Source organism: Ostrea edulis, chromosome 10 (genome assembly GCF_947568905.1).
Source record: "Ostrea edulis chromosome 10, xbOstEdul1.1, whole genome shotgun sequence".
Taxonomy (NCBI): Eukaryota; Metazoa; Mollusca; class Bivalvia; order Ostreida; family Ostreidae; genus Ostrea; species Ostrea edulis.
Genome location: NC_079173.1, coordinates 34,889,617 through 34,961,705, shown reverse-complemented (window position 1 = coordinate 34,961,705; position 72,089 = coordinate 34,889,617). Strand labels below are relative to the sequence as shown.

Genomic DNA, 72,089 nt, shown 5'->3' with positions numbered 1-72,089 from the left:
TTATCCAGGATCGGAATTAATTAGTTCATATTTTCAATATAATTATATTTACCGGGAATTAATTTCGTTAGCGGACATATTGCTTCTGACAAAGGTACATCTGTGTCCACACTCTTATAAACATTTTCTAGAAATAAAACTATCGGTATATCGATTTCTCATCATTTGTTTCTCGTCAAATGGAAATAGCTGACCATTATGATATTAAGATAATTTCCACAGACAATGGCGGCCCAAGGTTCTATGATTCAGTATTTGGTTTTGTGAGTTTACGGATTGATTCCTGTATACCATGCTTTGCTTACAAATAAAGCGACACACTATCGTTTGCAAAGGGTGGTTTTTTTTGGTTACAAATTTAAATTTTGAATTGAATGTTAAACACTTGGAATATATTTGAGAGCAGGTATTTGGGGAAGTGATTCTAGGGGAAATAATTTCATCAACGTAATACACTTCTACTGTTGATTGTCGTTTCTGATTTCAACTAGGGGAAACATTCGTAATGAAAATACAAAATTTTTGTGAACTTTCACATATAAATAAAATCAGTTGAACCCTATCTAGCAGACGGGACCAGGTTTGGGTTTAAGTAGAATGAATATTCAGATCAAACACGTCACGTGACCATTGTGAGTAGGCATCATTTTATTTTCGTTGGTACATATTAATCTTTTTATACATTTTTGTAATCACAAAGCTATGTTTCTTTGTGTATAATATATGTACGATAAATGATTTTTAACCACTTATAATCAAATTTTTCGCGTACTCCTTTTTTAAAACCTGAAGCATCAAGCGATATTCAAAGTGCAAATCATTTTATTGAAAAACAAAACAAAATTCAGTTACAATAAAATTCGGCTAAGTAACTGGAAGTCAAGATGACAATTTTGTCAGTGTAATAAATAAAACTTTGGTCCTTCAAGAACATTCATCTATAAAATTCATATTTGTGATATTAAGTACAGTGAACATTCATCTATATAAAATTTATCTGTGATATTAAGTACAGTGAACATTCATTTATATAAAATTTGTCTCTGTGATATTAAGTGAATTGATTTCCCTGAATTATCACTTTACATGAATGTGCTGTTTTGTAATAAACTGCAGGCGCGGATCCAGAAAACTTTCTTTGAAAGTGTGCAACCAAGAGGTGGGGGAGGTGTGTGTGTGTGTGTGTGTGGGTGGGGGGGGGGGGGGTTGCAACCCCCATATCCCCTCTACAACGCCGTTGATCTGAGAGATAGGACATATAGTACCGTTGTTATGGTGATTTCCCATGCGTCATGTTTTCCGCCCGTTAAATGAAGATGATTTACTTCCTTAATAAGAGCTATTTCTGCATACATAAACTCAGGACTGGAGAGCTAGCCGTCAGTGACATTCGATGTTTTAACACCGTATAGCATATATGACATTTGGTATTACAGTTATTGAGAGTGGCACGGTGCGTTGTTATGTTAAAAGTACAAACATTCACGTAAATCAACAGTGTTTTAGTCTATACAGAGAATAAGAACACCACGATTGAATAGTAATTCCAATGTTCAAAAATTCTGACACAGTGAACATCCTATTTGTAATTGGTCAATCTCGTGAGACTTATTAGTGAATACAATGCAAACTGCATTGAAAAGTTCGCTTGACAGCCGTATTTCATTTTATACATACATTGAGTGTCAATATTTACGAATACATGTATAAGGTCAATACCCTTTTATACTGGTAGCCCAATAAATGTATGTAAACTGTTCTCGTTTGTCTCCGACAGGTCGTTCTTAGGATTTATCTAATTTTTCGTGTCGATGGCCATTTTACTGCTTACAATTTATAATATTAATGCATCAATTGGATATATATATATATATATATATATATATATATATATATATATATATATATATATATATATATATATTGGATATATAATATATCCTATATTAATTGTACATTAATATTATAAATGTCAATCTATACGGAGACATTATACGGTGTGTGTGTGTGTGTGTGTGTGTGTGTGTGTGTGTGTGTGTGTGTGTGTATCGATATATCTACGGCCCTTCAGAAAGTTCAATCTCTCTCTCTTTCTCTCTCTCTCGCACACATACTCTTTCTCTCTCTCTCTCTCTCTCTCTCTCTCTCTCTCTCTCTCTCTCTCTCTCTCTCTCGCACTCTCTCTCTCTTTCGCATTCTTTTTAAAATTACTCTACATTCATGTTAGAGTCTGTCTTTATGTACAATTTTGCTGCAAATAAATCTTATATATATATAATTTCAATCTTTAAAAGAAGCGACTCTTGCACAATATATTGATATTTGATAACATGCGGAAGTCGTACTCATTTATCATGCATGTCTGATGAAAAAATATCTAGTTTAGATGAAAGTACAGTGTGTCATATTTTACACGTGGTTCCCAGTTTGACGGATGATTTTACACGTCCAAATGCTGGATTTCTAGTCATCAACACTTGGTTCAAATTAGTAACAGATCTAACTAATACTGATTATGTTAGCTCGTGGTATCAACACAATGTTACACGATATCTTATAGTATCGAGGAGAATTTAATGCTAATTTTACATCCTCTTAATATCTAAAGGATATATTGGTACTCATTGTACTTTCTCTTAATAGTATCTATAAAATATTGGTACTGTTTGTACTCTTAGTATCTAGGAGAGATTAGTACTAATTGTACTTTCTCTCAATATTTAGGAGACATTAGTGCTAATTGTACTTTCTCTCAGTATTTAGGAGACATTAGTGCTAATTGTACTTTCTCTCAGTATTTAGGAGACATTAGTGCTAATTGTACTTTCTCTTAGTATTTAGGAGACATTAGTGCTAATTGTACTTTCTCTTAGTATTTAGGAGACATTAGCGCTAATTGTACTTTCTCTCAATATTTAGGAGACATTAGTGCTAATTGTACTTTCTCTTAGTATTTAGGAGACATTAGTGCTAATTGTACTTTCTCTTAGTATTTAGGGGATATCAGATACTGGCATTAATTATAACTCTTCTTATAGTATATAGAGAAAACATTGCTACTACGGTATAAGCAGAATTCTTAGCGAGGATTTAATATTGGCATTATAAGCGAGAATGACGAGGTCGTTGAAATTAAATGTCAGTAACAATTTATTCCATATCGAAGGTAATAGTTATCTTTCCTGGAATTATAAAGTCACTAGAATAAGCTCTCGCTAAATGTATACGCACCCATTTTTATGGGAAAATCGCTAAATTTGTGTCTCGCTAAAAATTCCAATTATACATATTTGTTTTTTCTCTTAGTATCTAACAGACATTGGTATTAATTGTATCTAGAGGAAATGTTGGTACTATTCGTTCTTTCCCCATCCAGCAAATACATGCACATTGATTTTGACTACGGATTACTCCGTTTACCAGATCAAGACAAAGGGCTCACTGCTGCTGTGACAGGTCAACAGGGGATGCTTACTCCTCCTAGGAACCTGATCCCACCTCTGGTATGTCTAGGGGTCCGTATTTGACCAACTTTATTTTGTATTGCTTATAGGAGTTATGAGATTGATCACTGTTCGGGTTTTTTTTTCACCTTTCATGTATCGGTACTGTGTGTATTTCCTCCTGGTATCTAAAATATATTGTTACTAATTGTAAACCCATTCATTGTTTGACATTAAGCCACGTTCCATACGATGCGAGATACTGGATATATGTCTGACCTTCATTACAAAATCCTGTTGCATCATGCGTCGTATTAAGATATGCAAATATCTTTATTCTTCCAGAGCGTGATAATTTAAGTTTAATTCTATCTTCATTTATGAGTTATTATTTTGAAAATGTCAAAATAATTCCCAGGACTAAATCGGTCAACATGGATTCTATTTCATCGATATTCTTAGGATGTATTGTATTAACACTGATTAGAGAAGGTCAAGGTCACTGTATCTCAACACATCTTTTGTTCAGTAATCGGAGTAATTTCACATTCTTCGTAAATACAGGCAATGATAAAACATTTCAATTAATACTTAAAATTCTGATCAAAACGTCAGCGTAATTTCATGTAATCCGAAAGGAATTTAAGTTCTTTTAAACGTATGCATAGAAAATAAAAATGGAAAATTAGTCGGAAGCAGAAGTGTTCCAGCAACACATTAAACATTCACTATCTAGTAAATTGCCCAACAGCTATGTATTTTCCGAAAATTCTTGAAGCTTGACCGATAAAAATCCATTTTAGCCGATATCCAAGGTCTATTTTGTTATTAAGAGGTAATCAGACATTAGAAATAAATATCTCTTTGCTTGATAGCTCAATAATAATCGACAAATCCCAAGGCATGTATAATGATACTAAATGACTGCTATAGAATAATTCACATTGATTTGATAATGAAATTAAAACCTGGAGAATGTAAATACTGCGTTAAGTCTAAACAATGCCTGCATATCAAAGTAAAAATGTTGCATTGCAGAGAATGGGCGCACTACAGCAGGCATACATGTACGTATTTTAACGGTAACATTATTTTCGCGCACATATACACACACGCACCCTACCATACATACATTTCTATCCTTCTACACTGTGTCGGTGTCTGTATATGTACCACATCTGAGTGTATCGCTGTACCCCTCGTCCTGTCGCTTGTCAAAATAAATGATTAGTCAATATAAATGATCGGTCGTGATAGTGGATAAATATAAATGATCTGTCGTGATAGTGGATAAATATAAATGATTGGTCGTGGTAGTGGATAAATATAAATGATCGGTCGTGATAGTGAATAAATATAAATGATTGGTCGTGATAGTGGATAAATATAAATGATCGGTCGTGATAGTAGATAAATTTACCAAACAATACCAAAACGTTTAACAATTGCGTCAAATGTAATTATGTACTTGTAAAAGATACCTATAATAATATTGTATATTTATTATACAGAATATGGTTCTGTAGTGATGGGCAGGTGTTGTTGTCTACTCTTGATATATTGTATATCTATAATACACCTTAATGTTTTCCCTATATAAAACTAATACGATTTAGAACCAACATTTTAACTGTAAAACGGTGACATAATGACCGGTCAACAGTATAAGAACTGTTGACCGGACAATACGCAAGATCGTACATACCGAGTTAGCAGAACTCTCTTGTAAAGAAGTCCGGAAAAGCGTGTCGATCTTGGGCATTTTTTGTTTATTCAAACATGGCATCGGAAGACCATTTAACCTGGGCATTCCACAATTAAAAGCATTTTTAAATGAAAGGTGTGTGAAACGTCTGGATACAGGAAAAATGAACTGAATTTGGCTCGTGAAGCTATATGTTTTGACGCAAGCTCTTCTCAGCTTTGGGAATTTCCTGGCTGACAGCAGTGGGAAAACATCCACCTAATTTCCATTAACATCTATCATTTATGGATATTTCTGCATATTAGGTTTCTTTCTTGAATCATTACTACAGTCTACTGCAATGCAATGATAGTGCACCATTGTTAAAATCAGGTGAATCGATCACGCCAAAAGTTGCAGAACTGGTATTATTTACCAACATGCCCAAATTCTCGCATACTCTAGGTATAGCGGGACTTTGACAGGGGGAAGTAAAATTTAAAACCAAGACGGAAAAGGTAGTCGCGACCTTGCGTATAGCCCGTGGGGGATCCGGGTTAGAATCAGTCCTCAGTACCCCTTGTTTGTGGTAAGAAGCGACTAAATGAGGCGGTCCTTTGGATGAAACCGCAAAAGCGGAGGCTCTGTGTCACAACAGGTGTGGCACGATACAGATAAGGCCGTGAGCGCCGAGCATAGGCCTAAATTTTGCAGACCTTCACTGGCAATAGTGACGTCTCCATCTGAATGAAAAATTCTCGAGAGGGACGTTAAGCAGAAACACAAAAAATATAATTATCAATTAGGATATTGGGTATGTTTTCTTTTAAACTAGTGGATTGGGTGATAAATGTACGCAATCACACAGTCCTTTGAAAGGGTACATTTTAAAAGTCACCAAACCACGTGCATCTAGAAACAACAACCCCAACAGAGTGAAGGTGTATAACAAAAGAGTCAACGACTGTATAATATCAGCTGTACAGAATATGGATCTGTAGTGATTGACAGGTGCTGTCATTAAAAGGTGTTATCATTAACAAGTGCTATCATTAACAGGTGCTATCATTAACAGGTGCCATTATCTATATATGATAATACTGTATATTTACTATTCTTTTCAGATCTTTAGTGATTGACAGGTGCTATTATCGATCTTAAAACAAAGAGTAAGCTGCAACGAGGAAGTAGCATCGACCAAAGATCTCTGTTAGAAAGATTAATTCGGGTATTATGTTTTCGGTTTTTATTTATTATTAGTATCATTATTATTATTATCCAATACTTGTTAGTTTTTTGTACAATGACTATTTTGTTGCTAATGATGGTATAGTTACCTAATTATCACTTTAGATATATTGTCATCGTTCATTAAAGTTGGTACTATTTTCGTTTTGCTCAGATATAGCTAAAATAGGGGGTGGAAGATAGAAAAAGAATAGCAGGAAATGGTAAAATAAAATGATAATTTGAATGAAGCCTATTCACGTAATGTATACAGTATTCAATTTTACAGATTCTGTCTGTCTACCCTACATTTTAATTTTTACAAAACGAAAATTTACAGAATATCAACCACGTGGAGGAAAATTTAATGGAAACGTCACAGTTACATGGTTATGTTCAATTATTTCATTGTTTGTTAATTATAAAGATTTAGAGTCTGCTTCATGACATGAGTAATTGCTCCAAGATCACAAAACCTGAACTCATTTTCTCCTACCGGAAGTCACGTGTCTAAAGAGATGCACGCGGAATATTGTTTTATCCTTAGTCAGGGTTGGTAAAATCTACAGTCATTTTTCCACATCTTAGTAATAGTTTGTATAAAGATGAATGGATCTTGCATGCAGAATAGAATAATGAAGTTTTTTTTATCTGGCTATTCATAAAATTATTACAATTCCGGAAACGATCACATTCCGGAATTTTGTGGACCCCATTATGGATGCGATACATTATTTATTTTTTTTCTTAAAAATGATAACACATTTTCGTCTGAGATTGAGGCAATGATACAGTGTTTACTTGTACTTTCAGCACTGGTGTCTTGGGAATAAATTCAATTACATACATGAAATGTTTGTCGCTCCCAGCATCTGCGTAGTGAGCGGTTGTCAAGAAAAATCTGAATGAGTTGTCAATAAGAAGGTTTGATCGCTTTCTAAAGTGTACCAATTCCCACAGGAAGATGTAGCAATTATACAATTACAAAACCAAGGTTGATGACACGACTCCAACAATGTGTACAGTCCTGGGAATAGAAAGCATGTGAACAATTTCGTAGAGCAGGTGGTTTGGTGTGATATTTTTGTACACAATTGCATAATTTGATAGGCTAGAAGCCAATAGACGCCGTGGTCTAGTGAAGAAGGTTATGTCTGAAGTTAAGTTCGTTTATCGGAAAGATATAAGATATAATGAATGCATGATTTTGACAACTATTCCAATAAACTCGATTATGTTTTCCTGTAAGTAGATTTTGGTTTATGATTATATATCAATTGTTTCAATCTCTCGTCTGATTTCACAACGTCTTCCCTTATGATTTGAGAATTCACTGCTGTTACCGTCATAAAAGAAAATGGCTAAGAGTTAATTGGGTAATTATACTTCTTTATCAATTTCTCAATATACATGTGTAATGTCTTTTCCAGCGAAATTAAAAAAAAAAATGTATCTTGACCTCGGAGAATAAGTCAGTTAAAGTAAATGTTTCACACAGCAAAGTCTCGGATAAGAGCAAAGTGAAACTAAGGAGAAAAGCAACAGTAAGTCGTGTTCCAGTGACCAGCAAAGTGAAAGTAAGCAGAAAAACAGCAGTAATTCGTGTTTTATTGACCAGTACGACACATGTATATGCAGTTATCATACCAGCTACATGTACAATGTACAGTATATATATATATATATATATATATATATATATATATATATAAAGCACAAACAAACAATTATAACACCCAACCTTACGTTTACCCCTAGGATCTAAACGATACATGTGATAATCAATTAATTAATATATAATAATTAATATATATATACATAATGTAAGTAGGTAGATGTAAGGACCCCCAGGACTTCTCTGTGTATGATATAATAATTGTGTTCTAGCCTTCACGCAGTCATTGATTAGTTTCCCTTCGAGACTACATGTAATATAATGATTGCGAATTTCTAACACGTAGGTAAAATCGCCACTTACGTTGAATCTATGTTAATCGGGTGATTTTTTTGTTAGTTTGTGGAAATTTATTTTTTGTCACTGCAAGTTAATCAAACGTTTGGATTTCACGATATAGGCAACATACATTCAAACTTTTCAAGCAAACATAAAACATGCCTGCATGGTATAATGAAAATCCTATTGTATGATAAACATACGTTGCAATTTTACCCGAGTACGTCACAGACGTGTGCCCTCCCAACTACCACCACCACCGCCACCACCCAACACCACCCAACCACCAACACCACACCACCCCAACAACACCACCAACACCCACCACCCAACAACACCACCAACACCACCCAACACCAACGCCACACCACCCCAACAACACCACCAACACCCACCACCCAACAACACCACCAACACCACCCAACACCAACGCCACACCACCCCAACAACACCACCAACACCACCCAACACCAACGCCACACCACCCCAACAACACCACCACCACCCACCACCCAACAACACCACCAACACCACCCAACACCAACGCCACACCACCCCAACAACACCACCAACACCCACCACCCAACAACACCACCAACACCACCCAACACCAACGCCACACCACCCCAACAACACCACCAACACCACCCAACACCAACACCACACCACCCCAACAACATCACCAACATCACACCAACACCAACACCACACCACCCCAACAACACCACCAACACCCACCACCCAACAACACCACCAACACCACCCAACACCAACGCCACACCACCCCAACAACATCACCAACACCCACCACCCAACAACACCACCCAACACCAACGCCACACCACCCCAACAACATCACCAACACCCAACACCCAACAACACCACCCAACACCAACGCCACACCACCCCAACAACATCACCAACACCCACCACCCAACAACACCACCCAACACCAACGCCACACCACCCAACACCAACGCCACACCACCCCAACAACACCACCAACACCCACCACCCAACAACACCACCAACACCACCCAACACCAACGCCACACCACCCCAACAACATCACCAACACCCACCACCCAACAACATCACCAACACCACCCAACCACCACCACCACTTTCAGTCAATTCTTCCCACGTAGTATAAAATATAGAATATGAAAATCTTTCTTACTCTGTGGTGAAGAATTTCAGAGATGTGTACAAAATTAAGGATTATCTCCCTCACGCATAGTTCTTATCCTTAGACGAATTTGACTCCACTTTTTTGGCACTCTGTTTTCCCCTAAAATAGCTCTAAAACTTCATTTTTATTTCGGATTTCAAACCTTTCGGTTGAGCATCACTGAAGAGACATTATTTGTCGAAATGCGCATCTGGTGCATCATAAGTTTTACATGTTAAACAAAGATGTTAAACTTGTACTATCAGAAGGGATGTGTTCGCCGTCTGCTTACATTAATGATGAATACGGAACAGACGCCGATTCTGATTGGACTATATGTAAACAACAGGTTTCACCTCCGCGGCCTCGTATCTATTTTACATCAGGTGTAGAGTTTGATTTGATTTAATAGAAAACGATATGTAATTACTATCGGGTGTTTAATTAATGTGTGGGGAGTAATAACCACCCCTAGCTGTTTACAATTGTAGCCACATCATTGTACCACTTACATCCCCATCTTCAGTATACGTGGGTTTTTTTTAACTAAGAGACGTCATCATTACTAGTAAACTCTAGGCAATAATGGCCTGTGCTTCAATTAACTCCCATCTTCATAATGACCAGCATCAATATATTTTCCTCCAAATTTTCGTAATTCTCTACCGTTGTCTAGAAATTCAATCATCTCTCGTCCTCTAACGAATTTCGTTCGCGGGTCTATCATTTAACAACCAATTTAAGGGATTTACGGTCGGCTTTGATGATAATTTAGGAGATCCATCCCGCGCAGCATTGGTCCGGCTCAGCTCGAATTGTATTAGGCATTGGTTTTATCTGGCGAGGATCATTCGTTAAGTGTTAATTTTGACACACATTATTTCAAGGGACTCACAAAACTCTGGAAAAAAATAGATGTTTCTAGCTGTTCGTTTAGTGGGCTCCCTGATGCCTGAAATTACTTTTCATTGCCAAAATAATTTTAAGGCATAAGTTTTTTTTTAGGTGAATAAGTTCGAATTTTAACTTCTTTTATAATATATCAGTATTGATCTATACCTGTAGTCATTAAAAATGTCAACATCATTCATTTTTCATATGCTTACCAATGTTTTTGCCTGTGGTATTTTTACAAAGTGCAATGATAGCCATTTCCTCATGATTGCGTTGCAGTTGTGACAATGCACGAATGAATCTTGTTGAATACCCAGTATAGTACCTCTATTTTGACGGCTAGAAATTCCCACAGAAATGAAAGTAGAATGTAAATGTAAGAATTAGGTCACCTGAGTCTCTTCCGTCGTCGTACGTTGACTGCTGTGCGTTAACAATTGAACATTGTTAACTTGTAGATAACTGCCATTCCAACTCTTTTAAAATTTGGTATGGAGCATCATTGGGACAAGGGGGGAATAAATTGTAAATTTCAGGACTACTGCACCCCCGGGACCCGGCAAGATGATCTCTATAACTGCACATCTGTAAAAAAAAAAAAAAAAAAAAAAAAAAGGAAAAAAAAAAAAAAAAAAAAAGAAAAGCTGAATGCATAGTGACGTAGAAATGGTAGGTCTTTACCAAAATTATAAATTTTACATGTATGATCCCAGGGGTAGAGATTCTGACTTCCAAGGCGGAGCCAAATTTGGCATATAGTGTTTTGGTATAAAACATTTAGATAGGTATTGATACATGTACTCAATTGAAACAGAATGGATATTTAGAAGGAGCAGGTAGCCCTATACCAAAATTGTAAATTTCATGGTCCCACGGGTAGAGATTTGGTTCCAAAGTCACCGTGTATCACCGGCATCGGATATTGCTTCCAGTCAAAGCGAGGATGTTTGAAGTAATAACACACCAAGATGGGAATTACTTCTTTTTAAACCACTTTTTATACATTTGCTGATGCTACCCACTTGTTGAAATGTTTCAACGATGTACAGACTTGCTGTCAATGACTTCAGACTTACACGAATAGATGTGGAGTTGGTTTTATATCTTAAAATTAAGTGCCCGGTACCTGTAAAACAAAGGGGTCGTCCTGTGTTTGTGACTCCTATACAGTCTTAACCCGAATGAATTTATTTCACTGCTTCCCTGACTGAATCGTCAGAATGTTGTACAATGTGTACATTGAAATCAGTTTTAGTCTATAAACGTCGGATTTAAGAAAGAAATTAGCAATATCAATTCAGGTCCAGTGAACGGCGAATTGTTACTCGCTGCACGTCGTATTGTAAGAACATCTTTTTCACTATACAGCAACTTGCTAATCCAACAACTGCAGAAATATACAACGTTATGTAGCAGGGGACAGTTTCGCATTAAAGGCCCGCTCAACTTTTTTGAAAAATGGAAATACCCCATATTTGAAGTGTGTAAAAATGTATACAATAATTCTAGGATGCATGTCAAATGTAGCTGAGTGCTTAATAAAATGTTGATATACAACATTTAGGTGTCACCATTATTCCTAGCATATAGATGGGTGCAAATACGAAACTAAGACACATGATCAGTTGCTGAAGAAATCCGATTAAAACATGCATGGTCCAGCTGTAGCTGAAAGGGAAGGTGGATGACCCCATATGAAAGGTAGATTTTTCAGAAGGGTAGACAGGTTTCTTGATTGTGCACAGTGTCTAAATCCCCACATTAGGTACTGTGATGGTGTGATTAGTCTAGAGTAGTTGTGATATATTGTCTGAGTTAGTCTAGAGTAGTTGTGATATATTGTCTGAATTAGTCTAGAGTAATTGTGATATATTGTCTGAATTAGTCTAGAGTAGTTGTGATATATTGTCTGAATTAGTCTAGAGTAATTGTGATATATTGTCTGAATTAGTCTAGAGTAGTTGTGATATATTGTCTGAATTAGTCTAGAGTAATTGTGATATATTAGTCTAGAGTAGTTGTGATATATTGTCTGAATTAGTCTAGAGTAATTGTGATATATTGTCTGAATTTGTCTAGAGTAGTTGTGATAGTCTATATTGAAATGAATTTGAAATGAATATTGAAATGCCCATTGAAATGATAGCAATTTCCTCGTGTATGTGAACAAAGTACGTACGAATGTTTATAATTATAGTACGACTCTTTCAAAAGCTTGGATGTTCCGACAGAAATGAAAATAAAATGTAAATATAAAACGTAAATTTCAGTTTTGAAAATATATGAGGGTATGAAAAGCAATGCTTCACGTCAGCATACGTTTTATTTAGCGCTTCACGAAGTATGCAGGCGTAAAGAGTTCCAATTCATGTTACGGCATTTCAAGACATCGGATGCTAGTAATTTTACACCATTTATTGTATTTGCAGGGGTGAATCCAGAAAATTTTCAAAGGGGGGATGCGACCCAAGTTTGTACCTTTTATCCACACAAGGGGTTCTAAAAGCCCTAAAATAAAAATAAAAAATTCTCAAAAAGACTTTAGAATAATTTCGGATTGGTGGAGGTGCAACCCTATATCCCCAAGATACGCCACTGGATTGGGTATGAAATAAAAAAAATTCAATATTTCACAAGATATATTAATCCATGCCTATTAAGATTCGTTTTTCCTATTGAAATTACTATCTGGTCTAAGGCAGAAATGTCCGACCCTACGCATCATTGTTCTAATAATTTTTGCCACTGGAAGACGATATAAACATCATATCAGTTCTAACACGTTGTCAAGTGGGTCAACCGCAACATCGCAGAAATATTCAAACTCAAGTGACAGCAATCTAAAACAATCATTGTTAGCAAGCACAACGGTGGATCATTTGCTGTAGAGATAGCATAACGAATTAGTCTTGTCCAGATGTTTCTAGACACACACAAAGCTAATATCCTTTATATTGACTTGAACTTCAACGCTATATAACGCATTCCGTCACGCATCCTAAAGTTGTTTTATTCACGGAATGACTTTCAACTGATATCATATTTCTCTGTCCAAGCCAGTTGGAAGAAATACACAACATTGAAACAGATTCAGCATTTTTATTTGCATCATACTTGAAATATGCAGGATTTTTCCCGCGCACTATGTAATGTTCCTGTAGATTTCAGCTTTTATTTCTAATTTGATGTGATGCTGTTCTTGCCGTTCCCGTTTATGATTCATGGGACTTAATGAAGAGTTCATTGTTGATATTTTGTGTGGCGTTTTTTATTACATGAATAATTATATATGAAACTTTATATCATACATACAAATCAAATTACAATCACTTCATGGAAACGATGCAGTGAGCTAGAAATATATGCAGATTGATGACGGGCATGATCCTCTCATTTCCATTCCACGAGTAAAGAGATTAAAGAAGATTAATTCTAAACGCCTGTTCCCAAGATATTTTCTCTCAATTATTTCTATACCAAGAAAACGAGTTGCGTCAGGAAATTTGAGTCAAACTTCTCACATCGATAACAGTGCTATATCTTATTTGGAAATCTAATTATTTTTGTTTGCCATACAGCATGGCGTTGTTGTAGAAATATCATTAATTTACATTCATTCATTTGATAACTGTCTGTTTTGTTTCGTTGCTTATGCGTTTTACGTCCCTTCGAGAATATTTCATTCATATAGACGTCAAGTGAAGTGCCACAAATTTAGACCTATGCTTAGGTCTCAGGGCCGCCTACATCGTCGCTAGTCACGGTTACTGAGTCCGGAGTACTTACCCTACCTCAAACCGTGGCCGCGTGATCAGCAAAAACCCTCGATTTTCATAAATATCTATGAAATGACACACTAATTATTTTGACCAATCACAGTCACAATAACAAATTTCCGATATTTTAATGACTGTGCCCACGACTAAAACGTGCAGTATGTGTTTACAAGTAATAACGAACAAAAAAGGTTGCAGATCCCTGTTTACAGATGCAAGTAAAGTTTGTAAGTATTTATTAAATGAAATCCACATTAATAGCAGTGGTTACGCTTGTAAATTCTGTATTAATAAACTTAATCGTATTATCAAACTTGATGAGGAAATTCGGGATAAGGTGGATGTGTTGAAATCTGAAACTCTAGAGTTGATTGGACAATTATCTAAAGAGAGCGGCGTGGTTACGCATATTATATGGTAAATTTATTACACCGGTGAAATCAACAGAGAAGTGTCCATTAGTTACAACAGCTAAAAAGTGTCCAGTTTGTTCTCAATCGGCAATTCTTCAATTATTCCGCTACGAGCACGCAATGACCTCCGAAGGATTTTCTTTACGCCAAAAAAAATGTAAATAGATAAATGAAATCATGGAAGTTCACCGATTGGTTGACTAATGAACATACATATTCATGAAGTCGAGGAATTTTTTTTATTATACCCCCACGGCATTGGGTGTAGTGTAAACGAAGACAATAGGCGTGACTGGCGACAATGGACCGCCTACTCCGTTTATAAGGTTTCACCAGAAAAAAATCATATCTAGGTGCGGAGAGTTTAGCAAAATAGGAGTCCCTTCCTATTTTCATGCCATGGGTCGGGCGAGACCGAGTCACAAGCGGAACTTAAACCCACAACCCCTGGTCATGAAAATAACACGCTTACCACTGAACCACCCATCTGGTATTCTTATCAACCTATAATGCCATAAAGACTTCTCTCTCTCTCTCTCTCTCTCTCTCTCTCTCTCTCTCTCTCTCTCTCTCTCTCTGGTGTTTTCTCTTTGTATGTGATTAAAACAATAGGAGCTCTCATTCTGAAAATTTGGTTTTGTTGTAAAATTTGATATTATGGTAGTCTTTTAAAAAAATTAACTTTAACCATAATCATAAATAAAATTAAGGTAAGGTTACGATTTGATTAAAATCAAGATTTAGGTTAATTTGAATATACAGCATTACATAAAAATCAGTTTTCGTACGGAAAGACAACAATGTAATTCTGCTTCCGTCAGCGTCTCTGAATAGGTTTTCTAACGCAAATATTAAAACCATAAATTCAGAAACCTTATTTTCTCTGTCATTGAAAATGTAAATCACAATTTTACAACAAAAATTCCCAACACCATAATGGCAGCTAGTATTGTTTTAAGGAAGGGACAAAGCCATTGGGAAGATACCATGGACAGGAAATTGCTTGCATTCTTTATCCGTGACGGAATTGGTCGAATCAAAAGTGCTTTCCCCAAAAGATGGTTCGACTAAGGCAGACACGTGTGCAGAGCTCAAGCGATCTCGACTACGACAGACACGTGTGCAGAGCTCAAGCAATCTCGACTAAAACAGACACGTGTGCAGAGCTCAAGCAATCTTGACTAAGACAGAGGCGTGTGCAGAGCTCAACCAATCTCGACTAAGACAGAGGCATGTGCAGAGCTCAACCAATCTCAACTAAGACAGAGGCGTGTGCAGAGCTCAACCAATCTCGACTAAGACAGAGGCATGTGCAGAGCTCAAACAATCTCGACTAAGACACGTGTTGAGCTCAAGGAATCTCGACTAAGACAGACACGTGTGCAGAGCTCAAGCAATCTCGACTAAGACAGAAACGTGTGCAGAGCTCAAGCAATCTCGACTAAGACAGACACGTGTGTAGAACTCAAGCAGTCTCGACTAGAACAGAAACATGTGCAGAGCTCAAACAATCTCGATCCTTATTCATTCACAATGGCTTTCTGTTTTTAAGTAATAAATTTTTTTTAGAAATGAACGCTTTAATCATATTTCTCATATATAATTCGGGATAAAACATAAACAAGGTGTGTTGGTAAAACACATGTCCTCGTATTGTAAAACTTCAAGGTCAAGGTCATGAGGTAAAAAGAGTACAAAAAGAAATATTTTGTCATAGGAATAAACATGTGAAATATGAGCGTTATCACCATCCATTCAAAAGTTATGGTCAAGGCTAAAGTTTATGCGGACAAACAGACAGACGGATGGACTAAAAACCATATGCCCCCGAATCTTGGTTTACGGGGGCAAAACAGATTTTTTTTATTCAAGAGGACAAGATGCGATTTTCCGAATTTTTATTTTTATATTTACATTGACATGTATGACTATCGTCTACCTGTACTATTTACTGTACTTTAACATGATCACATATATCTCATACTACACGTACCTCAGTGACGGACAACAAGCATACATATATAGAATAAACACGCTGTTCAGTTTCATCATTATGATTGACATAAGTAATCTTATCTGGAACTTCAATGATATCGCAACAGAGGTCTGTCAATGATATTATCGCAATAGAGATCTGTCCTTGACATTATCGCAGTAGAAGTTTATCAATGTTATTATCTCATTAGAGGTCCGTTAATGGTATTATCTTATTAGAGTTCCGTTAATGATAATCTCGATATCGGGATAGTGATCCAACTACCAATGACCTCTCGATAGAAGTCCGTCAAAGACATTAATTACGCATTTGAGGTCCATCAACGATATCATTGTGACAAAGGTCTGCCAACGATATTATCGCGATAGAGGTCCATCTTTATGGAAGTGATACGTCATATGATATGCAGTTAAATAATAGATGATATTTTCCCACTGTAATAAAGATTTCTTTCTATGGCTTATAACATACGCAAGCAATAAGATAAAAAAGAAAACAATTCATTCACCAAAATCAGTACATTGATATGAACTCAACCCCAATCTCAGGCTTGGCTATTTTCAATATGTAAATACGACTTCTGATACTCCCAAGTAAGCGGTTCGTAAAGTCAACTCAGTCAAGCAAAGTGTAACATTGACAAAATTCAAATTCAGATAACGTATCAAATATAGAGCATAGGTACAAAATCACCATAATCATATTATTAAAAAATCTTAAGCGATTTCTAATCTTAAATCTAAAAATATAGATCTTTCTTTTTATATCTTCTACCATGCCGTTTGTTTTGTTGTTGGTAATTGATAATCACGTGGTCGACGTCTGAACCTGGGACATCTGGTCCACGATTGTGTAAGTGGTATTTGAAATCATGGTGGAGTGGGCTCTCTTCCGTTTCCCGGGTAACGCTGCTTTATGTTGACTCCATTTTCGTTTTAGTAGTGAATGAACCTACATGATAAAAGAATAATCTGAACCTGTCTAGGTTTTTATATATTTTTTTTCTTGATAAACATAAAATTCAAGAGTTTAAGATACTACTGATGTATTTACTAAGTATTTCACTTTGTAACAAACTCTTACTTTTCAAAATTTTATAACAAAGTTTTACTTTTTAAATTTTGTCTATCACCAAACAATATATTCTACCCATACAATATAAACATGTAGGCATGCAGAAACATCGTGCAATATTGACTTCCAATATCATTCTGAACGACGGAGGGATACTGACTTTAATGGAAACTTTTACACAGATGAATAAATAAAAATTGTGAATGACTACATTAGAATAGTAGGCAACATTTGAACATTCTCAATAGTAACACACAAGGTGAAGCTGCGCGGTTTGAATGTAACATCTCCATAAGTGCTGTATTTTGTCATAAGTTGTAAATAAATCAAGACATGTTTGATTAGTACAGGAGCACGTGGGATGACATTATAAAACTACAAACAAATGAGCCATACATGTGCTTGTGAGTTAATGGGTCATGATCAGTGTGACGAAAACGCTTAACCACCACGACATCTGACACGTTTGTGTGAATAAATAATCTATTCACCTGCGCGTTTTGATAATAACCGGCTCATTCGAAATGTACTAATGGTCGAGAGCTGATACGAGTTCTTTAACTTACGCACCTCTCCATTACAAAAGCAGTACATAATGGACACAAACGCACCCTGAAAAGAACAAAGGAACTATCAGAAATCATCATACAAATTTAGGCAACAAAGTTAAATATGATACCAACACTAAAAACAAGTGAGAGAAAATGTATGCAACATAAGGTTTTTCACATTGTAATCATAGATACACAAAATATATCAATTTCATGAAATCTTATAAGGGGAGGGTGAAAGTTATCGTGTGACAGTATTGACCTTAAAAATATACAAAACTGTGAAAACACAACTTTGTTGGAATACAGGAATAGGAAAGTGTCAGCCAATCAGACACCAGACCGCCATACCCATAAACATAGGGACTGTCATACTCACAAACAAAGGGACCGCCATACCCATATACATAACAAAGCAATTCATATGACTGCCAAACTAATAAAATGCATGGACATTGAAGTAAGTTAAATATGATAACTTTCACGCCCTGAATATGGGGTGAATTATGACAAAATAACAGTCATTTTGTGTAACGTTCCCTGAGAGAAGATAAACTATTTTGTGTTATGTTCCTTAAGAGATGATCAACAATTTTGATATTATGATGTTTCATCATTATGAAAAGGTGAAGATAACGAACAGCGATCAATCTCATAACTCCTATAAAGGTGAAGATAACGAACAGTAATCAATCTCATAACTCCTATAAAGAATACAAAATCAAGAGTAGGGCGAACACGGATCCCAGGATATACCAGAGGTGGGATCAGACAAACACGGATCCCAGGATATACCAGAGGTGGGATCAGACAAACACGGATCCCAGGATATACCAGAGGTGGGATCAGACAAACACGGATCCCAGGATATACCAGAGGTGGGATCAGACAAACACGGATCCCAGGATATACCAGAGGTGGGATCAGACAAACACGGATCCCAGGATATACCAGAGGTGGGATCAGACAAACACGGATCCCAGGATATACCAGAGGTGGGATCAGACAAACACGGATCCCAGGATATACCAGAGGTGGGATCAGACAAACACGGATCCCAGGATATACCAGAGGTGGGATCAGACAAACACGGATCCCAGGATATACCAGAGGTGGGATCAGACAAACACGGATCCCAGGATATACCAGAGGTGGGATCAGACAAACACGGATCCCAGGATATACCAGAGGTGGGATCAGACAAACACGGATCCCAGGATATACCAGAGGTGGGATCAGACAAACACGGATCCCAGGATATACCAGAGGTGGGATCAGACAAACACGGATCCCAGGATATACCAGAGGTGGCATCAGGTGCCTTAGAGGAGCAAGCATCCCCTGTCGACAGATCACATCCGCCGTGAGTCCTATATCTTGATCGGGTAAATGAAGTAATCTGTAGTCAAAATCAGTATGTAAAGAACGACCTAACAATGGGTATGAAACACGTCAGACCTCATTTGGTTGTAGTGGTAAATTAGATTGTTATAGCGATCATAAGATTTGAGAAATGCTTATTTTACACAAGACTGTTGAATCCCCTCTAACATCAACTTATATATCAGTAGTCTGCTCCTACACATACATGTATGTTAAAAAAAACACGATGATGCGCAGAACAAGCTCTTGTGTAACGAATCAGTTGAGAGACACTAACACCATATGCAGGTGATAATATGGAATATTGCTACATGAATATGGGAATCTGAAGATGGTCAGCTTGAAGTAACCCCGTTTGTCATGAGTTTACCGTTAACGTCTATAAAGTGAATGAGATGTAATAACAGTTTAACTAGACTATTGACATATAAAATAACTTTGAAAAAGCATAAGATCTCCTAAAAATATATCAATGTATTTTTTTTTCATTTGCTAAAAGCAAATATAGAGATCGAATTTCAAAATAACAAGCTTGTTTGAATAAAAGGAGAATTATGGGTGTATATTACCCAATGAAATGTTTATTTCAACAATCTGGACTTAATCAAGATCATGTAAATGTTTTAATCAAATAAAAATATTTACATACACACATGCATTCTTTCTTCATTGATTTCTTTACTTATTTCGTAATTGTAATATCCCATGTGGACCCGGGTTAAAATAGGTCCTCAGTAAACCTTGCATGTCGTATGAGGCGACTAAATGGGGCGGTCCTTCGGATGATACCGCAAAAACCAAGGCCCAGTGTCACAGCTGGTGTGGCACGATAAAGTTCTCTCCCTGCTCAAAGGTCATAAGCGCCGAGCATAAGCCTAAATTTTGCAGCCCTTCATTGGCAATAGTGACGTCCCCATAGGAGTGAAAAATTCTTGAGTAGTACGTTAAACAATATACAATCAATCAATCATAATTGTAATACTTACATACACATATTTTCCTATTTATTTAATTTTTCTTGTGACCGTTCTCAATTGAGTTGTTGAGTTTTCCTATATATTTTTTTCTTGTTTTATTGATTAATTGACCTAATTTCTTACCGGTATTTTCCCTTTCTTTATTGATTAATTGACCTAATTTCTTACCTGCATTTTCCCTTTCTTTATTGATTAATTGACCTAATTTCTTACCTGTATTGTCCCTTTCTTTATTGATTAATTGACCCAATTTCTTACCTGTAGCGGAACAAACATAGCCAAGGCATACTGATAGACGACTGAGAGCGTCGAGTCCTTGTTTTCTGGGCGTTTGATGAAAATCAGAAACTGCAACCCCAACAACGGGATCAGAATAGCAGTGGCTCGTACAGCCTTCCTGTAAAAAACAAATTGAATTATAATACCCGTTTAATTTAACACTGACGATATTACACTCGTAATGGACCTCGTCCGTCAAGGAGGATTAATCAGGTATCTTCTATGGCGACTCTCGGGACCATTAAATGTAATTTTACGTTTATAAAATGTTTTTATCTATATTTTACACATAAACAAGACATTTTAGTAGGAAAGTTTCCCATTTGATACACAGTTATAATTGTTATGGGTTCTCTAAAACAGCGTAAAAGGCAGAGGAAGTTTGATTTTCAGTGTATAGGAGTTGGTAATATAGAGAGATCAATATTTATCTAGCGATTCATTACTGTGTTCAACAAAACGTATACTCATAATATCTAATAATGACTAGGGCATCGATATAGGAAGAAAATCTCCCTCCACGTAATGCCTCACATCTTGGTAATAATGAATAATATGTTATCTCTTCATGCTGAGATATAAATGGCAGAGTATACCTATTTATTCAAAACATGTTGTCAATATTGTCCAATTACCTTTTTTCAAACACAGTCAAAGATTTAATAACTTCCAAAAATATATGTCAGTGACGTAATGGGACGTGAAATAAATCAAATCTTTAGTGAAGTTTGGAGACAACCTTCAGTGTTCAACTTGTATTTCATGTTTCGAATACAAAGCAATTGATATCAGTAATGGCCTGCAACTAATATTCCGTCTCTTTTCATCATGGGCGTTTACAATGCATTTTAATCATACTCATTCAATTACTTGCAACCTTAAAAAGACATAGATTAATCATAGACTTACGAGATCAGTCACCGATCAAATTACCAACGCACGGTTTAAATAATTACAATGATATAAATCACGCAAATTATCTCCTGTCTCCAATGTTTTATACCCCGTGATTCAAAGAGACGAGACATAATTATATTCCTTAACGTCGGTAATCATACTATTTCAATGTATCATATGTCTCGATTAATTCACTGACCTTTCAACTCAACTTGAAAACTTATATACGACAAATTTTGATAACCGATTGCGGTGGCTCAATGGTTAGAACATTCGCTTCATGACCGGGAGGTCGTGGGTTCGAGACCTGTTCGTATCATGATCGCGTCCGACATGAGACAAAAGAAAAAAGTAGTGACTGCTCCTTCGCCAAACGTTCGGCAATTAGAAAAAAGAGTCACGGGAGCTTCGGGTGAAACTTTAAAAAATCAATCTCGAAAAAGAACCTCATTGAAACGTGCCATAGCGGATGAATAGGTCTTAATTTGTGGAACTTCATCTACAACCGTGTATAGAAGTTAGAAATAAACGTCTGAATTGTTTGGTTATGAAAATAAGCACGAAAGAGGCATGGAGATAATTTCTTCACAATCAACTTCACCGATTGTAGAAATTACTTCTATTATTCATAATACCCACATGACACACACATTCCCTAAAGGAATAACCACGTGACCACCAACAGCGTAATACACGGTAGAGTGGCGTGCTTCAAATCACGTGACATTGTCACAACACTGTGCAGATGGCTTAGTTGTGGGGAATTCTTTGTATCGTGGAAATAGGCTCAATTTATCAAATAAAGTAGCAGAGGAGCTTAAATGAATTTTTCATAGAATGATAGATATATTGCATAATTTAACGATTAAAATGGTTTATCCGGAACCTGGATCAGAGCTCGGTCTGATTCTTACATGAACTACTCACTAATACTCATATAAAATAATAGCACTGTATTCTAGAAAGATATAACTTCATTTTGGAAAGTTGAAAGCCCAGGAGAAGAAAAATACCAAAACAGCTGGATAAAAAATATTGATTTCACGAAAACGGACAGAAATATAGCCACACACCTAGTTTGCGCAACTTCCGGTATCTGTCTGAGTTTGGTGATGAGAAGGCGCATGATGTTGACAACAAATACCACGTTGATCTAGACAAATAAAAAAAAAGATAAATGAGTGAATGTTTAAAAGATCACATGTGAAAATGTATCGTACGTATACAAGAAATGTTTTGCCTTACTAAAACAAAATCAAGTATTAATATCAAGTAAATAAAAGTAAACAACGGTCAAATCCCCTCACCTTTCCTCATTAAAACACAAGTGCGGTAGTAAAATGATAACCAAATTCTTACAGACATAGAAAAAACCACTGGAGCGTAAATAATTTCTTACCGACATTGAAAACCACTGGAGCGTAAATAATTTCTTACCAACATTGAAAAAACCACTGGAGCGTAAATAATTTCTTACCGACATTGAAAAAACCACTGGAGCGTAAATGATTTCTTACCGACATTGAAAGAACCACTGGAGCGTAAATAATCCACAAAAAACTACTTTCACTGCTCCAGCAACTGCAATGTAATAAACGTACATAGTGATTATATGTAGTGAAATTACACAGTGAAGGAATTCGGAAATCTGGCTTAGATAAACAGGATAAACTTGATCTAACATGCCAAAGATATTGACAGTCAAAAGTACTAAATAGTACGTGCTATTTTTGTCGGGTATATGCAATATTCGAGAATAATTTTTCAAAACTCAATATCTAAAAGCATACGCTATAGTGTTGTCATTCAGAGTGGCCCGGACAACTGCATATATGATCGTTAAAGGAATCGGGACACCTGCAAATGAAAGGAGAAATCTATGTAAATACACGCGAAAACGACACACGCCAATGTGACATGATTCATTTCAAACTAATATTCTTGACCTCTTGAGTCGTGACCCATTTAAATTCGTGGGGGTCATCTTTTTAGGATTGTCAGGTTTTACAGCTTCGTTGGGATATGATTTCATGAATATGCTTTTTGTACATTGAAAAATTATATGAATTGTATAATTCGTGGTGGTTTTTATATTCGATATGGTTTTAAATTTCGTGGGAAAGGGGTATCCATGAAACCCACGAAAATTGGGTCCCAACGAAAGCTTTAAAAGTATTTCAAAGTTGGTGGGTAGATGGGTGGGCGTTTCCACCTTATACTAGTGGAAGGATGTGATTCGGGGAAATGACTGCAGTGAAAGGTGAAGATAACGAACAATGATCAATCTCATAACTCCTATAAGCAATACGAAATAGATACTTGGGCAAACACGGACTCCTACACACCAGAGGTGGGATCAGGTGCCTAGGAGGAATAGGCATCTCCTATCGACCGACCACACCCGCTGTGAACCCTATATCCTGATCAGGTAAACGGATCGGAGTTATCCGCTGCAGTATGATGTATAACTACTAACAAATATCTGATATGAACTACACTAACAATGGAAATAACATTATGTGATACTGACACCATCCGATGACTAAGCAGGCGATGATGATGGATTTTCCTGACGTGAAGGCGCTCATCATCACAGTGTGTAGATACAGTCCCTCACAGAACATCCAGGCGAAGTTACACACGATCGTGTACTGTGTGATTACATGCAGAATCTGACACCAAACCTGGAATATTGAAACTGAAAACAGCCAACATCCATTTAAGGGGGGGGGGTGTAACCTATGTGTTTGATTGAATTAAATAAAATGGTTTTTATACAAATTCAACTTGGACCAAAAACCCTTTTTATATAACTGCGTTAATTAAATGAACATTTTTCCTTTTTATTGATGAAGAATACTTTAGCAAGGCCTACACATGGATCTTGAAAGAATACCCCACCTGTGATAATTTTCTTGTGTACCTAGGGAACCATGTGTTCGGATAAATGGTAACAGTACAGTACACACTTCGTCACCAAATTTAACATTAGGGTTAGTAGAAAAAGTCAGAGGAGTACGAAAAACGGTGACAAAGTAGAAGAACACTCGGAACATCTCAAAAATTAGGGTTAGCATTAGGGCTAGTATTAGTGTTAGTAGAATGGCTGCGAAGTACATATATAGTAATTATTCTACGACACTTACCGGATTATGTAGAACCACGTGTTCGGATAAATGGAGAACACACAGATAGACCAGGCAGAAGAGATCCGTCAGGAGATAGGAGATAAATAGATTCTTGTGGATTGTGATCCTGTCGCATCGCAGCTGTCTGAGAATGTAACCAATCACATTAAAATAGAACTAAAGCCAATCATTGAAGAGAAAAAATTACTTTAGTGTAATTTCATTATCATTTACATGTCACTTATGCCTTGACAAAGTGGTTAACGTTTGTTTTATAATATTATGATAATACTTTATTTCAAGAGGGCGACCTGATTAGTGCACGTACTATTTTTACCCAGGGCCTTGATATATATAATTATATACAAGAACAATCACTATACATGTACGTCATGGGTCTTGGGATTGTTGTTTCTTGACACTGTCAGTACATTAAAAGTGAAGCAAGTTATTGAGTCTCAATGAACGAATCTGGCAATTTAAATTTTTATGAATCAATTCATATAAGTATAATAATTAACATCAGCGGGAGCGCAAATTTCAAACAAGATGTCAACAAATTCTGTCCCTGAACGACAGGATGCAGAAGTTGATGGATCCTTACCGTTAATGTGAAGTTCTAGGTATCTGCTTTATACATTGTCTTTGAATTTGAGAAAAACGCTATCAAACAAACAAATAGCCATTATTTCATGTCAAATGAGAAAAATTGATTTAGATTGCCTATAGTATATTTAGAAATAAAGAATTAAAAAGATTATATATGTAGCCTACTTTAAAAAAAAGTTAATTGAATGCCCTAGAAATATTTCATATTCTGTAAAACACAACAACTAAATTGAGAACGGTCACTTCTTGTACGTTTGTTACATGTCTTCGGAAGTAAATATATTTACGTTGTTACCATGGTTGCGAGCGCAGCCAGTGTATATACTTTTATCTATAATTTATTCATAACAGACACGTAAAATCAGAAAAATCTACAGTTATCCGGACGTGTGCAGAGAGCTGTCAAAACATCTTAACATTTTGCAACATGACTTTAAATAGACATTTGATCCGCCTATTCATTTAACGCGGGAAGTATAATGCAATTGATGTAAACAGTGCATTGTGACGTCATATTCAGCGTCGATGATTAGCAAATTCACAAACATAGGAGACATGGTACAGTCGCGGCAATCGAGGAGTGATTATACCGAGCGAAGCTTCGGCCCGTCCGCGAAGCAAGGCTCTAAGGTAACATGTATGTAAATGAAAAAAATGAGAAAATCAGGAAATGATTAAAGATTATCTCTACATACTTCACTGAAAATTTTGTGATTCATATGGGCGCCGCCATTTTGTTTTGTTCATTAGTTGCTTCTATAGTTATTCGTGATTTAATTTTGAATACCAAAAATACAAGACTGATGTGCAATTCGTTTAATGCAAACACTCAATTTGTTAAAATGAATAGTATTATTGTTACAGTATTATTGTATATGTAAGTATTATTGTTACAGTTTTAGTCAATCTGAATCATCAAATAGAAAACCAGTAATACGATTAAATAGATGAACGAGTTCATGAGTTTCTTTGAATAGAATTTACGGCTTTGGATTTTTTGATTAATTTTATTTATTTTTATACAAACGGGATGTATTGTTGTTGTTTATAATTGTTTGATTTGAAAGAGAAACAAGTCGAGGCTAAATGTGACGTCACAATGCACGGTTTACATCGGCTGGTGTTGTATTCACCGCATTGAATGAATAGGCGGATCCTGTGGTTATCGTCATATATCCCCCTTTCATAATTAGATGTTACAGGACGTTTAGTGCAAGGGGGAATTTCATAAATAATAAGTAAATTGGATTATGATTTACCGTACTTAACGAATTATGATTACAAATGTATCACTTGGGACACGCCAATGACCATTTCTTGCTTCGCTCGGGCTACAGTCATACCATATATACATATTGATTTATATGATTAAGAAAATAAGATTTACATGCTTTTAGAGATTTTATGCAGCATCTCCGAATGACGTGAATTTTGGTTCACGAGATTCAAAATGTCCACGCGCTTGTATTCGAATCGACGCCATTTAGACCAAAATTTTCAAGTTCCATACGTATAGTTTAATTTCTTATTATTTTTCTTTTAAACACGTATATACGTGTTACATATCGGGAGAGCTCCGCTCTCATGGCACGAAGGGTGCACTGCTTACTCCTCCTAGGCACCTGATCTCACCTCTGGTGTGTCCAGTGGTCTGTGTTTGTCCAACTATCTATTTTGTATTGCTTTTAGGAGTTATGAGATTGATCACTGTTCGTTATCTTCATCTTGCATTTTGGAGTTAGGGGAATACAAGATTTGGATGATAATCCATGTAAGTTCAATTCACAACCTTAGACCAATGTGACTTTGCAATATCTCCGCCATTTTTGACGAGGGACTTCTGGGATTGATGACAATTCTTGTCAAAGGTTCACTACAGCTCTAATGGTTAAGATTTAGCTCAATTCAAAAAGGGAAATTTGAGTTCACTATTTTCTTACAATTTATGATAATGATAATGATATATATAATACATTGTAAGAACTTCTTAGTAGATTCACACAGCGGAGGGATCTCCTTAATGCGGTCGTGTGTGAAAGTAGTTATAGGCCTGATGATGTCGTAACTTAACTCAGTTATTATAAAAAAGATTCACTTACCTGAACTTAAAGAATATGACAAGGGAAATTGAAATCATGATGAATGAAAGACAAAACAGAGCTATTGTGACGTAGATATGTATAAGATCTTCTTCCAATTCCTGTGTAATTAAAAAAAAATTATTTAGCAACAACTCGACCAACAAGTGAGAAATACATATGGATAAATAAAAACAAAATGTTTAGTACAAGAAAATTAACACAATTCTACATTCCGAAATGTTGTATGCGATCGAGATAAATACGAAAATAATGGGGGTTACTAGGTCTTTGATCACTAGAGTTCATGCAGGATGTTCCAGAAATTGTTATAATCATATTTCTTGCGTAGTATATTTTCAAATCCATTATTGGGATATAATGGAGTGAAAACTAATCTTGCAAGTGAGAAATTCTTTCGTTTGGCGATTATAAGCGATAAACACACCTTGACGGCATTTTGATAATTCCGGCACTTTGAGTAGTCGGCGTATTCCCTCCCTGTGGCCGGATTTACATACCATGTCCCGTTTTCCGTGCAGTCGAAGTACACTTTTTCTATTTAAAAAAAAAATAATCATATTTCTGAATTTGTGTATTCTGTTTTATAACTTTTGAAACTTTAGATCCCGCGTAAGTGGGTTATAAAAACTTTTTCTGCAATGATAGCTACCGTCATCACCCGATAAAATAACAAAAGACATTTTTTATTTATATTCAGTATATTTCATGTATTTTCTAAAATTACAAACTAGATTTAAGTACTGAAATATATCGTTGACCATTTCGTTACATTAAACTGTTTCAGCCAATGCAACCTTTTACCTTGACCTTGACGCGGCTCCATACTTGGTAATGATTACGCGAACGGTGGTGACTAAAAAACCCATTCGGATCAATTAATGTAAATAGTTGTGTATGCATGTGCATTGAGATTTCTAACACTGTTAAAATAGGAATTTAATAACACTGTGTCTATGATTTTAACAACCGGTGCATACATTTAAGAAGTAAATTTCATTTTTTGAAAATGATTAGATATCATATTTACATTCTACTTTCATTTCAGCCAGATTCCAGCTGTTAAAATAAACGTACTATATTCATTTACTAGTTCTGTATTCATACGCGCATTGTTTGCAACACCAATGCGTTCGTGAGGATCCAGTCATTACAATTTACAAAGACACCAAAAGCAAAAACACAGGCAATGTAAGTAAATGTGTATTTTTTATGCATCCGCATCCATGATATAGAACAGTACTAGCGTTAGTAGAAGTTGATTTCGCATAAATTAGTAACCAGAGATCTATAGTTATATGTTATAACTTTTAGCTTTGGTACATATGTACTAAATGAAAAAGAGAAACCCACAGCTTTATTTGTTTTTGTTGTTGTTATTTTTAGGGGGGGGGGGGGGGGTCATATAATTATATTGACTGATGACATACGTGGAGTGATAACAAACCGATAATATCTAATTGTCAATGCGATAATTGTTATTGTTTCGTGATATAACAGGGCAATATCTGCTATTTTCCGTGTGGTAAGCGAATCTGGTGATTTATACAAAAGCCACTTATAAAGACGGAGAAAGACTTGAACAAAACAGTAACAAATAAAGAGAAACACTAACTACCAGATTTTTCTAAGATACCTCGTTTTCACGAAGCAAGCGAGAGAAGTTCATATTTCTGTTCTCCGAAAGAGAACGTTCGATCAATTTAGATTAATCTATTTTATAGATTGCATGCGCATGCATGCTTTTTATCGCTGTCTTGTGAAACAGTTTGGTCAAGTTTTATATCTTGGTTTACATGAATGAATGAGTGAGTGAATTGGACAATTACCCATTGAAAGAGAACCAATCGCGTGTCTTAATATACTCAAATACTTCCGCATTTTCTCGCCCGCATCCTAATCACAGAGACGCACGCCATGTAGTATTGGAGCGGATTTCTAACTGATTCAATCTGGATTTTATTTCGGCTCATGATACACCTTATTTCGTTGATATCTATGAGCATGCCGCGATTTATTACTATCGTAAAACAAGTTGATTTTGTTACAAAATATATTGAAGAAATTGTTGAAAGACTGGCAAAATAAAGATATGCCGTTATAACAATTTATTACTTTTACCAGATACATTTATAACAGAAATTAGCAACCTTCCAAGTCTCGTATTATCTCGCTGTTATATATGTATCTGCATTTACTATGCGTCTTTACTAGAAATAATAAAGATATACCGTTATAATAGTTTGTTACATTTTCTGTACGTCTTTACTAGAAATACTGAATGGATCTTATTAAACCTTTCTCAGCATTTAAAAACTTACGTGATTTCTGAAACCCGGGTATTTCAGGACAGGGAATGGAGGCCCTCGTTCCCGCCTCTGTGTAATTCCAGCAGCCGAGAAAATCATCATGCTTTGGAGTGCAGTATAGTTTGCCTTCAGGGATAGAGAGAAAAATAATGTTAATTGTTTTATTGTCAAAATATCTCTCTTTCAATGAATGTTCGTTTACGTGATACGCGAGATGGAGTTATATCTCATGAACATTTTCCCTCACGTTATACCAGATTTTTGTGATTCTGCTCTCAAGTGGCAGCAGAAGGAAATGCTATATTTGAAGCTCAAGTTCGAGTACCATACATATCCAAACACAAACATCACGATTTGTATCAGATGAAATATGAAGATAATGAACAGAGATCAATCTCATAACTTCTACATGTAAAAGCAATACAAAATAGAGAGTTGGGCAAACACGGACCCCTGGATATACCAGAGGTGGGATCAGGTGCTTGAATTGGGAGTAGTAAGCATTCCCTGTCGATCGGTCACACGCGCCGTGAGCCCTATATCGTAGTCAACATCAGCGTGTCAATCACGGCCTAACAATCGGTATGAATTACTTCAGACAGCATTTGACCCAGTGATAGGTTGTATTGGTAAACTAGATCGTTGTAACGGTCTTAGAATTTGCGAAATGATGGCTTTAAAACGAGACCCCTGCACCATCAACTTGGTTGTCAGTCGATTTAAAACCTTTTCATACGCAGAACAAGCTCTTTTGTATCGAATAAGATGAGAGATATAAAAACCATATGCAGGTGATAATGAAATATTGCTACATAAATATGGAATGTTGACGATGGAGAAGCTGAAATCATCCCGTTTGTCATAAAGGTGAGTTGTTAGTGAGCTGTTAATATCTATTTTCAATAAATTATATAAATATGATGCAGAAGTGGACGACTCCGTGGTGTCTTTTATTTTGAGTTCACAGGGATATATCGAATCAACATATGAATGAAAATTATCATTGTTAATAGATAAACTACCGACGATATATCTAAATGTCGAATTGAAGGACACAACTAGAGGTTTGTTTTTTCTCACGTATAGAAGTTTTTAAATAAATTCATAAGAATCAGGGTTCTACTTTGCAACATCAGATTATAGGAAACAGCTATGATGAATCTTATGACAAATTTTGGTCTGAAGACAGATCTTAGTCGTAAGATAGTTTTGTGAAACTGGCCCCTGAGTTCTACGTCACAAACATCGCGATTTGTATCAGGTCATAGGAATATATGCCACAATAGGCTTTACACGTAATGAAAACCTAATTTTCAGTTTTTCCTATCATCATGCATTTTGTTTTTTCAGAAAACATCCAACACAGGCTTGGAAACGCTATATATTTATGTGCTCTGTGTTTTCGGGGAAAAAACTCCTTAAAGTGAGCATTAATAAACAAAATTTCAGGATAATGGAAAACTTGCACGGCTTTTGTTGTGTGATATACATATTCCATATGACTGTAGATACTGAAGACAAATCATGTGAAACTGATAAGATATATCTCCTCTATAAAGCGATACATTTTGTTTAGGTTTGATAAGATCTCCTTTATAAAGCGATACATTTTGTTTAGTTTTGGAGTGGTCAGAAAAGGATGTTATCGTACATAGTCCTTTATGGAACTGCGCCAATCTTCCGGCAGACAATGCAGACGTGAAAACAAGCAATATACATTTATTTCAAGAAACTGTAAGATGATATTGAAAGCTCGATATCTAACACACACAAAGGCACTATTACATACAATGTATTACATTTCGGCTACAGCTTTGAGCAATCCAAATTACAAATATGTTTAAATCAAGTCCGTATTGTGCAATTTCATATAATTCAAATTACACAAAGAAATTACGAATAAACAGATTTCTCCATGCGACTCAAACAAATAAGAAATATTGACAGAATTTGCCGAAATCCAATGAAATGGCTTAGAGATCAATGCAGAAGCCGTTTTCGAAAGAAAGAAAATCTTGTTTTTTCTCATTTTTCAGAGAAGGCTATAGCGGGTATAAGACATTGATAAGGAACTGCTAATTGAATGGTCGATGACGGATGTTTTTTATCTGAATTATCCAGTTTTATCCGATTTATTCACATTTCCATCCGAAGTATCCCTGTTTTCATATTATTTATCTTTGTTTATATCTTAATTGCCTCTGTTTTAATCAGATTTATTCCTGTTTTCATATTATTCATCCCAGTTTTCATCCCGTGGGGATCGGGTTAGAATAGGTCCTCAGTACCCCCTTGCTTGTCGTTAGAGGCGATTAAATGGGGCGGTCCTTCGGATGAGACCGCAAAAATCGAGGTCCCATGTCGCAGCATGTGTGGCACAATAAAGATCCCTCCCTGCTCAAAGGCGATAGCGCCGAGCATAGGCCTAAATTTTGCAGCCTTTCACCGGCAGTGGTGACGTGTCCATATGAGTGAAATATTCTCGAGAGGGACGTAAAATAATGTTCAATCAATCAATCAATCATCCCTGTTTTCATATTGTTCATCCCTGTTTTCATATCATTCATCGTTGTTTTTATCTTAATTGTCTCTGTTTTTATCTTAATTGTCTCTGTTTTTATCAGATTTATTCCTGTTTTCATCTTATTCATCCATGTTTTTATTTCATTTATCCCCATTTTTATCGGGTTTATCCATGTTTTTATTTTATTTATCCATATTTTAATTTTATTTATCCATGTTTTTATCTTATTTATCCATGTTTTTATTTTATTTATCCATGTTTTTATTTTATTTATCCATGTTTTTATCTTATTTATCCCTGTTTAAGGAATTTTACATTTCTACTCAGCTAATTAATATAGAATACAGGATTAAGCTGATGGGTTGCATATGTTGCAGTGTCTATAAAGATATACAGGATTAAGCTGATGGGTTGCCTATGTTGCAGTGTATATGAATATAGAATACAGGATTAAGCTAATGGGTTGCATATGTTGCAGTGTATATGAATATAGAATACAGGATTAAGCTGATGGGTTGCATATGTTGCAGTGTATATGAATATAGAATACAGGATTAAGCTGATGGGTTGCTATGTTGCAGTGTATATGAATATAGAATACAGGATTAAGCTGATGGGTTGCCTATGTTGCGGTGTCTATAAATATAGAATACAGGATTAAGCTGATGGGTTGCCTATGTTGCAGAGTCTATAAATATAGAATACAGGATTAAGCTGATGGGTTGCCTATGTTGCAGTGTCTATACAGATGTTTTACTCTGTAGCGTTACAACGCGTCTCATTCTCGACATTGCATGGAACAGAGACATCATACGACACATAAACAATACGAAATGGGTCTGAAAATTCTACCACGAATCCGGGGACGGTTTTGACTAATGCGTTAGGGTTTATAGGTTAGTCTGACGGCATATTTCTTCTTTCCTCTTTTTTCTCTGACATTAATGCTTGATCAATGTCTTTAGTATGGTATTTGTAAATTGAAAGTGGGAAGTTTATTGTGTTTTAGATCGTGCTGTCCAATTTCTTTAATGAAAATGTAATGAGATTTCGCACGCGCCCAACTGCTTATACGCATGCGCTAAATGTAGTTATTGATAACTTTCATTTATGATTTGAAATATGTTCTGTATTTTACATCAAATATGTCGCCAGTGTCAGACGGTTTACCGTTTATTATTATAATACTTCAGTATTAAATGCATGATAAGATTAACTAGGAAATTCTAACAATCTCCCCTCGATTTGAAATGACAAAATTTTGAAACAAATATCGATTCACGTCATTTCAACTTTCTCATTTAAACTTCCTTTACTAATTAAATATCGTATTTCACTTATTTTATGATATCTATTTTCCTAACACATTCATGCTTGTTTCGATAGAAAGTGAAATTCATTAGATAGTGCGACTCTCATACTCTGTTACATGCTTATTTTTATTTCTGCGGACAATTCTTGCGTACAAAATGAATAAATGATGATTTGTTATTTTACATTACATATATATTTAAGAATCCCTATAAGTTTTTTTTTTCAAAAATCGTGTCAATAGACTCATTAACGCACCATTCGAAAGGCAGACTCACAGTTCCAATAAATCTAAAGTTTCTTCATAAGCATGGATCGTTTTAGCTAAGTATTTTTAATTCAATATTCTAATTTAATTTATCTGTCATTTGGTACCCCCTGATGAAAATCCAACAGAACAAACCAAACCAACCAAAAAAGCACAGCTGCGACCCGAGTTCGATCCCCTTGATCAGCAATGGTTGTATATGAGAGGGCACGGCGGTCGCCCGCTCGGACACGCGGGTTTCCTCCGGGTACTCCGTTTTCTCCCACATAAATAATATCCTAGCCCAAATATTCATGCATCGGAGGACTCCATTGGAAATAAGCATTCGAGCTTTCATGAGTTATCTTTGGTATTTATTTATGTATGTATTTATATACCGAATAAACATTTATTTATTTATATGGATATCTTTTTATAGTATTAAGGTGACAATGCAATAGAACACAGAGACATAACTCCCGGATAATGTAAACAGGAAGTTGCGCAGTAAATCTGGGGTATTTAGACAGCTACACGACAGTGCACGTATACAGATAACTAATTGTTTTATGTTAGTACAAATCACTCCGTGGTTTATGTACGCATATACTGCATAATATAGGACTTACAACATCCTGTAGAATTCATTTTTAACAACATGTACATCTACCATGAAAAAATAATTTTGAATAAAGGGAAAATTCATAAAATGGCCGAGATTCATTTCAAAAACTTTACAAAGACCGTGTTCGACTTGCTGTAATCCGTCGTGAAGGAATGCGTTACTCAACTCAAGATAACTTTATTTTCTTTCAACAGATGTATTTTCTTAAAACATCTTTAAAAAATGAATCCGTTTTTATTCCAAATGCGAAATATCATAAGGGAACGTGAATTTATCTCAAGGAACTCTCACTTCGCATATTTCTAAAGCTAGGAGAGATAGAGGAAAAACACGGACCATCATTATCGTGCACTCCAAAATATTTCATCAGGACAAAACAGAAATGATGGCTATAAAACCCGTCTTATAAAAAATAATTTTGATCGATAAATTAACCAATAATTTGGGTACTTAAGCTTTCAACAGATAAACATTAATTTCGTAATGGCGTCAAAAATTCATGATACCTCGATAACGTAGTAAAAATATCTGACCGATTTATAAACGATAAACTTGAAATCAAGTAAACATTCTAACGTAATTGGCTTCTAATGCGAGGCAGGTAAAAAACCCTTAGGGGAGATTGAAGGGTAATCACATCCAACGGTAACTCGGCGTGAAGCTGCCATCTGGCGGAGTTTAGGAGACTGATAGACTTCTCCTTTCATGCTGTAAGCTATTATATAGAGGAATGTTTAACAATAGAACAGCATACTGAGCGGTGGGGGGTCACCGGGTTCAAATATCTACAAAGTTTTAACGTTACAGTTTCTTTGGGGGGTGGGGGCATAAAAAAATACGAATAAGAAATAGACGAATAATGATAAAATATTCCATTACTTTCAAGTTTAGTTATGGATAGATACTTTTCTAACTTCATGGGACAGTGAAAAAAAAAGCACAGGCATGGTACCTGTACATCTCTTAGAAACCAAAACGAATGCCCACGTATTCAATCAACAGATCCCGTTAGAAGAGTAATGAGATAACCCTGTCAATGTTTACCGAAGACGTTTTCAAATCTTTAAAATTCAATATAGGAAACTTTGAATATTTCCATAGATTTTTATTCTAGCAAAGATTTGTTCCTATTTTGTTAACTTTTCTGCAACCCAATTCATCTAATGTATACTGTATAAACAAGACCTCGGTGATCAAGACTTGTATATTGTATATGTGTTTTTTTGGGTTTTTTTGCTGTTTTTGTTGCGCGTTTTGTTTTGTTTGTTTGTTTGTTTGGGGTGGGCTTTTGGGTGTGTGTGTGTGTGTGTGTGTGTGTGTGTGTGTGTGTGTGTGTGTGTGTGTGTGTGTGTGTGTGTGTGTGTGTTATTGTTGTAGTTTTTATCTTGTGGATTTGGGTCTAAAGATCTGAAAATTTACAATAACGTCCTCGCTGATGAATGAGTCCAACATATTTGCTAATTATTAGGCGTACATAAGCGTAAAGTTCGATCTTAACCCACTGCAAGTCACAGATGTGGCCCTGAAAGGTGAACGTAAACACCTCAATCGGCTTTCTATCTCATTTTCCTTTAATCCAGTCATTTCATCTCCGCCATGTCTTATACTACAAACCTACAGCTGTTCTGCCAATGAGGATTATCAGTCACAATGACGCGAATATCAACCACGGCTTAACGGAGAAATACATTATGTAATTCCATTACAAGATAGACATTTAATCAATCGCCTAACAATAGTCCATTTGAAAAATATTACTGATACGAATTTAGAGAGTCCGGTGTGATAAATCTTACTGAAGGTCGCTTGAAGGTTAAGTGTATAGCCGTCACATTACCATACAATCTTATCAATGAAATAATAAACATTCATAAAATTCTATTAACAAAATAAGAAGTTATCATTTTAAGACGTCATCATGTTAACGTTAAGTGTTGTTACAAAATGATTCTTGAGCAAGACTACAAATGTTTATCTGACGATACGTAATTACGAGAAACAATTAGAAATTAAGGAACATTATAAGCAAATGAACCCCAACTTCTAGTGAATGGAACCTGCAGCACACGGTGGGATTATTGTTAGCATCTGCTTAAAAGATAATGTATGTACGTGTATACTGCATATACCTGTTTTGCTATATTGAGAACGAGTAATTAAATTTTTTTTCATTGTAAAAAACCCCCACAAAGATTCTTGCTAAGATACCCACTTCAATAGAATGCTAGTGTATCCTATTCCCCGGGATATATGTATGTTCCTTCTTTTTGAATCATTAAAGTTGGATTCGGACGATTAAGAAATTCTGAAATAATAGCTTTATCAGTAACAAGAAGGAAGGAAGGTTCTTGCCTTATGAACTAGTTTTTATAAAGGAGAATTCCTTTCTAACTAAGCTCATTTGTAATTGGATCTGCCATTATGAGTTTTTTTCTTCAGTATGCACGCGAAATATTTCAGAGCCACAGGAAGTGAATTAGTAGATCCAAGTTCGGTGTCGCTCTTAAGATCTGCCAGAACAGTTGACCTTTTTTCTAATCTTCACTCTGTTGCGTATTTCACGTGTAGCGACCTCAAAACTTATACCTACGAAATCAAAGTCTACGGAAATTTATCATATTTCATGATTTTATTTTTTAAAATCCATTGTATAAATTCTAGAATACTTAAGATTTTTAATCTTGAGTTTGGTCTGAAAAGTAATGATGATGATTGTAAAGTCGCGAGCTACGTTTGAGCGGATCAATGATCTGATCTTGAGCAGACTAGTGATGATTGTAAAGTAAAGAGCTATCTGTGAGGGGATCAAGGATCTGATCTTATCAGACTGGTGATGATTGTAAAGTAACAAGCTATGTGTGAGCGGATCAAATCTTGATCAGACTGGTGATGATTGTAAAGTCGCGAGCTATCTGTGAGCGGATCTAAAGAAGTAATCTTGTATACATGTATCTCGGAGATGATTGCACTCATAGAATTCTTATAGTCCCTTCTTTACATATTGATTTTGACTACAACATTACTATAATTACCTGATCAAGATATACATGTAGGGCTCACGGCGGATGTGACCGGTCCACAGGGGATTCTTACTCCTCTTAAGCACCTGATTCCACTTCTTGTATGTACAGAGGTTGGTGTTTGCTCTATTCTCAATTTTGGTATTTATGAGAGTGATCACTGTTCGTTATCTTTACTTTTTCTATAGAATATTACGGATCAAATCAAGCCTATGTCTATATCATGCAAGAGCGTGCAAGCCGGCGCCTACAGCACAGGGGATCTTGATTTAATGTATTTCTTCTGAAATGGACTCATATACTTCACACTTTCTCCAAACGCTGGGATTAAATTATTTTTGGAGGGGTGTTGTGTTGTGTGTGACACTCGGAATAGCAATGCTCTACTGATCGACAGAGACCATCTACAGAATCTGAACAAGTGAATTTACATTGAACGCATTATCTAATAAATTTACATGAACGCATTAACTAATAATTTTTTGAGAGAATGTCATGCTCTTGTTTCAATAGACAGACTTCAGATCGAGACAGTATGCCAAGTGACTGCTATACATTATTTCTTCAGTGATAACCCTCATTCTAAATCCATTACCAACGATTTTTTCTCAAAATTTACATTTCTTTTTTTTTTTATTGTCAAAATCCAGGCAACTTTTATGCAGTTTTCTTATCCAAAACGGATAGAAGAATATTGATTTTATATTAGATCAATAATTATTATCATTTTTTTTATAAGATCTTTTACGTTTAGCTTATAATTTCCATATTATCCAGTAGGACTATGGGAGTAGATTTTAGAAACGCTACCAGGATAAATCATACGAGTTCCAACAGTTTGTAAGGATCTACGATAAATTACGTACATCATATACCTAACAATTTGTAAGGATCTATGATAAATTATACACCTCCCATTCGTCCTAACAGTTTTAAGGATCTAATAAATTATATACATCCTATTCCTTCTGACAGTTTTAAGAATTACATTCTATTTGTCTTAACAGTATTAAGGATCAGTTTGTCCTGACAGCGTGTTAGGACCTATGATAATTACATAAGGATCTGTTTGTCCTGACAGCGTGTGAGGACCTATGATAATTACATAAGGATCTGGTTGTCCTGACAGCGTGTAAGGACCTATGATAATTACATAAGGATCTGTTTGTCCTGACAGCGTGTAAGGACCTATGTTAATTACATAAGGATCTGTTTGTCCTGACAGCGTGTGAGGACCTATGATAATTACATAAGGATATGTTTGTCCTGACAGCTTGTAAGGCTCTATGATAATTACATAAGGATCTGTTTGTCCTGACAGCATGTAAGGCTCTATGATAATTACACAAGGATCTGTTTGTCCTGACAGCTTGTAAGGCTCTATGATAATTACATAAGGATCTGTTTGTCCTGACAGCGTGTAAGGCTCTATGATAATTACATAAGGATCTGTTTGTCCTGACAGCATGTAAGGCTGTATGATAATTACACAAGGATCTGTTTGTCCTGACAGCTTGTAAGGCTCTATGATAATTACATAAGGATATGTTTGTCCTGACCGCGTGTAAGGACCTATACTAATTACATAAGGATCTGTTTGTCCTGACAGCGTGTGAGGCTGTATGATAATTACACAAGGATCTGTTTGTCCTGACAGCTTGTAAGGCTCTATGATAATTACATAAGGATATGTTTGTCCTGACAGCGTGTAAGGACCTATACTAATTACATAAGGATCTGTTTGTCCTGACAGCGTGTGAGGCTGTATGATAATTACATAAGGATCTGTTTGTCCTGACAGCGTGAAAGGACCTATGATAATTACATAAGGATCTGTTTGTCCTGACAGCGTGTAATGCTGTATGATAATTACATAAGGATATGTTTGTCCTGACAGCATGTAAGGTTGTATGATAATTACATAAGGATCTGTTTGTCCTGACAGCGTGTTTAAGGACCTATGCTAATTACATAAGGACCTGTTTGTCCTGACAGCGTGAAAGGACCTATGATAATTACATAAGGATCTGTTTGTCCTGACAGCGTGTAAGGCTGTATGCTAATTACATAAGGACCTGTTTGTCCTGACAGCGTGTAAGGACCTATGATAATTACATAAGGATCTGTTTGTCCTGACAGCGTGTAAGGACCTATGCTAATTACATAAGGACCTGTTTGTCTTGACAGTGTGTAAGGACCTATGCTAATTACATAAGGATCTGTTTGTCTTGACAGTGTGTAAGGCTCTATGATAATTACGTAAGGATCTGTTTGTCCTGTCAGCGTGTTAGGACCTATGATAATTACATAAAGACCTGTTTGTCCTGACAGCGTGTGAGGACCTATGATAATTACATAAGGATCTGTTTGTCCTGACAGTGTGTGAGGACCTATGATAATTACATGATAAAACATATCATCAAATTCAATAGAACCATGACCTGGTATCTATTTCATTGTTGTTTCAGATACACAGAGAATATTGTTTTTACCTCTGCAAGAAAAAATTGGCATAACTTTCTTCCGCAAATAGTGAACATTTCTTGTCTTTAGAATAGAGCCAACACTGATAACACTTTATTATCCGGGAAAATGCGGTCAAGGCCATGCTGTCAAGTTGATTACATGATATTTCGTAACATTTAGTTGCTTTCCTTTGCCTGTATCTTTACACAGAACACAATTTTGATTGGTTTAGTACTTTTGGCATATCGGAGAATAGAAGATTGTTATATGATATCAAATGCAAATTTGTTGAAATCATACCTTGCTTGCAGCAGCATACTTAAATAGCGTGATAAGATTTACATAGGTATGAAAATGATGGCAATTCACACTTGATCTGACCTTAATTTTACAGATTACCGAATATGATTATGAAATACAGTGCAATACGTAGGCCGCTGTATTCCCTAGTCACGTCTGGTTATAAAGAGATGTATTTATTATTCACACTTCGTAAGTAACAACTGACATTGAGGGGGGAAACTTAATGTTTCCGCTTCTGTCCGTGAGTCAATATTTCTTGGTTTTCGTACCGACCTCAGGGATTTTAAAAACACAATGACTTATTGGTTATGCTGGGGGCCCCCGCTGTGAGCTGTCTGCTGCATTCCCAGTTTTGGGAGTCTCTAAAGGATTAGCTTTTAATTCAATTCAGCCCTGTCTTATTCAGGCCGTGAGGGCAATTTGGCTACATTTACACAGATGTGACGACATTTGACTATTTACTGCACTTTCTGTTCCACGATGCGAATGTTCTACCGATTGAATTACCGCGCTGTTTATTTCTTCATTCCGTCCGCGTCAGGTTAAACAGTGGGCAGATTCCTGTGTATATCATTCCCAAACAAACAGTGGGCAGGTTCCTGTGTATATCATTCCCAAACAAACAGTGGGCAGCTTCCTGTGTATGTCATTCCCAAACAAACAGTGGGCAGGTTCCTGTGTATATCATTCCCAAACAAACAGTGGACAGGTTCCTGTGTATATCATTCCCAAACAAACAGTGGGCAGGTTCCTGTGTATATCATTCCCAAACAAACAGTGGGCAGGTTCCTGTGTATATCATTCCCAGACAAACAGTGGGCAGGTTCCTGTGTATATCATTCCCAAACAAACAGTGGACAGGTTCCTGACATATTACATGTATATATCATTCCCAAAGACAATAACAAAAGAGTTGTAATTTAACAAAGAATCAAAGTTCTAAAGTGACATGTATTTGCATTCACCATTGGAAAATATATCAGGGTATGAATTGTGGACGCGTCATGCCGGCAAAACGCGCTTTGAACAAGCAAAATCTGTTGGTGTGAGGCGGTGGAGTTCATACCTTCATGTAAATCTGTTGGTGTGAGGCGGTGGAGTTCATACCTTCATGTACAATGTATTTTCTTTATTTCTATTTCTGTGGGAATTTCTACACGTTAGAACAGACGTACTATAATTATCGAGATGAGCGCATTATTCACAATTACAGCGCATTCTGGAATAAATGGCTTTCATTACAATTTGTGAAGATATCAAAGGCAAACTAACTGGAAATGTATTGATAACATATTTACTGTTTCATTGTAATCGATTTCTGGATAAAGACAAAGTAAGATGTTAATGGACTTACAACTTATAAACTTATACCTACATATTTAGATAAAACCATTGCACACCATAAAAGGATACAGATAAATGACTTGTTTGTTTTGGGGGAATATAAGAACTATGTAAGTATAAGACAATTTCTATATAATGACTTGTTTGTTTTGGGGGAATATAAGAACTATGTAAGTATAAGACAATTTCTATAGAATCCGAATCATTGCTTACACTGAATCTTCATTTGTTTTCACACCATCAGAAAAAAAAGAAAAGAAAAGTAAATGTTTATTCCTAGAATAGAAATCAAAGATTGCACTGCAGACATCCATACTGGCATTATCAAGTGTGGAAGATAAAGTCACAGCGACACATTTCCGTCAATCCGCGTATTCGTGTTATAATCTTGTAAAATTTCAAACTTGTTGTCAATAATTTATAAAATAAACCCTGCTTAGCACAGATCAAGTTCACAGAAATTGGAGGACAGAACTCTCATCCTTATTGTAATTTGCTGTAGAAATTCACTTCAAAGTCAATTAGAATAAAACGCGTAGTTTAATTCTGTTAGGGCATCTCTTGATTGGCTTGTCATGAAGTAGGGGGGAAAAGCGTATTACTTCTGTCTCCATGATAGAGTAATGTGGGTGTCTTCTAATGTAAAAACCTTCAATATAACCCAGAGAATGTGTTTGTTTTTAAGTTGGTTTACATTCAATTCGAAGGTTTTTCTTCATCACCAGCCACAGTAAAACTAAAGGTCAAAAGGTCACGTCGCTTACCCGATCATTGGTTTTTTATTATTATTTATTTTTTTTTTATTGATATACACATTATTATTTTTTTTGGTCATCTGCATCTTATTTTCTCACTATATATTCGTTTTATAAATGTGACTTAGATTAAGTGTGATTTCGTCTCAGTTTTCACTATATATTCGTTTTATAAAAGTGTGATTTCGTCTCATTTTTTTCAATATATATTCGTTTTATAAAAATGACTTAAATTAGGTGTGATTTCGTCTCATTTTTTTCACTATATATTCGTTTTATAAAAATGACTTAAATTGATTGTGATTTCGTCACAATTTTGTCCTTGCAGATTGGGTACGTAAGGCTTTCGATAAAACTAAATCGATGATAAATTAGTATTGTTTATAATCAGTTGTTTTTAAAGCTTAACATTTCCCCGATACATTCCGATGCAGAGTTTCAAATTTCTAATTATAATTGACCCGGTATTCGATTTACATACTTGATTGGCTAGGTTGATCTGGGCAAGTTCACATGCATAAAGTCATGTTAATGACTACTACGTCATCACACTGCTATACTGGGAATCATAAAACACGATGTAACACCCCTCCCAAAACCCTTTTCCATACTGACTTTGAAAAAACTTTTATTTCATAAAGATATAGCAGATGAGTCTAACATAATTTCCGTTTCAGAAATGTAATAACAGCATATTATTAACTGTTTCAGAAATGCAATAACAGCATATTGTTAACCGTGTCAGAAATGTAATAACAGCATATTATTAACCGTGTCAGAAATGTAATAACAGCATATTATTAACCGTGTCAGAAATGTAAGAACAGCATATTGTTAACCGTATCAGAAATGTAAGAACAGCATATTATTAACCGTGTCAGAAATGTAATAACATCATATTGTTAACCGTATCAGAAATGTAATAACAGCATATTGTTAACCATGTCTCCAAAAATGATAGGACCGAGGAGCATGGAAGTTAATGGTATCAAGTATTGTTAGTATGTTTTTATTTTATTGTGTAGCACATTTGATAGATAATCAGATTAGAAGTGAATTTGGAGGGCGGGAGTAAAAGACGTATGGAGTTCGACAACATCCACTTCCGGTTCTATAATTTGACCATTCTTCGGCTAATGTGAAATTCAGTAGTAATGGGGTAGTTTGAAACTAAAAATTCAATACTAGTATTCTTCCAATGACCCCAATACCATTTTTTGAAATTTTGAATTTGACGTCATAAAGTTGGAGATGTTATGACTTGAAACCATGGGTGCAAAAATTACTCTCACATCTTCGCAAATCAAAATGTAAAGTTTTTTTTAAAAAAAATCTATTTTGAAATTACATGTGCATGTAGTTCATGCATGGCAACCTCTTATTATGAAAACAAAACAGTTTTGTGACTTAGAAAAATACTGACTGTTTGCCTGGTGATAGAAAATGGCGGGAAATTCACGTTTGTTACGTGACTTTACACGTAAATAATCTCAGGTTTTCTGTGATAAAAAAAAATCTGTTTTCTATTCCTAAACTATTTAACAATGAATTTATGAGAAAAACTTCTTTTATTTCTGTAATTCTAAATTTCCGTGAAATAGGGGACAAATTGTACCGTTAATGAAGTTAATCCTTAACAGAAAGGGGTTCTTATACAGTATGTCGAGTTAAATATGTATACAGATTAGAACACGATGCTACAGTCAAGTTGGGAATCAATTCTAAATTTGAATGCAAGTGCGAAACATGTATGGTATATATATTAGAATAGGTAATGTTGATGTATTTTTCTCAGTGATTTATTATCAGAGCTTTTACACTTAATAGACGACAACCAATTAAATCGACCAACCATTTATATCTTAAGCACCTGTTATATATATATATATATTTAAAAATCTAATAATAACGGTATTAATTATGATAAATTAATTCTGAAAATATAGTATCTAGCTGAGTTCCCTACAGTCAGTTCACTCACCCGATCTTTCTAACAATTGACATGTATACCTGGATATCAATATTAATCGACTAACTATATCACACACTAATGCAATCCCAAATGGTACTCACCGTCTGAGGGGGGAGGTTTAGATATCACTTCTGTGTAACACATCGTTGCATAAAGCGTATGGATCTGTTTAAAATATTCATTGTTGAATAACTCGCTTTGAGCGCTCATCTTGATTATTTAGATCAATCCTGATGTTTTCGGCAGTTTCAGGAACTGGGCCTCTACCAATTTACTTTCTAGATGGATTGCAAATATCAAAGTGAAACAAAACGTTTTCAGTTTTCACGAATTATTATTGTTTTTCTTTCTTTCAAAACCACCTTCATCCGTCAATCCTCAGCAGTATACATCAACAACACGAACAAAAATCCCATTCCAGTCCTTTAGTGAGAACGTGTTCATATATCGTGTTTTTCTTCTTCTACATCCATCAGCCGTGTTATATGTAGGGTATATCGTGAAGAAGAAGCCAACTCGTCGTTTGACTCCGCCTGAAGCTGACGAGCGATTTCTGTGCTGGCTGAAGTATCGCGGGTTAAATACTCCGCGCTGATCCGCGTGATCCAGGCTTGTCGTCGTTTGCTTCTTTTCCGCACGATCAGATTTTGGCCCTAAACAAGTAAAAACAAAATTGAGTTATTTTTCCCTGCAAAAATGCGCTGAGAATTAAGAAATGATTCTTGATAAAAAAAAAAAAAAATGGATATATAATGAGATGAAACCAATAATAATCAACTCAGATCACACACATTAGTGTAAATTAATTCATTGATCCTGTGTATTAGGTAACAAACATGTACATACAACTGCAATGTTTCAATGAAATATTTTGTATTTAATATTGGTAGACCGTTCGATTGTTGGGCTTTTGAGTCTCAGTTTGAAGAGCCTGCAGATAGCAGTCTTTGTAGGAGGGAGGGAAAGGGAGCGAGATTCTGCCTGGATTCTATATCTAAAGCTGTGTTAATTGAAAACCCAAGGCTGAATTTGCTTGGTGGTATAATTTTAAAGATTATCTGTTATCATCAATAAAGACTTTAATATTATTGGAGTAAGAATAAATCGAATAAGACCAGATATAGCATATTTCTAAAGAGTGCACATTTACATTTGATTCAGATTTATCTAGCATCCAGCATTGTATAACATTTCGCTCATATCAATACTTCAGCTATGACCGGGTGAAATGCGTTTTTATAACATATGTATGGCGCTCAAGACGCAGGAAAAGTTACTACCTATTTTCAAATATTTAGATTTATCACGACCGTCTGGTATTCACCACGGAACCTTTTAATTGCAAAACGAAAAGGCCACATGAATTTGATATCTACTAGTATATTCTCACCCTCGCTCGCCCCTCTTAAAATGTCCCACCCGTTGTTTTTATTTCACATTTTAATAAAAGGTTGGGGGGAAAGATCAAGAAAAAAAAAATATCGGGCTCGGTGTACCAAAAACTTGGAGCAATTCTATGGTTGTTTGACATTTTGGCAATTGTCACTTATTGTGGTAATCGACATGCTTTTTATCATAAGGGTACGCAAAGAACTGATGCGGTGTAATGTGCAGTCGGTCGTGTAAACCGAACAAACTAATTTAATGGAGATGCACATGTCATCGAATATGAACATATGTGACGCCGCGCCGTGTCCTGTTGAATTTGTGTGTCGTAGAATAGAGTCTCAATATACCTGGCGAATTGCCAATACGAAGCTAAAATTACCAGGTTAAAATGTAAATATATTAAATGAGTATTTTATAGAATTTAAATAGTTCCATTGGTATTGATATATGTATTAGTATAGGGAGGTGACCATTCTACATTGATCCAGTGCCTTTTTATGGGATTCGAAACTGTGACTGTGAGATGTTTGAGAGTTTGACTTCTAGGCGGGCAATTATACTTTCACTTTAAACGGTAAGTTGAAAAGAGCATGCTGCATCTTTGATGTAAACTATCTCGAAAAGGAATTAAGGACCCTATTGCACATTTGGCCTTGTTGGAAAGGGTAGGGGTTTTGCTGAAAGTTGATATCTGTCATTATACTGGGAATTTTATTTTTTGGAATTAGGAAGGGTTGAAAATGGGTATGTTTTCCTCATTTTTGTTGAGTTTTTACTTCCAGGATGGCAGGTGCCTGAGTGTATCTCGACCCATTTCCAGGCTAGCAGTAGATGTCATGATGGACCTTTAAAATCTTTCACATGTGTACTTTCAAGAACCATATACATTATTTTTGAAAATTGGTTGCCATGGTAATAAAATCTGAAAATTAAAACATGGGCTCCTGAAGGCGAATTTTCCTCCATTTCCTGGTAGTTTGAGACCTAAAAGATGACGGTGCATTGAATACGCAAGTTCCGAGATATCAGCTCTTCTGTGATGGAGGTACGTTTATTGTTCTGTTGAACGCTTGGGTGGGTACAAGATCTATACATATATTATAGACTGGCTATGTAAATAAGGATAAAGGTTATGAAAGCGTAAATTTTGTTTATACCAGCCGTTGGTATACATTAAACTGACCATATCAAGAATAATATTTGTTTGAATTAGGCCATTTAATTAGATAATTATGAAATATTTCCTCTTCTGCACAAGTGATACTCTAATCAAAGAAAGATGGTGATTATCGATTTTTGTTTGATATATTTCATTAATGAATACTCATATAAACCTACTAAAATAGTGTGTCCCAGCAGTTTGGGTGGTTGCATGATGTCTGGTAAACATCCTTTCAGCAATATATGAAGACAACGATAAACATTTGTACCCACCGCGTGTGCACGAAAATACATTTTGCGTCCCACTGTGCGTAAGAGCTCAACAATGAGAAAGAACTATTGGACAACTCGGAAATTGCGTAATGTCACGGTGTCTAGTGAAGCCACGACACTGACTGATGCTTTGTAGTAAATGTACGTTTATGGTAATTATGATTCGTGAACCAATGAGACATGTCTTGATCCTGTAGCCCCTGCACATCTAAAAAAAAAACCTCACCATCGTCTAGAGGAGTGCAAAAGAAAAGACTATTCTGCGTTACATGAAAAGGTATTTCAGAATTACTCAACAACAGTTACAATGGTATGTGAAAAAGATTTTTCACCAAAGATAACCATGTAAAAAAGAAAGAAAGAAAACGAAAAGATCTAAAGAAATTGTTAAAAAAAAAAAATCTGAAATAGGTATTTTGAAGAAATAAAATCCACCCACCAGCCCCATTTTTTTCCAAATCGGGATGATGAAACAGAACTTAATTGAATGTGACCAAACCCTAATCACTAAACTACCACGATTGTTTCGCATCTATAATGGAGCAAGACAAGAAGATGAGTAGATACAGCATGTGAATGATGATTAATATGAAATTATGTCACCGCTCTAAAGATTTACAGTGTTTTACAAAAAAAAAAAACCAACCCCCCCCCCTCCAAAAAAAAAACCCAAACAACAACAACAATTTGTTTAATTCTGACATACATGTATATACATGAACTGTGTGCAGAGATAGGGCTGCTTTGATTTTAATATTTACTGCATGCATCCGCGAAGTAAAAATCTTGGATGAACAACCTATTTAAACCCCCAAGGTTGGAAACACTCGAAAATGCTTATCCAGTCCTCTAACATACAGCTGATGTAGGGCATGCCTTTAGCCATTCTTATTCACTTAATGTAAACATGTCGCTGTGCAGAGAGAGAAATAGAAAAAAAGGGGGGGGGGGCAGTAAAACGTGTAAACTGAGGACAAATTTCAAGCAGTGGACAGAAGTGAGGACAGAATTGCACTGTGAGGACAAATAAAAATGCCCTCACAATTACGTCCTCATAAATGTGACCTGCAGCATGTGCAAGGTGTAGATACAAAATATTAGCTTTGTGAGGACAAGTGGTGTGAGGACATGGCCTTGTAAACTAATATTCTCTCTCAAAAACCTTTTTTTTTTCATAATTCGAAAGAGATTATTGCATAAACTTTTGTAGGTATCCCTATAGCTAAACCTAACATAGTACTTTTTTGCCTTTAGAATAATATATGTCTGTATTCTCTTATACACATTGTGAGGACGTTTGGAGAGAGAGAGAGAGAGAGAGAGAGAGAGAGAGAGAGAGAGAGAGAGAGAGAGAGAGAGAACACTGACAAGGAAATAATCTTCGTTATTCTAACTAGGTCCATATTACGTAATTTTTGTCGCAATTAAAATCTTATAGAAAATTCATTATATTTGCATTGAATACCCCTTACGTATATACACCATGGTTACACTTTTCTCAGATTGATCGCAGTTTTAATACATGTATGTACTTTACAATCCAATTTTCCGGATTATAATTGAAGTTTACTCTTTTCAAAATCCGTCGACGAAATCAGTACACATAGGAAGTGACGTAAACAACGAGATGGATGAAATCAACCTTAATGGGTTCTGATTAGGAATAATTAAAAACTGATACCGGTCTGTCGCTATATATCAAAACTCGAGAAGTCATTTCCTGCCGAAACTACCGTATTAAACTTGACCTGATTTTAAAATAGTTGTTAAAATATCAAACAAACCAATATCGTAGTTTAAGAGGAAAATATGTTTTGTTAGAAATAATAAACCCAATTTTCTTCGTTAATTAATTACTTTAAGTTTAATCATAATGAGTGAGAGTTCCTTGCTTTTGTGAAGGGAAGTAACCGTTGTACACGCGATTAGGAAGACCGAGTGATAGAAGAATTGGCGTCATTCATTCTGAGATAGTGAGTTCCATTTCCGCTGAAATTGGATATCAATGATTGAATTTCAGTGTTGTTTCACCAGAAATAATAGAGAGGGAAGTCCAAAGTCAGTAGTGTGTCGGTGATATGTAGAGTGTGGAGACGCCCTGTCCCAGACTCTCATAAGAGCACTACGTTCACAATTGCTGTGGTACATGAAGTAATGTGTATCACTTAATTTTTGGCGAGGCTTTATATTAGTAATTTCGCGATCCTTCAGTGCGTGTAACACCGCGTGTATATATATATATATACAGCACTACGTGTACACCATGTGTATATATATACAGCACTACGTGTACACCACGTAAATACGGTTCAAAACTACGTATACATGATACCTTAATAACGTATAACATATATAAATACCACGTACATGTCTATCACGTATATACAACAACACATACACGTAAAAACAACGCACATTACCATACTATGTATACACAACATTGCGTACATTACCATACTACGTATACACAACATCACGTACATTACCATACTACGTATACACAACATCACGTACATTACCATACTACGTATACACAACATCACGTACATTACCATACTACGTATACACAATATCACGTACATTACCATACTACGTATATACAACATCACGCACATTACCATACTACGTATACACAACATCACGTACATTACCATACTACGTATACACAACATCATATACATTACCATACTACGTATACACAACATCATGTACATTACCATACTACGTATACACAACATCATGTACATTACCATACTACGTATACACAACATCATGTACATTACCATACTACGTATACACAACATCATGTACATTACCATACTACGTATACACAACATCACGTACATTACCATACTACGTATACACAACATCATGTACATTACCATATACTATGTGTATACAACATCACGTACATTACCATACTACGTATACACAACATCATGTACATTACCATAATACGTATATATCACTGCGTACATATATATGCACAGCACCTTGTATATATACCACTTTCAAGAACCCTATTATATTTCCAATACAGGATTTACTCGAAAATAAAATTCCCGCAAATAGAAATAAAGCATACGCATTTAGGGAATAATGGAAATGAAAAATATTTATATTGTGCGTCGTTTTTTTTCAGTTCGGTTTATCATCTAGAGATATATTATGTCTCTTTAATGCTGTATCCACCTGCTTCACGCATTGTGAGGAGATCTGTGGTAATGCATTATCTGAAGACGCCAATAAACGGCATTCCCCGAAATCCGTCATAAAAAACTAGGTAAAATCGACACAAATGGTGAACAGATTTATATGGATATCATTGCGGGAAAATGCCCTACCGGGGGATATTATCTGGCGATTTTCACTGAGGCGATAACGTGAGATTAATCATACCGTCAAATTCGTCAGATTGTAATTCCACATGAAGTATACACAAGATGAACAAAAGGTGTCGATGCCCGGGTTGTTACAAAGGTATAGAGTCGCAGGTTGGAATTATATGTAAAGAGACATCGAAACGCATACCTTGATTGCTTGGGAAATGAAAATTGAAAAATGAAAATATATATAACAGAAAATTTCACTTTATTTTATTTGGATACCCACTTCCGCCCCTACCCGTGGTTGAACTCGTGACCTGTGGAACCAAATCTTCTACCAGCATGTAACCAGCGCGCTAGACCGCTCGATCATCTAGGCAAGTCTAAAAACTTGCTTTCGATGACGATGGAATTCTCGCCACGCTGTCACACGCTACACGGTCATTGAGAATGGAAATGGGATACAGTTATTTAACGTACATTTAAGAAGATCATACAAGATACACATTGCATTTGAAATATTTATATATAAAGCACAGAAATAGCAATTAACTCTTAAATGAACATAACTGCCCTAAGTGAAGAAATATTTAATATCAAGCACAGAAAATTTCACTTTATTTGGATACCCACTTTCGCCCCTACCCGGGGTTGAACTCACGACCTGTGGAACCAAATCTTCTACCAGCATGTAATCAGCGCGCTAGACCGCTCGACCATCTAGGATAAAAGCATCGCTTTCGATGCAGATGGAATTCTCGCCACGCTGTCACACGCTACACGGTCATTGAGAATGGAAAAGGGATAATGATATTTAACGTACAGAAAAGAAGATCATACAAGATACATATTGCATTTGAAATATTTCATATAAAGCATTTTATATAATTGCTTGAGAGAGAGAGAGAGAGGTAACTAGCGCACTCAATTTGCTCAATGAAGTAAACATTCAAAGCTTAGAAATTAATTATTTTTCTTAGTGGGATATACGGCTGGTTAATTAAACACGTAAATTTACAATTCGTCGCTGGATGCGTGTCTAAGGAGATTAGCGATTCATACACTGGTCTCCACTTAAATCTAACCCCAGGTCATTTACGGTGTGCATGGGGACTATTTAATTCTGCCGTAATAAAATGCGAAATTACTGAAGTTGGTAAGAGTTGCATTGTCTCCATCATGCTGACAATCTAACTATTTTGATTTAATAAATCAAAGATTCTCCTAGGGTATTCAAATTATCTTAAGTTTCACAAAAAATATCGACGCTGATAGGAAACTGATTTTAATGAAGGAATGAGACATACCAGGTTTTCGATAAATATATCAATCCTTTTCATGCATAATATCCAATCAAACGAAGAGGGTATATGTATCGAGATCTTCCTCGCTAAGCACGCTATCAGGAAGAGCAGTGTCGACCCTCCACACTCAGAACTCAGAATTCAAGCGGTGAAACGTCCTATCGGTACAAGCATCGCTAGATCAATTACTATTAAGAAGCGATCCACTCTCATCATTTTCGCATAGACAGTCGAACGGCGATAACACTCTTCTCCTCATTTCGATCACCGAAAGTATTAATCGCTAAACGAACGCTATGTTTCGTCGACCGGAGGACGGATCAATTGCTTGCTGATTTGCGAGGTTGATTGGAGGAACAAAGCCCGGATTTTCTGATATGTTTTACCTCCGAATATTCTCAGGAAAAACAACAACACCCACAGTAGACTAGTAGCTATTTTTTCTCGCGTGTTGAGAAATTATTGCGCTGCACAAATATTGTTTTCCCCATGTGCACTAGGATAGTTAGAAAACTGTCCTCAGCATCGTGAATGTTTTTTCTTCCTTCATGCCGATCAGGACTACATCGGAGAATTGACACACTTCTACATTTAATTTGATGATTATAGCAGTGCCTTTATTGAAAACGATATTGTTATTTTACTGTTCATGGTTTCTTTTTTTTTTTAAATAAAATGATTTGATTTATATTGCTCTTCGAATGCATTACTAATTAAATCGGTGCAGGTTATTTGAGAGAGAGAGATGTGGCTATTTCCATTGCCTAAGTATTTATCATATTTTGACCGATTAAAAAAAACCTGTTTGTGATTTCAAGAACGTTCCATACACATGTCATGTAAAGATGCTCGCTATACTGACGATGAAAAGACACAAATTATGTACAAATACTTTTTTTTAACAAACTACTCTCAAGATAATGATGTAAGATAATTCTAGTTATTCGTTACTTCAATTCATGGGAAACATTCCTAACTCGACGGGAAACGTGTGGACTGACTTGGAATAATCGTATAAGGCTTGTGTGTGGGTGGGTGGGTGGTGGTGGGTTAATATATATTCACTCAGAATTCAATGTTTTCCTCGAAAATACATATTTTGTCAGTAACCTTTGAAGGATAGATTAGAAATCACGTGGCGGCAGATGTTCAGAAAACCTTCGAGGCGATTAATGAATTTTGACTCGCATCGCGTCATATGATAAACTCCAGCCATGCATTTTATTTGCCATTTTTGTCTCTATATTCAACCTTTAGGAGATAAAAATCTTCGGTACCCTACATTCACCACCCCACCATTCCTAAGCTTATTGTCTGCTCTTTGTTACATGTCAAACCTGTGAATAGATAATGCATAAATCAAAATGTGGAACTTTTCATTGTAGATATCTCATTGTCTAAATTAATTAACAGTTTCACAGTTGTGCAATAATTTTTCATCCTGACAATTAATTTGAACCTCTATAATATTTCTTTCAATTCCAAATAATTTCACTCTCGATATTAGCCAATCACGCAACACCTAGACATTTATACCTCCGCTCAATTTTGGGTAAACTGCGTCAGGGTTACGCATACGGGGGTTTGGTACTCTCATTCCTGTACTCATAATGTTAACGACCTTAAAATCAGGCAAATTTGTTGTTTTCAAAGACTTTACATACTGAAGTGTATGTGGATGAAAATTTAGTTCTGTAACTTCAATGTGAAGGGTACTGTGAACCCCCTTAACAAGTGTACCGTCTGCTGACCTTGCCGGTTACAGGGAATGAATGATTCTGACACCTGTTCCAAGTTCGCCATCTAGCTGACGACTGTAATAAATATTATATCTGTAAATCGCATGTGATTTGTTTGTTATGGAATATACAATCATTTTGAGATAAAATTTTGTTCATATCTTCATCCGGGTGGATTCTACCCGGAATTTGAGAATGACCCCAAATTTCCTGAAAATTCCACAAAAAATGCTGAAATATACTCTTATATTAAGTAGTCAATGGAGAATTCTGCATACTTTTACTATATTAGGAAACTTACACTATATAGGTACCCAATAAATAAAATGGCTATTACCTGGTTTCCTGCAGATTAGATTATATGATAAAACTTGTACCCCACCCCCTTCCGTAGAAATCTGCCTCCGAGACAAAGCAGGATCTCCAGGCCGATACACAGCCTTTAATGACAGAAATGGTTGATATATAAGATACTAACACCTGGTGAGGCATCTCTGTACTTTATGCGCGGCACCTGGTACTTCTCTAGTATTACCCTCCCCCTTCACTGGGATATTTTCAGAACCCCATACTAATTTATCGTTACAGAATCTCGAAAAACTGAAATTTTGTGATCTCAATCCCATTGGCTCTTGTGTGATCCAATTTTCATAAAAATGTATGAAAAACGTGATTCTGGTTTCAAATAAAGTGAAATAAGCATTATTTTCGGATTGAAAAGTTACCTGATGAGGCCTCTATAGGGAAAAGAGTACCAATTGATTTCCCATAGACCTCAATGTTAACCTTTGGCCCTCTCACTAATTAACTATATCGATTTTGAACAAATGACCGCAAACATTTCAAAGTTCATTCCAAGTGTTGATAAAAAATGACAAAAAATATATAGGGTCCCGTGCCTTTTATAGGCCATATTTGTACCTTTTTTTTTTTTTTTTTTTTTTTTTTTTTTTTTTTACAACACATAGCAATCTGCAGTAAATTACACACTTCATTTTAAGCACACTCCTACCATGGTAATTTCCTCGATCATTTCTCGATTTTGTGCGGTAATCTTTCATCCTAACAATTAATTTGAACCTCTATAATATTTCTTTCAATTCCAAATAATTTCACTCTCGATATTAGCCAATCACGCAACACCTAGACATTTATACCTCCGCTCAATCTTGGGTAAACTGCGTCAAGGTTACGCATACGGGGGTTTGGTACTCTCATTCCAATAGCTCCAAGTGACTGAAAAATTTAAACCGTCTGTACTTTCATTTTAATATCAGGCATTTTCATCGGTGCCACTAACTACCCACATTGACGTCATTATTATCAATCGTCGAACACTTGTGATAATGTGATTTAGATAAAAATAGACTTAATAAGACATTTGTATATTTATAAAGACTTGTTATTAGCATAATTTATGTACTATAATGAATTAATATTGATAAATATTAGTATTTAAGTCTATAAATCGTTATGGGTCCTTCCATCTCTTTTGGGTAATTGTCGTAACTAGCGTTAATGGTTGGGATTGTGAAAGTACAGACGGTTTAAAAAATTTCAGTCACTTGGAGCTATTACGGACTTCATTTTATGAATTGGGGTAACAAATTCATTTTAGAAATGATATTCTATGCTGTACATTCTATTTGATAGCTTGTTGCAATGCTCAAACACTCTGTGTAGTCGTATAGTGTCAGGGCCCAGCTAAAAGTCAACCAAAAAATAATAGGCATTTTTCCGAGTTCATTTCTGCATATCTTGGGAAGTATACGGAATTTCGGGATGAACTTTGGTAGTAATGTAGATTGATTATGTATGAATAAATTAAAACACAGAGTAGAATTTTATATCAATTAATTTATTGTTTTTACATCAGCTAACTTGGGTACCCTATATTTAGAGTTCTATACCTTTACTCTTTATATAGTAAATTCGACCCCCAAGCGATGCAATTGCCTGTGGACTTCAGTAGATACAGGAATTTCCACTGATATTTATGCAGATTTCGGACTTAACTAGATACAGGAATTTCCACTGATATTTATGCAGATTTCGGACTTAACTAGATACAGGAATTTCTACTGATGTTTATACAGACTTTGGACTTAACTAGATACAGGAAGTTCTACTGATGTTTATGCAGACTTTGGAATTAACTAGATACAGGAATTTCTACTGATGTTTATGCAGACTTTGGACTTAACTAGATATGGGAATTTCCACTGATATTTATGCAGACTTCGGACTTAACTAGATACAGGAATTTCCACTGATATTTATGCAGACTTCGGACTTAACTAGATACAGGATTTTTTACTGATGTTTATTCAGGTATCGGACTTGAGTGGATACAGGATTTTTTACTGATATTTATCCAGGTATCGGACTTGAGTGGATACAGGATTTTCGACAGATCGGACTTTACATGTAATAGATACAGGATTTTCTACTGATATTGATTCGGACCTCGGTCCTCAGTAGATACACCATTCTTTTGTACATACTTCGAACTTTACTATTTTATTTTCTACTGCTGATATTGATAAAACATACAATCTATTTATTCCGCCTCCAGATATCGCTAAGTAGTACAACATACGATTTATTTAGTCCGTCTACAGACACTGCTAAGTAATACAACATACGATTTATTTAGTCCGCCTACAGACACTGCTAAGTGATACAACATACGATTTATTTAGTCCGCCTACAGACACTACTAAGTAATATAACATACAATTTATTTAGTCCGCCTACAGACATTGCTAAGTAGTACAACATACGATTTATTTAGTCCGTCTACAGACATTGCTAAGTAGTACAACATACGATTTATTTAGTCCGCCTACAGACACTACTAAGTAATATAACATACAATTTATTTAGTCCGCCTACAGACACTGCTAAGTGATACAACATACGATTTATTTAGTCCGCCTACAGACATTGCTAAGAAATACAACATACAATGTATTACGTCTGTCCCCAGACATTGCTAAGTGAAACACATTATAAACATGTACTTCCGATATTAGAAAACTACAAGAGGCCCTAAGGCAAAACAGCTGAATATTCCAAACATTAAATCTACTTTCACACACATTCACACACAAACACACGTCAACGTTCCTATGTAAAACTTTTATGTCGGTTTCCTGTTTAAAGCACCCTCGGTGAATAGACTTGGATTAAGATATTTTGAATCGTTAGGAAAACTCTAATCATACATGTAGGCCTATATTTAAACAGAAACGTTGATTTTCATTTTATACAGACATAATTCCAGCGCACTGTGATCAAATGTCGGGAAGAAAACAAAATTAATCTGTTACATGTACATATTTCAATTCTACGCAAAGTACGTTACATTTAACCATACTAATGTTAATTCAAAGTTCAATTATTCTGGATATTGTTTGGTTTCGTATAGAACTAAATAAATTTCCTCCTTGTTCCAAACATTATCTAAACGATTCGCATTTCAATTTCCTAGCCTTGAGATCATGATGTTTTAGCAGGACATGATTTTTTTTCTTCAATATTTTGTACTAATCACTGAGTCTTATATCATCGCCTTCAGACCACAGGCAATTGCATCGCTTGGGGGTCGAATTTACTATATAAAGAATAAAGGTATAGAACTCTAAATATAGGGTACCCAAGTTAGCTGATGTAAAAACAATAAATTAATTGATATAACATTATACTTTGTATTTCAATTTATTCATACATAAACAATCTACATTACTACCAAAGTTCATCCCGAAATTCCGTATACTTCCCAAGATATGCAGAAATGAACTCGGAAAAATGCCTATTATCTTTTGGTTGACATTACTACTGGGCCCTGACACTATACGACTACACAGAGTGTTTGAGCATTGCAACAAGCTATCAAATAGAATGTACAGCATAGACTATCATTTCTAAAATGAATTTCTTACTCCAATTCATAAAATGAAGTCCGTAATAGCTCCAAGTGACTGAAATTTTTTAAACCGTCTGTACTTTCACAATCCCAACCATTAACGCTAGTTACGACTAATTACCCAAAAGAGATGGAAAGACCCATAACGATTTAGAGACTCAAATACTAATATTTATCAATATTGATTCATCATAGTACATAAATTATGCTAATAACAAGTCTTTATAAATATACAAATGTCTTATTAAGTCTATTTTTATCTAAATCACATTATCACAGGTGTTCGACGATTGATAATAATGATGTCAATGTGGGTAGTTAGTGGCACCGATGAAAATGCCTGATATTAAAATGAAAGTACAGACGGTTTAAAATTTTCAGTCACTTGGAGCTATTACGGACTTCATTTTATGAATTGGGGTAAGAAATTCATTTTAGAAATGATATCTTATGCTGCACATTCTATTTGATAGCTTGTTTCAATGCTCAAACACTCTGTGTAGTCGTATAGTGTCAGGGCCCAGCTAAAAGTCAACCAAAAAATAACAGGCATTTTTTCGAGTTCATTTCTGCATATCTTGGGAAGTATACGGAATTTCGGGATGAACGTTGGTAGTAATGTAGATTGATTATGTATGAATAAATTAAAATACAAAGTAGAATTTTATATCAATTAATTTATTGTTTTTACATCGGCTAAATTGGGTACCCTATATTTAAAGTTCTATACCTTTACTCTTTATATAGTAAATTCGACCCCAAGCGATGCAATTGCCTGTGCTGAAGTCCGAAGTCTGCATAAATATCAGTAGAAGAGAACGCTGTATATAATAAAATCCAAAGTCTGGATAAATATCTGTCTGAGAAAATTCTCTGTCTAATAAAGTCTAAGTCCCTGGAAGATCCAGCTATTTAAGGAACGGTAAAGCACGTGCTGGTCTGTTTCAACCTTGTCCGTTTAATTAATATTCTTTCCGCGACACATAGTTTCTTGGGCATTTCCCAGCACGTCTGATGATATCACGTGGTCGTTATCCTCTAATGTCACCAAAATTCGATACGTCGTTGACGGATATCGGCAGATGATAATTTCCAATGCTCCCTAGGCGAACTAAATCAAGACATCTGGGTTTCTTACTCAGTTTACATGTTCAATTATAATTATTGCAATTTTCTGGTATAACAACTTCGATTTCTGAAAATGCAATTCATATTAAGAAGGTACATGTATACTAAAACCAGAAAAATTTGACATGGATGAAAAGTGGAGGATATGTACAATATATTGAAATTGAAAAGTTTCAAATTTGATACATCTAGTAAAAAATACCGTTATAGAAGAATTCTAAGCTGAAAAAATAGAACCCTTGCTAGACTCGAGCCTTCAATCAGCAATGGACACACTTACCTACTTTGCTACTTAGCTGCAAGTAGGTGATTAAATCTAAATGGAATAGACAAAATACTGCTGATATTTATATTTCCATTCGTGTTTTATAAGGAAGTCAGCCATGATGACGATGTGGTATACCTACTTAAAGATAATTTTTTTTTTCCAAGAGGGAGAGAGAGATTTGGGTTTATACATGTAATCACCATGTTCAAAACGAGGGTAACACCACATTTAAAGTTCAAAACAGTCATTATTTCTTTCGGGTAAGCAGTTAAACTCTATATTCCACACATGTATATTAATTCAGTCTGGACGTAGTGGAAGTGTTCTAAAATATTTGCCGAAAAATGTGATATTCTACATGTACCTGTAATTCGATAATATATATTTACGTTCGAAAATTTGAATACAAGTAGTGGTGAATGTAAAACTTATACGGATGGTACCAATTTTGATGCACCAGATGCGCATTTCGACAAATAATGTCTCGTCAGTGATGCTCAACCGAAATGTTTGAAATCCGAAATAACAATGAAGTTTTAGAGCTATTATAGTCAAAAACAGCGTGCCAAAAAAAGTGGAGTCAAATTCGTCTAAGGATAAGAGCTATGCATGAGGGAGATAATCCTTAATTTTGAAATGAATTTCTAAATTTTATAACAGCAATTAAATATACATCCGTATTTTCAAGCTAGTAACGAAGTACTTAGCTATTGGACTGTAGAGACCCTCGGGGACTAACAGTCCACCAGCAGAGGCCTCGACCCAGGGGTCATAATGTAAAACTTATACGGTACCAATTTTGATGCACCAGATGCGCATTTCGACAAATAATCGATTTAAATACAAACTCTATAATATTTGCTAAACTTCAGGTCAGTTTGTGTTTAACTACAGATTAGCTCTACACTTCAGATAAGTTTGTGTTTAACTGCAGATGAGCCCTAAACTTCCGGTCAATTTGAAATCTATTCCCGTATGCTAGAAGAACGCCTTAAATCTGTATGATCCGATGTTCATGTATTGTTTTTGTATATTATTACTTTAAAGAAGATTAATTTGTTTTCAAAGCTATCAATTTCCCCTAAATGTACATGCTTGAAAACATTTGCATGTAAAAGAAAACAGTGAGAAAATTGTTTAAAAGGTAGATCCCGCTACGGGTATGCATAGATTATACTTTTGTCTGTTAAGCGTCTATAAATAGCCCCAAAGCGGGTCAGGGGAATCCCAGCATGAGGTATATAAATCAAACGCAACTGTCTAACTTTAATACTGAAAGAGCGTAAAACAACGAATTACTAAGAGGTAGTTGATGTTTTTATTTATTTTTAAACTTATGGCAAGGTACTGTTGTAACAAAATACACGGCTTTACACAGATAGATGACCGCCAATCTGAAGTCTGAACTAAACACATGACGGTTATTTACATAACCGAGGGACGTTTGTTGTAAACACTGATTTAGAATCAGATAAGTCTGGTTAAAACAAGTGGGAAAATGCATAGCATGTCGTAAAGCCTCATGAATGCGTACTTGGGATGATTTAGCAGCGTTTTTCAAGGTGGAACAATTTCTCAAAATTCGGACAATACAATTTTAATATTAAATATTACATCAGAAAATATCAAATTCAAGATCGAGGAAGACAGGGAACAAAGTCAGGATCAGTTGGATAATGGACACGGCACCACGCCAATCACGGAATCAAGTCAGGATCAGTCAGATAATGGACACGGCACCACGCCAATCACGGAATCATTGGGTCTGGCTGATTTGAAGGGTGTGCGTATCAGGTGTTTATTGCATTCAAATTATTATCTTTCTAACAATTGAAAAATGAATTTTCTAAAAGTTTCCAGACATCAATGCTTGGTTATGACTCAGACCGGACATCCCATAATGTAATCTTAGGCATGTCATTACACTGACAAGGGTTATCTACCCTTTATATTACGTCATGCGGTAACTACCATGGAATATAATAACAACCAACACAGATTTCGTATACGATTTTATATTTTGTGTATTGTATGAAATATATCTATACATTTTTGCCAAACTCTTAATTTTGTAGTATCTATGGGATTTATGAGATTGATCACTGTTCATTATTTTCAATTTTCATTGATGAAAGGTGAAGATAACGAACAGTGATCAATCTCATGACTCTTATAAAGAATTTAAAAAAATAGAGAGTAGGGCAAACACGGGTCCCTGGATATACCAGAGGTGGAATCTGGTGCCTAGGAGGAGAAAGCGTCCCCTTTCGACCGGTCACACCCCGTGCGCCCTATATCTTGATCAGGTTAACAGAATAATCCGTAGTCAAAATCAGTGTGTCAAGAACGGTCTAACAATCGATATGAGACACGCCAGACAGCATTTGGGATATATCGAATCGACATATGAATGAAAACGATTATTGTTAATAGATAAAACGTCGTCGAGTTGATGGCCACAGCAGGAGATTTTTCATGTCGTGTAGAAACTTTTGAATAATTTCTGCTTCATAAGAATATAAAAACAGGTCAGCTAACATAGGAGGTCAATCCGTGCCCATGGGAATTCCACAGACTGCCGAAAGACCTTATCACCCAATATATTATCAATGAGGACCTCCAGCATATTTGTTTATTTGGACTACAGAGTACTTGTGCGTGGAATCAGTGTGGTGTTGAACAAAATAATTTTTTATGACTATTTCGTCCATTTCGCCCTTATCTTAAATTGGTGATTTCAAACCTTCATTCAGTAGGACAATGCAGAAAGAAGAAAAAAACGTCTTGCGGCGAAATAATTAATTTTATCAATGAATATGGGCAAAAATGCCACAGGACGAAAAATAGTCAAAATTGTTGCATTGCCATAGATATGATTGAACCAACACAGAGTTTGAATGATACTACATGTGTTTTATATGTGTATATCATTAACGTTAGAATATTCTCCTGTAGTATCATACAGTTTTATATTGTCCGTAGACAAATAATTAATGCCTCACATCACTGTGGTTCTGCAGAATGCGTGCTCCATTGTCGTGCAATGTAGGGTAACCTGGTGCCTCCTGAGAACCTCGAACCTCTTGGTTATTTAGCATTAGACTGACGCCGAGGAGAAGGTCTATCGTCGAGGGAAGCGCTGGTACTTGGCATCATGTTCAGCCACATTTCGGGATCAATTGAGACTGGTGGGAACTGGTTTCAACAGGCTTGGGTACCTTTTCGATGTGCTATTTCTTGCAATTCTGAACAATTACATCGAGGGTTTGCTTTACTTGACTCGGGAGAAGCGTTTAACTGTGTAATCGCTTCTTCGTGTGGTCAGTATATCGTGGCACATCTGCCTAATCGACACATCGTCATTAACCAGCTGTGAAGTGCTGTGAAGTAGGATTTTTTTGTTGCTGGTGTAATGAGATGGGTTTCCATGTAATGTTACTGATCTGTGTAGATGACCTTCCAAGATACTGTAGCCAAACAGTGGGCGAAATTTTACATTAACAAATATTACAAGATGCAGTTGGCAGACTTGTTGATAATATTTGATGAATATGTTTATCGTTATCGATTTACCTAAACATATTTTATTGATATAATCCACATTACGTTGTCAGGGTAACCTAATAATGAAACGTTCGAGGAGCCGTGGCTGGACATGCAGACAGAAGGTGGTGTACATCGTTAATTCAGATCAACTCTCATCATCTAGAATGACATTTGGTTCCAGCTGACAAAGTTTGTAACAATATTGTCTTTGTTTGTAAGACCCATTATTACAGCTATCCTAAACGAACTTGGTATTAATTCCACATTTGGTAATCGTACTTATACTCCAACTACCCTTTAGGAAGATGAAATTCTTCAAAATCATGCTTCAGTTTTAGACACATTTAATATCCCTGTCAATGGGATGGATGGATATGAGCTACCGTACCTATACTGTATTTCTAAACTCCACAAAAACCCTCACAAAGAAAGGTACATTTCTGGATCGAGTAAATGTTCTACAAAGCCTATATCTTTACTCCTCACGAAAATATTAACAGCTGTAAAGGAAAAACTTCAACGTACCGTGTCATAACATATGCCAGAAGTGGTTTTAATCAAATGTGGATTCTAAAAAAAAAACTTCTAAAGAAATTTTAGTAAATTTGAAATCACAAAACTTTTCTCAAATCAACTACATGTACTTCAAAGCGTATGACTTTTCAACAAAATTAGAAAAAGGAAATATTCGTATCTAGTGATCAGTAAACCAGGGGATGATTTCCCCCTGTATACAATGCACACACAAGATCAGTCCTTATGTATAGGAAGTGTAATTAATGCAATACATTATATGGGTCAAGATCTGGACCCGGGGTCAATTAATTAAAGCAATCTCATTTTTAGACGGTGGCTATTTATAGCCACTGTCTTATGCTGCCGCTGCAGTGGGCGTTCCTGTATATAGATGGGGATACTAGCGGCGAAATTTTGCAGAAAATGAAGAAATTTGAGTTGTTTTCATTATCAAAATTAGAGGTGTATGAATGTAAACAAGTTTTTTTAAAAAGTCTTTTCAATAACGTTTTGTGCTATATACGCGAAAATGATCCCCAATTGCTGATATGTTACATTTCTCGATTCATAAATATTCATAAGATGAAATCGTTGTCATCAACAAGAATACCGCGCATGCACTGGATTATGATATATTCAGATTGATGTTACATTTTAGCTGGTTAGATAAGCAATTGAATGCGATATTCAACATGGCTTCGTTAGTGGAACTGATAAATAAAAAAGGAATACTTAGAATAAAAGTATTAGAATTGTACATAGAGAATTTGACTATTGAAAAACTGTAAGGATGAAATATTTATCATTTGTTTATTGGTTTGTTTATTTAATTGAGAGATTTTCAATTATAGCTGAAGTCTATGTGGCATATTTTAAAACAATTATTCCTTCCCCTCGTGAATTTCGGCACCTTTGAATTTGATATTGTACACATTACGCAAAGTGAAAAGTTTCCTTTAGCAAAAGATAAAGATATTAGGTGCGTGGACAATTCAAATCAAAAGGGAATCAATCGGTCGACGATGTAAGACAATTGCTTTGTGCTAGCATGAAATTGCAGGTGGTTGCCACACATGAAGTTTCTTTCTTTTTCGTAAATCATAAAAATCCCCCAAAATTAATTTCATTTGATTTCAACTCATTTATAAGAGCTGCTATACATATGATTTTTCCCCCCATAGATTTGACGTTTACGTATAAGTATTTTATCATTTAGAGTGTTTCTTGTGTCGTACTTTTACCAGAAAAATGTCTTTAAGATAGTTTGGAGTCTAATTCTTGTTCGTGTTGTTTTTCGCCAAATGTGAAGCGGTTCCTAACTTGTTATCAAATAAATAGATTCTTTCGATGCTAAAAAAAACTTCATCCTGAAAATACATGTATACCAGAACAAACAGGACTAACACACTCTGATTGAGTCAAGATATCTTCTGAAAACGTGAGTATTTCATTAATGATTTATAAGCTTTGATGATAGAGAACTGTAATATTTCAGCAATTAGAATATACGATATTTTTTTTGTTATATGAGATTCATAAAAAAAATTAGAATCATTTCAAACATATGAGGCATATTTGAGATATCTTTAGAGAACTTCACCAATTTATTATCATTCAGTTTGAAATAACATGACAGCTATAGAACAATATGGAGATTATAAATCCATATGAGAATAGTTTAAGCACATGATGAATAACACATTTCAAATGTCTTTTGAAAAACAGTATATAAATGTGATATTCCAATCTATACATACCGGTACACAATAAAATCCTACTTATCAAGTAATTAGATCAGGAAACAAAAGAGTTTATTATTTTGATCTGTAACACGAAAAATAACATCTATGTCTCTTCTCAGTTTAATATCTATTCTTTTATTTCATGGCACAGTGTGCTAGAATTATATGGCTACGTCAAAAAGAATAGGTCACATACTTTAATGAAAAGGTGAAGATAACGAACAGTGACCAATCACATAAATCCTATAAGATGTAGAAATTAAGAGTTGGACAAACACGAACCCCTGGATTTACCAGATGTGGGACCATGTGCCCAGGAGGAGAAAGCCTCCTCTGTCGATCGGTCACACCTGCTGTGAGCCCTTTATCTTGATCAGGTAAACGGAGTAATCCGCAGTCGAAAATCAATGTGTCAAGAAAAGCCTAGCAATTGTTATGAAATACGTCAGGCAACATTTGATCCATTGACATGTTGTATAATGTATCATTCTACATTTTGTCCTGGTTAGATTAGGTCCATAGCACCTCTTGCTTGTAAAAGGCAACTAAATGGGTCGGTCCCTCAGATGAGACCGCGAAACCGAGGCCCTGTGTCACAGCAGGTGCGACATGATAAAGACCCCTTCCTGCTCAAAGGCTGTAAGCGCCGAGCATAGGCCAAACATTTGCAGTCCTTCACCGCCAATGGTGACGTCTCCATATGAGTGAAAAATTCTCGAGCGGGACGTATAAAAAAGAACAACCAACTACAACCATTTTACAAGGTGATCGTTCTCAAAGTTCTGAAATATATTCCTATAAGAGCAAGGGGAACAGTGCATGGATATGAGTGTCATGTTCCTTGTATTCTTTCATGAGAAAACAAACTGCTCATTTACAAGGCATGATCTTAATTCAGTTTTGAAAACTGCATTTTTAAACTACATGTACATGTTTTTTCTATTGGATTTGATAATTAAAACTCTCTATGTACTCGTTTATCTTGCTTTACCATTACTTAACAATTATTACAAAATCAATCACCATTAAGGATTGCTCATTCAGGCAGTTACTGTTTTAAGGTCACCATAGCTAAGTGTTCCTAACCCACGCCACCGCCTGTCAGTACTATCAGTTCTTTGATTTGTCGAAGTCCCGCTTTTTCGCGATATATTCATTCTATAAAAGTCAGACTTTTATGGAAAGTGAACTAGCAACATGTAGGTTTTATAATCTGGGACTATGGAACGCAGGGTTTTCCAGTTAACGAGCTGATCAAGGCTATAGAAAGGACAGCAGCTGTTTGTGACCCAGAAAATTATGTAAATAATCTTCCCTGATATTTATTTATATCCATTCATATATCGATTTGATATATCCCTGTGAGCTCGAAATAAAGGACACCATAGAGTCGTCCACTTCTGCTTCATACTTAGATATTTTATTGAAAGTAGACATTAACGGCAAACTGACAACTCAACTGTATGACAAACGAGATGATTTCAGCTTCTCCATCGTCAACTTCCCACATTTATGTAGCAATATTCCATTATCATCTGCATATGGTGTTTATATATCTCAACTGATTCGATATGCAAGAGCTTGTTCTGGGTATAGTCAGTTTTTAAATCGAGGTAAGCTACTGACAAACAAGTTGATGGTACAGGGATTTCAACAGTCTCGATTGAAGTCAGCATTTCGCAAATTCTATGGTCGTTATAACGATCTAGTTCGTCAATACAACCTACCTTTGGGTCAAATGCTGTCTGACGTGTTTCATACCGATTGTTAAGCCGTTCTTGGCACACTGATTTGACTGCGGATAACTCCGTTTACCTGATCAGGATATGGGGCTCACGGCGGGTGTGACCGGTCAACAGGGGATGCTTACTCCTCCTAGGCACCTGATCCCACCTCTGGTGTGTCCAGGGGTCCGTGTTTGCCCAACTATCTATTTTGTATTGCTTGTAGGAGTTATGAGATTGATCACTGGTCGTTATCTTCACCTTGCATCCATGAGAAGAAATTTTGAAACGATTGTGAAAACTTGATATATGAACTTTGTTCTCTTTTGATTTCTGATTTGGAATACGGCTGTCGCCAAACTATTGATTTTATATGTCATCTTTTTCAGGCAGGTTTTCAAAAAGAAATCATGGGACGCATGCGTCTGCCAAAACAATATCTATGCATTGACAACGCAGTGAAATAACAAAGGAAGAAGAATATTTGTGATTTAGATTGTTGTTGAGTGATTCGGAGCGGTTGAAAATAAATGGCAGTGAATGAATGAATATGTATGTGTCCTATACAAAGTGAATTAATGTTCCACTGCTGAATCACAGTTAATTCTGTAAGGGTCACCTGCCTAAGAATATACTTAGTTTTGATTTACGGTCAGATTTAGGACAATTATTCAAATTATATATGTATACGTGTAGCTAGTTCTGTGTAAAGCTTTCTGATGACAGAGATCGGCCCAGATAATTGTATGCATACGTGTAGCTAGTTCTGTGTAAAGCTTTCTGATGACAGAGATCGGCCCAGATAATTGTATGTATACGTAGCTAGTTCTGTGTAAAGCTTTCTGATGACAGAGATCGGCCCAGATAATTGAATTACTTGGGAAAGGTACAGTGAAGGGATTCATTCGAAGACATTTTATTGCATTGAGTATAATCAAATGTTCTGTCAACTCATTTGTATCTTATGTGTAAGACTGAAAATATCAAAACATGTTATACATGTTCATTGTCGTCAAGTATATACATCAGTGTAAAGAATGGATGTCCATTAAAATGACTGCAACATGTGGATTCTAACAGAAACTTCATATTCTAGGTTAAAAATGTGGGGTTTTTAAAGACCGATTTTTTAAAATCTTGAAACAGGGATTATTGCTAGAGCTGTAATGATATATAACGGATATGACATATGTGTATCTTTGACCTTTAAACTTGAAAATGAAAGAATTAAGAGTCATCCTTGTATTAGATCTGAACCTTAAAGTTCCAATTCTATACAGGGGACACACTCTGCTCTAGATAATAACGTTTCATATGATATAAATCTGGTATAAAATATTGATCCTCACGTGCTTGAATGTTGTTTTTCGTTTCAAGAGCTCAGTGCAACTTGACTAGTTATGTCCATTTTAAGATTTGAATAACCATACACAATCTCATGCTGTATGTACAAACGAATATATGTTTATTAACAATGTTAAAAGCTGTTTTCACAAACCATACAGAGCAATTTGATTTTATTTATCGACCATTGCCGATTAAATATGATCAAAAACTCTGTCAACTCATTTGGATTTTAAGTGTAATACGAAATACAATTAGAACTTAGAACTGTCCTTTCGGACCCCCCCCCCCCCCCCCCCCCCCCCCCCCCCCCCCCCCCCGAGGGACACACTATATAATGGATGAAAACAGACTTCCGCAGATCAAACCAGCAAACCAGAAGTTGTCTAATCCAAATCGTCATCTAGTATAGCATTCTTTAAATTGAAAATGCTTTTAAAAAAATCAATCAAATGTTACCAATAAATAAGATTTTCAGAAAATGTGATTGTTTGCATTCATTTTGCTTAATTTGGTACATGGTTTAAAAATTGCTAGAGTATGAACAACAACACCCTCCCCACACCAACAGAAAATGGCTATATAGAAAATGGAAAAAAAATCATGCATTCATTATAAATCAAAATGTAAGGTACCTAAATGTTATTTTACTTGATAAAAAAATGTAAGTATAAGGTCTGATTCAAACCTTTTATTTTATTTTTGAAATATTCTCAAACAACAATATTCTTAAACAAAACAGAAATTAGCATAACTTTCTGATACTTTAAATTTTCTATCTAAAATAAAAATAATACCTTCAGTCTAAGAACAACGTTTAAATCAAATATATTCAAGAATTTTAAGAATATACTCCTTTTAGTTTAAAAAAGTCCATAAGTAGAAGAGGCAAAAAAATCTTTATATGGTGAGTAATGACTACTTTTCAGAAAAATCTATATGCACTAGTTTCTTGGAACATGCCCGTACAAAATCATGTCTACAGACAGACGAGTAGATGAACGGACAGACTGACGGACATGGTGATTCCAATATAAACCTTAAACTTCGTTCGCGGAGGGAGGGGGGATAAAAAGTCATATATATTTACAACATACAGCGTGTATAGTCATGAAATAGGACAACATACAGTCGACATAATCATGAAATAGGACAACATACAATAGACATAGTCATGAAATAGGACAACAGGTGTGGCTATGAAATAAGACAAGACAAAACAGACATAGTCATGAAATAGTACAACAAGTGTGACTATAAAATAAGATAAAATAAAACAGACATAGTCATGAAATAGGACAACAGGTGTGGCTATGAAATAAGATAAAATAAAACAGACATAGCCATGAAATAGTACAACAGTTGTGTCTATGAAATAAGATAAAATAAAACAGACATAGTCATGCAATAGTACAACAGGTGTGTCTATGAAATAAGATAAAATAAAACAGGTATAGTTATGAAATAGTACAACATACAACAGACATAGTCATGAAATAGGACAACAGGTGTGGCTATGAAATAAGATAAAATAAAACAGACATAGTCATGAAATAGTACAACAGGTGTGGCTATGAAATAAGATAAAATAAAACAGACATAGTCATGAAATAGTACAACAAGTGTGGCTATGAAATAAGAAAAATAAAACAGACATAGTCACGAAATAGTACAACAGGTGTGTCTATGAAATAAGATAAAATAAAACAGACATAGTCATGAAATAGTACAACAGGTGTGGCTATGAAATAAGATAAAATAAAACAGACATAGTCATGAAATAGTACAACAGATGTGGCAATGAAATAAGATTAAATAAAACAGACATAGTCATGAAATAGTACAACAGATGTGGCTATGAAATAAGATAAAATAAAACAGACATAGTCATGAAATAGTACAACAGGTGTGGCAATGAAATAAGATTAAATAAAACAGACATAGTCATGAAATAGTATAACAGGTGTAGCTATGAAATAAGTTTAAATAAAACAATACACAACAGATATACCGTGGTAGTTGAATGAAACAATACACAACAGATTTACCGTGGTAGTTAAATGAAACAATACACAACAGATATACCGTGATAGTTAAATGAAAAAATACACAACAGATATACCATGATAGTTAAATGAAACAATACACAACAGATATACCGTGATAGTTAAATGAAACAATACACAACAGATATACCGTGATAGTTAAATGAAACAATACACAACAGATATACCATGATAGTTAAATGAAACAATACACAACAGATATACCGTGATAGTTAAATGAAAAAAATACACAACAGATATACCATGATAGTTAAATGAAACAATACACAACAGATATACCGTGATAGTTAAATGAAAAAATACACAACAGATATACCATGATAGTTAAATGAAACAATACACAACAGATATAACGTGATAGTTAAATGAAACAATACACAACAGATATACCGTGATAGTTAAATGAAAAAATACACAACAGATATACCATGATAGTTAAATGAAACAATACACAACATATATACCGTGGTAGTTAAATGAAACAACACCATACAACAGATATACCGTGGTAGTTAAATCAAACAACACCATACAACAGATATACCGTGGTAGTTAAATAAAACAATACACAACAAATATACCGTGCTAGTTAAATGAAACAACACCATACAACAGATATACCGTGGTAGTTAAATGAAACAACACCATACAACAGATATACCGTGGTAGTTAAATCAAACAACACCATACAACAGATATACCGTGGTAGCTAAATAAAACAACACCATACAACATATATACCGTGGTAGTTAAATGAAACAACACCATACAACATATATACCGTGGTAGTTAAATAAAACAACACCATACAACAGATATACCGTGGTAGTTAAATGAAACAACACCATACAACAGATATACCGTGGTAGTTAAATCAAACAACACCATACAACAGATATACCGTGGTAGTTAAATAAAACAATACACAACAAATATACCGTGCTAGTTAAATGAAACAACACCATACAACAGATATACCGTGGTAGTTAAATGAAACAACACCATACAACAGATATACCGTGGTAGTTAAATCAAACAACACCATACAACAGATATACCGTGGTAGCTAAATAAAACAACACCATACAACATATATACCGTGGTAGTTAAATGAAACAACACCATACAACATATATACCGTGGTAGTTAAATAAAACAACACCATACAACATATATACCGTGGTAGTTAAATGAAACAACACCATACAACATATATACCGTGGTAGTTAAATAAAACAACACCATACAACAGATATACCGTGGTAGTTAAATGAAACAACACCATACAACATATATACCGTGGTAGTTAAATAAAACAACACCATACAACAGATATACCGTGGTAGTTAAATGAAACAATACACAACAGATATACCATGATAGTTAAATGAAACAATACACAACAGATACACCGTGATAGTTAAATGAAAAAATACACAACAAATATACCGTGGTAGTTAAATGAAACAACACCATACAACAGATATACCGTGGTAGTTAAATGAAACAATACACAACAGATATACCATGATAGTTAAATGAAACAATACACAACAGATATACCATGATAGTTAAATGAAACAATACACAACAGATATAACGTGGTAGTTAAATGAAACAATACACACAACAGATATACCGTGGTAGTTAAATGAAACAACACACAACATATATACCGTGCTAGTTAAATAAAACAACACCATACAACAGATATAACGTGGTAGTTAAATGAAACAATACACAACAGATATACCATGATAGTTAAATGAAACAATACACAACAAATATACCGTGGTAGTTAAATGAAACAACACCATACAACAGATATACCGTGGTAGTTAAATGAAACAATACACAACATATATACCGTGGTAGTCAAATGAAACAATACACAACAGATATACCAAGGTAGCTAAATGAAACAACACCATACAACAGATATACCGTGATAGTTAAATAAAACAATACACAACAGATATACCGTGGTAGTTAAATAAAACAACACCATACAACAGATATACCGTGGTAGTTAAATGAAACAATACACAACAGATATACCGTGGTAGTTAAATGAAACAATACACAACAGATATACCGCGGTAGTTAAATGGAACAATACACAACAGATATACCGTGGTAGTCAAATGAAACAATACACACAACAGATATAACGTGGTAGTTAAATGAAACAATACACAACAGAT

The 72,089-nt window shown here is 35.4% G+C and overlaps 2 protein-coding genes across 3 annotated transcripts; one reads left to right on the top strand and one right to left on the bottom strand.

The window, feature by feature from the left end:
* The first annotated feature begins 8,498 nt into the window (after nucleotides 1-8,498).
* On the top strand, nucleotides 8,499-9,461 carry LOC125665380 (mucin-2-like). The gene has a single exon (XM_048898024.2). It carries the CDS (start codon nucleotides 8,499-8,501, stop codon nucleotides 9,459-9,461), a length of 963 nt encoding a protein of 320 aa, XP_048753981.2.
* A 6,984-nt stretch (nucleotides 9,462-16,445) lies between these two features.
* LOC125665893 (calcitonin receptor-like) lies at nucleotides 16,446-52,205 on the bottom strand. Of its 2 annotated transcripts, none has more exons than XM_048898852.2 (13): nucleotides 51,888-52,205; nucleotides 44,533-45,084; nucleotides 29,877-29,990; nucleotides 27,983-28,092; nucleotides 27,556-27,656; nucleotides 24,866-24,992; nucleotides 24,250-24,403; nucleotides 23,510-23,576; nucleotides 23,237-23,300; nucleotides 22,793-22,872; nucleotides 20,802-20,940; nucleotides 18,124-18,244; nucleotides 16,446-17,509 (listed from the first exon to the last, which is right to left on the bottom strand). In XM_048898852.2, exons 2-13 carry the CDS (start codon nucleotides 44,639-44,641, stop codon nucleotides 17,472-17,474), a joined length of 1,224 nt encoding a protein of 407 aa, XP_048754809.2. In that variant the 5' UTR covers nucleotides 44,642-45,084; nucleotides 51,888-52,205; the 3' UTR covers nucleotides 16,446-17,471. The 2 variants fall into 2 exon arrangements, with proteins under 2 accessions (XP_048754809.2, XP_048754808.2); XM_048898851.2 differs by having other exon boundaries at nucleotides 18,203-18,244; nucleotides 51,888-52,143.
* Nucleotides 52,206-72,089: the final 19,884 nt, after the last annotated feature.

What these genes read in the sequence shown, in the direction of transcription:
- LOC125665380 (XM_048898024.2), top strand. Translation starts at nt 8,499, where the DNA reads ATGATAAACATACGTTGCAATTTTACCCGAGTACGTCACAGACGTGTG.
- LOC125665893 (XM_048898851.2), bottom strand. Translation starts at nt 44,641, where the DNA reads ATGAGCGCTCAAAGCGAGTTATTCAACAATGAATATTTTAAACAGATC. An exon ending in ACCCGGGTTTCAGAAATCAC is followed by an intron (nt 28,093 to 29,876) that starts GTAAGTTTTTAA and finishes TTTTTTAAATAG; the next exon opens with AAAAAGTGTACTTCGACTGC. An exon ending in CTATGTTTGTTCCGCTACAG is followed by an intron (nt 18,245 to 20,801) that starts GTAAGAAATTGG and finishes TGTTCTTTTCAG; the next exon opens with GGTGCGTTTGTGTCCATTAT.